At 43.3% G+C, this 72,089-nt stretch overlaps 1 protein-coding gene across 1 annotated transcript; it reads right to left on the bottom strand.

The window, feature by feature from the left end:
- Positions 1-16,749: 16,749 nt before the first annotated feature.
- Positions 16,750-41,623, bottom strand: LOC126457298 (brachyurin-like). Its single transcript, XM_050093479.1, has 7 exons — positions 41,538-41,623; positions 40,204-40,297; positions 32,210-32,369; positions 29,928-30,106; positions 26,298-26,396; positions 26,057-26,214; positions 16,750-16,950 (listed from the first exon to the last, which is right to left on the bottom strand). Exons 1-7 carry the CDS (start codon positions 41,604-41,606, stop codon positions 16,777-16,779), a joined length of 933 nt encoding a protein of 310 aa, XP_049949436.1. The 5' UTR covers positions 41,607-41,623; the 3' UTR covers positions 16,750-16,776.
- Between the last annotated feature and the right edge of the window lie 30,466 nt (positions 41,624-72,089).

The raw sequence follows: 72,089 nt of genomic DNA, 5'->3' as shown, positions 1-72,089 counted from the left end.
TATCATAGAGAAAGGCTCTTCTGAGAGCCAACAGACTAAAGATATTGGACTCATCGTCCATGTTTTGCAAATTAATGTAGAAGGCCTAGCAAAATGGTTCAAATGGTTCTGAACACTATGGGACTTAACATCCATGGTCATCAGTCCCCTAGAACTTAGATCTACTTAAACCTAACTAACCTAAGGACAGCACACAACATCCAGTCATCACGAGGCAGAGAAAATCCCTGACCCCGCCGGGAATCGAACCCGGGAGAAGAAGGCCTAGCAAGGTATAAATAAGCAAGCTGGCTAACGATAATAAAATCGACATCATAGCACTCCAAGAAACTCATCAAGTGCAGAAGCGCATAACAGCATGCACCATTCCAGGCTACAGGATGGTCGCAACACTGCCATCGCACATTCATGGATCCGCTCTGTATCTTGGTAACAACATTGCTGGGTACAAAGAAGTGATATGCCAAGAAATTAATGACATAGAAATAATTGCTATTGAACTTCATGGAATGACCATAGCAGCCGTTTATATGCCCCCACAAAGTAAATGGCCAACACCAGCTTTACGAGCACTGCCCAACCCCTGCACGTATGTGTGGGATTTTAATAGCCGTCACACTCTCTGGGGGTATGGCAACGTCGACGAAAACGAAGAAACTCTGTCTGAGTGGACTGAAGCACAAGACATGTACGTGATATATGATGGCAAGGACCCTAAGACATTCCAATCGGCCAGATGGCAAATAGATACCAATCCTGATCTCTGCATTGTGTCCACTGATCAGAATAGAGTCCCACTATACCATACAAAAAGAGTCCTGAAACACTTTCCAAAGAGCCAACATCGTCCCACCATACTTAACATAGGCCTCAAAATACCAGTAGTAAACTCTATAAATAAACCGCGATGGAACTTTTAGAAAGCTAATTGGACAAAATATGCTCAAGAAGTTGATCAAAATTTGCGCTGGATTACCCCAAAGCAAGAAAACTATCAACGATTCACTGGAGTCGTCATCGCTGCAGCCAAAAGGAATGTACCACGCGGAGTTAGACAACAGTATATTCCTTGGTGGGACAATAATATTAACAAACTTTATGATAATACCAAGGAACAGGAAACCCTGAAATCGGTGGCCAAATATTAGAGGGACTAAACACACACAGAAAACACAAGTGGCAGGAACACGTCCCAGCTGAATTTCACACATTCCAGCAGAAAAGCCTGGTCATTATTCAGGAAACTTGGTAACTCCTCTTCAGCACGCCACCAGGAACCTAAAATAAAACCATCGGAGATGGCATTGCACATAAAGGCGCGTGCTGAGAAAACCCCTCTTGATCCAACAACTGAAGCAGAAACTAAAGAAGAACTAAAAGAGCTTAACTCTGAATGACGATACATCGCTTTCGTCACCATTTAGCGAAGAGGAAATCAAGGATGCGATAAAGACCTTAAAAATACGCAAAGCGGCGGGATTGGACGGTATATTCCCAGAATTTATAAAACACCTCGGACCTAATGGAAAAGCGTGGCTAAGAAACTTTTACACCAACATTTTAAACACTGGAATAGTCCCACCACAATTTAAAATAGCCCACACGCTAGCAATCCTTAAACCTGGAAAGCTACCACAAGATCCAACTACCTACCGCCCCATCGCCCTCTTGAGTGTATGAAGATGTTGGATCGCCAAATACTTAATAGAATTCAGGACATCGTGGATGGAATAACCCCTCCATATTAGGCAGGTTTCAGAAACAAGCGCAACTGTTGCGAACAAGTTTTAGCCCTAACATCATATATAGAAAGCGAATTCCAGAACAGGATGAAGTGTAGCTTTTGTTGATCTGTCGTCGGCATATGACACTGTGTGGCTTCAGGGTCTTATGCTTAAGTTCAAGAGACACATACGTAGTTTAAAACTGGCAACCTTAATGAACAATATGCTGACGGACACGTCTTTCAAAGTGAGCATCGGCCACAACACCAGCAGATCGTATAAAATAAAAAATGGCCTACCTCAAGGATCAGTGTTCTCTCCAACCCTTTTTAATTTGTATATTAGCGACCTGCCAAATACAGTCAGCAGGAAATTTTGCTACGCCGATGATTTGGCATTAGTTGTACAAACTAAAACACTTGGGGAAGGAGCGAACATACTCACAGAAGATCTGGAGTCCTTGAATTCCTGTTATAAAAAATGGCGACTCTGCCCTAATCCAACAAAGACTGAGGTGTGTGCTTTCCACTGAAACAATAAAATGGCCCACCAGGAACTGAATGTGAACTTCTGTGAACAAAGAGTCAGACACAACTTCAACCCCAAACCCCTTGGCATAACACTAGACCGCTCCCTGACGTACAAAAAACATCTAGAAAACGTAAGCCAAAAGCTTAAGAGTCGCAACAACAGCCTGAGAAAATTGGCTGGCTCGAGTTGGAGAGCTCAAGCATCCACCTTACGTACTGTCGCAATAGCCCTGGTGTATCCTGTTGCCGAATATTGTTCTGCTGTCTGGCATTCGAGCACTCACACTAAGGAAATCGACGTCCAGTTGAACGAGTGTATGAGGATAATAACGTGTACTATTCAGTCCAGCCCAGTCCCTTGGCTGCATACTCTAAGCGACATCCCACCTCCACAACTGAGAAAGCAAGAAGCAGCAGCAAGAGAGTGGTCAAAAATTCATGACAGATTACCCACACAATCTACCTATCCATGATGTTTTGAACGAAATACCATCGACCCGCTTGAAGTCACGGAAGCCTATATGGGTTAATACACAAGAACATCAACCTGAAATCAAGGAGCAATGGCGGCACTTTTGGAATGATTCTGGAATTAATAAACAAGGTATCCAAGATCCTAGTCTCGAATTACCGGGCTTTGACCTGAAGAGATGTACCTGGACTAAATTAAACCGTAGCAGAACGGGCCATGCAAGATGCAATGCATATAAGTACAAGTGGGGTCTATGCGACTCACCAGCCTGTGACTGTGGAGCACCAGAACAGAACGTCCGCCATATTATTGAGGAATGCCTCTTAAGATGATACGCCGGATCTGCGCTCTGAGGTTATATATGTGAAATCCTCTGCTTTGGATTGGCTGTGCAATCTAGATATTGAGCTTTAAGTATATGAATGAGTTCCTAGTCAGGCTTGCCAAGCATTTAACGTGTAGTTATATTGTCTTGAGTGTTTGTATTTTATCCTTTTGTGCTATTGCTTGTTTTTTTACACATGTACCATTTACACATTGTTTTGTTTTCTACATTCCGTTTACATATTGTTGTATTATATAAAATATTGTCGCTGTATTGTCATATGCAAAATAAAATAAAATTAGCGATCTTTTACAGAAACTCTAAATTTAGCGCGGACTTCAATGCGAGGTGCTTATAATAGTTTTCACAATGACACTTTGTCTCGAAACCTGGAAGAAAATCCAAAGAGATTCTGTTCATATATGAAGTATGTTATCGGCAAGGTACAATGAATGCCCTCTCTGCGCGATAGCAATCGATATACTATCAAAGACAGTGCTGCCAAAGCAGAGTTACTAAAATACCTTCTTAAATGCCTTCACAAAAGAAGACGAAACAAATATTGGAGAATTCAAATCAAGAAGAGCTGTCAACATGAGTTACGTAGAAGTAGATGTCCTCGGAATAGTGAAGCAACTTAATTCACTTAATAAAAGCAAGTCTTCTGTTCTAGACTGTATACCAATTATGTTCCTTTCGCAGTATGCTGATGCATTAGCTCCATACTTATCAATCACATACAATCGTTCGCGCGACAAAAGTTCCGTACCCAAAGACTGGAAAGTTGCACAGGTCACACAAATATTCAAGAAAGGTAGTGAAGTAATCCAATAAATTACAGGACCATATCATTAACGTGGATATGCAGCAGGATCTTGGAACATATATAGTGTTCGAACATTGTGAATTACATCGAAGAAAACTGTCTATTGACACACAGTCACACGGATTTAGAAAAACATCGTTCCTGTCAAACACAATTAGCTCTTTACTCGCACGAAGTGTTGAGTGCTATAGAGAAGGGATTGCGGATTGTTTCCGTATTTCTGAATTTATGGAGGGCTTTTTACACTGTACCACACAAGCGGATTGTAGTGAAGTTTCGTGCCTATGGAATATCGTCTCAGTTATGTGACTGCATTCGTGATTTCCTGTCAGAGAGGTCACAGTTCGTAGTAATTGATGGAAAGTCATCGGGTAAAACGGAAGTGGTTTTGTCGTTCCCCAAGGTAGCGTAATAGGCCCTCTGCTGTTCCTTATCTATATAAACGATTTGGGAGACAGTCAGAGCAGACGTCTTAGGTTGTTTGTAGATGATGCTGTCGTTTATCGACTAGTAGTCATCAGAAGATCAAAACAAATTCTAAAACGATTTAGAAATGATATCTGTATCGTGCGAAAATTGGAAATTGACCCTAAATAACGAGAAGTGTGAGGTAGACCACATGAGTGTTAAAAGGAATCCGTTAAACTTCGGTTACACGATAAATCAGTCAAATGAAAAGGCCGTAAATTCAACTAAATACCTAGGAATTACAATTACGAACAATTTAAACTGGACGCAACACGTAGAAAATGTTGTGCGGGAGGCTGACCAAAGACTGCGTTGTATTAGCCGGACACTTAGGGAATGTAACAGATCTACTAAGGAGACAGCCTACATTACGCTTATCCGTCCTCTTTTAGAATACTGCAGCACGTTGTGAGATCCTTACCAGATAGGATTGACGGAGCACATCGAAAAAAATTCAGATAAAGGCAATATGTTTGTAAGTAGGCTGTTTAGGTTTTTACATTCGTAACGCCACCGCCACGTAGCGCTCTGTATGAAAATCACTGGCTGTGCTGCGTGCAGTCTGTAGCTGGTTTGCATTGTTGGAATATTCGCTATTCTAGTGTTGGGCAGTTGGATGTGAACAGCGCGTAGCGTTGCGCAGTTGGAGGTGAGCCGCCAGCAGTGGTGGATGTGGGGAAGTGAGATGGCGCATTTTTGAGAGCGGATGATCTGGACGTGTGTCCATCAGAAACAGTACATTTGTAAGAATGGATGTCATGAACTGCTGTATATATATTATCATTTTTGAACACTATTAAGGTAAATACATTGTTTGTTCTCTATCAAAATCTCTCATTTGCTAACAATGCCTATCAGTAGTTAGGGCCTTCAGTAGTTTGAATCTTTTATTTAGCTGGCAGTAGTGGCGCTCGCTGTATTGCAGTAGTTCGAGTAACGAAGATTTTTGTGAGGTAAGTGATTTGTGAAACGTATAGGTTAATGTTAGTCAGGGCCATTCTTTTGTAGGGATTACTGAAAGTCAAATTGCGTTGCTCCAAAAATATTGTGTGTCAGTGAAGGCTACAGGTCTTGTGTCATTCAGATCATCATCTACCTTTGTAGATAAGTTAGTGAACTGATCTGAAAGTTCGGCTACTTTATCCGATAGTGAAATTACTTCCTCTGTGTGTTTTTCTGAACCAAGTTTCAGAGTGTCCATTTGTGTTGAAATCGTATCTACTGTGTTCTTTAAGTTTTCCTGAGTTTTTGCAAGTTGCGTAACCGAATCGGTAGATGCAACTGAGTCACTTTTAGCTTGCAAGGTGTCGTGATTTACATGAACAATAGTTTGCAGTTCTTTTAAGGCTGCTTCGTGATTCTGTAATGCATTTTCATGACGCGAAAAAATAGATTGGAAACGCTCACAAATTTGTGTTTTTACGTCATTATAGACTTTTTGACATTTCGATTCGATTTTAAGTAACTCAGCAGTTAAACCTTCACGTGTTTGTTCAAGTGTGGTGTCTAACTTTCGAAGATTTTCTTCCATTGTGTCTAACTTTTGAAGCTTTTGCTGTGTTTGTCTCTGATTTTGTTCCATCGTGTCTAACTTTTGAAGCTTTTGCTGTGTTTGTCTCTGATTTTGTTCCATCGTGTCTAACTTTTGAAGATTTTGTTCCATTGTGTCTAACATTTGAAGATTTTGTCCCATTTGTTTCTGATTTTGTTCAAGCGTTGTGTCTAACTTTTGTAGCCTTTGTCCCATTTGTTGCATTAACTGTAATAACAGTGCACTGGTGTCTGAAACATGTTCCTCAGTGCTATTCGGCAGTGCATTTGAACCGGCAATATTCGCATTTTGAAAAGCAGAAAATGTGTCTTGACTTATTTGAGAAAACGGTGAGGACGCAAAACCTGAATCTACAGTATTTGCAAGACTGTGTCCTGTCATTTCGGAATCCTGAGGCGAGCTGTTGCCGACCGATCGATCGATAATGCTTCCCTGTTCACTTATTGTTTTACTGTCTACACCATTATTTGCAGCCCGCTCCATTTCCCTATGCACAATTACTAAATTACTACTATGAACATTAGTTAATTCATTACTCGGTGGTGCTAACGCACTGCTTTCGTCTTCACTGTCATTTCTCAGTTTACTTTGGTTCCTAGTATTACGTTTTTCACACGGCATTATTGTCACAATATTTCACACGATAACACAGAAAAGCACAATTTGAAGAGCAAAAATAAGAGAACACGTTAACACAGCACTGAAAATAATATCTCGTTAATTGCAAGCGCAGCTGCGAAATACTTGCTGCAAATCTACATGCGTGGCACAACTGTTTTACTGTACAACAATGAAAAACTACAACTACAAAGGAAATTCCCTCTATAATTACGCGCTAGCAATAAACAATAGCTACACTAATTACAGAAACTACAAGAAAAAATCAGAAGATTCCAGTGAGGTATCCTCGGCTAAGGGTCGCCATATGTAACGTCCCCTTAGAAAAATTAATGAATTGCTGTGCTGGTAAACCTCCTACATTATTTGCTTTTTAAACAGCTGAGGAAAACTGAACGCACTCAGACATTACTCTCTTTACTTATTGTGATCAACACTAAACTGACACACAATATTTTTTAGCGCAGCGCAGTCTGACTTTCAGCAACCCCTACAAAAGAATGGCCCTGACTAATATTAACCTACACGTTTCACAAATCACTTACCTCACAAAAATCTTCGTTACTTGAACTACTGCAATACAGCGAACGCCACTACTGCCAGCTAAATAAAAGATTCAAACTGCTGAGGGCCCTAACTACTGATAGGCATTGTTAGCAAATGAAAGATTTTGATAGAGAACAAACAATGTATTTACCTTAATAGTGTTCAAAAATGATAATATATATACAGCAGTTCATGACATCCATTCTTACAAATGTACTGTTTCTGATGGACACACGTCCAGATCATCCGCTCTCAAAAATGCGCCATCTCACTTCCCCACATCCACCACTGCTGGCGGCTCACCTCCAACTGCGCAACGCTACGCGCTGTTCTCATCCAACTGCCCAACACTACAATAGCGAATATTCCAACAATGCAAACCAGCTACAGACTGCACGCAGCACAGCCAGTGATTTTCATACAGAGCACTACGTGGCGGTGGCGTTACCAATGTAAAAACCTAAACAGCCTACTTACATGTTTTGTATTATCGCGAAATAAAGCGAGAGAGTGTCACTGAAATGATATAAGATTTGGGATGGACATCATTAAAACAAAAGCGTTTATCGTTGCAGAGGAATCTTCCCACGCAATTCCAATCACCAACTTTCTCCACCGAATTCGAAAATGTTTTTTTGACGTCGACGTACAAATGGAGAAACGATCACCACGACAAAATAATGGAAATCAGAACTCTTACGGAAAGATATAAGCGTTCGTTGTTTATGCGCGCTATACGAGATTGGAATAATAGAGAATTGTGTAGGCTGTTCGTTGAACCCACTGCCAGGCACTTAAATGTGATTTGCAGAGTATCGATGTAGATGTAAATGTAGATGACACTCACTGCGGAACCTTCTTCTACTTACATTGTAATGGCCCGGTTATGTTCACTGTACGCTCACTTTTTTTATTCCCTGGCAAAGTGTCAGCTCAAAACTTGGCATTGAAGCGATGCTTCGAAAATGTTTGCTGAGTGGTGGGATTAAAGACTTACAAGTGGAAGAAGTTCCGCTTACAAGTGGAGGAAGTTCCTATTATTAATTCCTTCTGGAAAACCTGTTATATGTTGAGTTTACGAGCTGCCACGCAGCAATCCAACCTGGCGGACTGAGTACTTGGACGGAGGATGCGTTAGCGATGGAGGCGAGGAAACAATAAACCGGACTGCACGGAGTCTAGAGACACTGATGCCGTGACAAAAGAAGATATAATTAAAACTTCATATACGCCAATCGTTGTCCTCTGACAATTCCGGTCTAACGTTGGTTTTTTATTTCTCCAGGTCAGAATAAAACGAATTTAATCTTGACTGATTCTCATTTAAAGACAGACAGTGGGATATTAAAGGAAAAAGTACATGTAAACGTGTTTTCATAATATATGCAAGAACTGTGTTGTTGAAGTAACTGTTTTTGTTTTATACACCGGTGGGAAAATCTTAAGAACGAAAGTAGCTTTTGCATGATGTGTCACTGCCCAGTCAGATATATCGATAAGACTTAGACCGTCCTTAGAAAGAACTGCAGCGGTGTAGTATAAAAGGTAGCTGAAAGTAATATGCAACGAGAGAAACAGGAATGACGCTTTTATTTGAAAACAATAATTACAAAGGAGTCACGCCATTTCATGTTAGTCCTCTAGACATTACAAAAGACGGGGCTTTGTTCATAGCAGGGTGTCTTATCATCACGGACGATAATGCATGCTCTGAAAAATGCTCCCACTCTGTCGTAAGCTTGGTAAGGGGTTCTTGTGGAAAGGTGCTTCATTCCCCAACCATTGTGGTCCACAACTGCTGGATGATCGAAGAGTATCTCCACATGTGCAGTTTCTCCACATGTGCAGTTCGATGCGGTCCCGACTTGCAATCCATAGAAATGAATTAAGGGCAGAATGCACCCCTTAAAAGACGCACCTGGAGAACGAGTTCAGTGTTACAATAGCATTGACTGTACCGCGTTCGAACACTGGAGATCAGTACAGCGCCGGCCGGAGTGGCCGAGCGGTTCTAGGCGCTACAGTCTGGAACCGCGCGACCGCTACGGTCGCAGGTTCGAATCCTGCCTCTGGCATGGATGTGTGTGATGTCCTTAGGTTAGTTAGGTTTAAGTAGTTCTAAGTTCTAGAGGACTGATGACCACAGCAGTTAAGTCCCATAGTGCTCAGAGCCATTTGAACCATTTGAAACCAATCAGTACAGCTTTGCAACATTATGTCCGAGAACACCATAGCACCTGAACCACAAAACCAAGCATGCTCGACACTGTACCTGGGTACATTATGCATCCTCATATCGCAATCCGTTGCAGCATGTATCCTCATATGCCAAAAGGTAGGAACACGTAACGCACTCATTAACGTTGTCGAATATCTTCGTTTTGTGTGTCCTGGCCCACCCTGAGGACATACATTTATTACGCTAACTTACCTTCACCTTTTCGTAATTGTCATAGGCCCCAGGTGTCGAAAGACAGCCCGTGGTGGCCATACTTTAATTACTCTAACCTGCTTTCATCTTTTGGAGGTTGTCCTCAGCCGTGATGCAAGAAACACAAAACTCGAGGGTGTAAGGCTCTATGTTACTTCACAACAGCGCCTAAGTACTCTAAGCTTCGAAGCTCTTGAGTTCGACACCTGGCAATTGTGTAGTATCTAGAATTTCGGCACACGTACTAAACACAACAATTATCGAACAGTACGCAAGTTATGACAGCGTATTTAATAGCCTACAGCCCAGAAACCTACATACACCCAAGCTTTGTAAGGAAATGGTTTTGTGTTCAACCGCTGACGTGCGTGATTTCCAGCGACTTTCGACACACGTACTATTACAAACTAATTACTGAACAGCCCCTAGCTTGAATGGCAACGTACGAGGGCAGTTCAATAAGTAATGCAACACATTTTTTTTCTGAAACAGGGGTTGTTTTATTCAGCATTGAAATACACCAGGTTATTCCCCAATCTTTTAGCTACACAACACTATTTTTCAACGTAATCTCCATTCAATGCTACGGCCTTCCGCCACCTTGAAATGAGGGCCTGTATGCCTGCACGGTACCATTCCACTGGTCGATGTCGGAGCCAACGTCGTACTGCATCAATAACTTCTTCATCATCCGCGTGGTGCCTCCCACGGATTGCGTCCTTCATTGGGCCAAACATATGGAAATCCGACGGTGCGAGATCGGGGCTGTAGGGTGCATGAGGAAGAACAGTCTACTGAAGTTTTGTGAGCTCCTCTCGGGTGCGAAGACTTGTGTGAGGTCTTGCGTTGTCATGAAGAAGGAGAAGTTCGTTCAGATTTTTGTGCCTACGAAGACGCTGAAGTCGTTTCTTCAATTTCTGAAGAGTAGCACAATACACTTCAAAGTTGATCGTTTGACCATGGGGAAGGACATCGAACAGAGTAACCCCTTCAGCGTCCCAGAAGACTGTAACCATGACTTTACCGGCTGAGGGTATGGCTTTAAACTTTTTCTTGGTAGGGGAGTGGGTGTGGCGCCACTCCATTGATTGCCGTTTTGTTTCAGGTTCGAAGTGATGAACCCATGTTTCATCGCCTGTAACAAACTTTGACAAGAAATTGTCACCCTCAGCCACATGACGAGCAAGCAATTCCGCATAGATGGTTCTCCTTTGCTCTTTATGGTGTTCGGTTAGACAACGAGGGACCCAGCGGGAACAAACCTTTGAATATCCCAACTGGTGAACAATTGTGACAGCACTACCAACAGAGATGTCAAGTTGAGCACTGAGTTGTTTGATGGTGATCCGTCGATCATCTCGAACGAGTGTGTTCGCACGCTCCGCCATTGCAGGAGTCACAGCTGTACACGGACGGCCCGCACGCGGGAGATCAGACAGTCTTGCTTGACCTTGCGGCGATGATGACACATGCTTTGCCCAACGACTCACCGTGCTTTTGTGCACTGCCAGATCACCGTAGACATTCTGCAAGCGCTTATGAATATCTGAGATGCCCTGGTTTTCCGCCAAAAGAAACTCGATCACTGCCCGTTGTTTGCAACGCACATCCGTTACAGACGCCATTTTAACAGCTCCGTACAGCGCTGCCACCTGTCGGAAGTCAATGAAACTATACGAGACGAAGCGGGAATGTTTGAAAATATTACACAAAAAATTTCCGGTTTTTTCAACCAAAATCGGCCGAGAAAAAAAAGTGTTGCATTACTTATTGAACTGCCCTCGTACTTTAGAGCATACCACTGCAGAGGGTTCGGCAAGATAGTGATGTAGTTGCAAGGCCCTAGGCATGTCGAAACAACTCCTAAGCTTCGGAGCTTCAAGGCCTTTGGTTCAATCTCTGGCATGCGTAATTTCATCGGAAAAGACAGAGAAGTACCCAGCTATAATCAAATTTCAAAAGCTTTGTAGTCGGATTGCTTTTGTTTCGACATCTGCCAAGAGTAATTTTCTTTAATTTCAACCAATTTTGCTGATATTTTGCAGTGCAAATACTTAATACACCGTGTAAATTTGGAAATTTTATCCAAAATTTTGGGGAGTAGGAGTAACTGCACTATTGTAAAATGTCTGCATCGGTGCTCCCAGGGTTCAGCCCTATGGCCTACGAGTCGTGTCGTGTGATTTCGCAACAAACCCCCGTCATTCTCCGCTACCCCCTCAACTTTCTGCTACCAACGCCATCGAGAGATATTAAAGGAGGAAAATGTGGCACTGGCTGACGCAAACCCCGGTTCAAAGTAATGGAATTGGAGCTCAACCAGTACTGGTTTAATCACTTCCTGGAGAAATATTCTGTTCTCATTTTGAACGACATTTCCACTCGGTACTGATGTAATTGCATTCTTCACAAAACATTGTCTTTACACTTAGAAATTCACTATTACCTGGCACTGGGGTGTACACTAACAAACAACAATCATACTACAAAACTTAGTCACTGTATAGTTTTCCAGCAGCAGCTATACTTTTCCAAGAGACAACGAAACGTATGGTTTCTTAAAAGAAACGCGCCTATTGAGAGCGTATACAATGTAGGTGGAATGCTTAAGTACTGAACACATCAGAACGTAGAAAAAAATAAGCTTCCATGCTGTACATACGCAAAGGGAACAGCATCTGCACAGACTTTCGCCGTAGTGTCACAATGGCATAAATACACTACTGGCCATTAAAATTGCTACACCAAGAAGAAATGCAGATGATAAACGGGTATTCATTGGACAAATATATTATACTAGAACTGATATGTGACTACATTTTCACGCAATTTGGGTGCATAGATCCTGAGAAATCAGTACCCAGAACAAACACCTCCGGCCGTAATAACGGCCTTCATACGCCTGAGCATTGAGTCAAACAGACCTTGGATGGCGTGTACAGGTACCGCTGCCCGTGCAGCTTCAACACGATACCACAGTTCATCAAGAGTAGTGACTGGCGTATTGTGACCAGCCAGTTGCTCGGCCACCATTGACCAGACGTTTTCAGTTGGTGAGAGATCTGGAGAATGTGCTGGCCAGGGCAGCAGTCGAACATTTTCTGTATCCAGAAAGGCCCGTACAGGACCTGCAACATGCGTTCGTGCATTATCCTGCTGTAGGGTTTCGCAGGGATCGAATGAAAGGTAGAGCCACGGGTCGTAACACATCTGAAATGTAACGTCCACTGTTCAAAGTGCCGTCAATGCGAACAAGAGGTGACCGAGGCGTGTAACCAATGGCACCCCATACCATCACGCCGGGTAATACGAAAGTATGGCGATGACGAAATTCGATTCCAATGTGCGTTCACCACGATGTCGCCATTACGGATGCGACCAGCATGATGCTGTAAACAGAACCTGGATTCATCCGAAACAAAATGACGTTTTGTCATTCGTGCACCCAGGTTCGTCATTGAGTACACCATCGCAGGCGCTCCTGTCTGTGATGCAGCGTCAAGGGTAACCGCAGCCTTGGCCTCCGAGCTGATAGTCCATGCTGGTGCAAACGTCGTAGAACTGTTCGTGCAGGTGGTTGTTGTCTTGTAAACGTACCCATCTGTTGACTCAGGGATGGAGACGTGGATGCACTATCCGTTGCAGCCATGCGGATAAGATGCCTGTCATCTCGACTGCTAGTGATAAGAGGCCGTAGGGATCCTGTACGGCGTTCCATATTACTCTCCTGAACAAACCGATTCCATATTTTGCGAAGAGTCAGTGGATCTCGACCAACACGAGCAGCAATGTCGCGATACGATAAACCGCAATCGCGATAGGTTACAATCCGACCGTTATCCAAGTCGGAAACGTGCTGGTATGCATTTCTCCTCCTTACACGAGGCATCACAACAACGTTTCACCAGGCAAGGCCGGTCAACTGCTGTTTGTGTATGAGAAATCGGTTGGAAACTTTCCTCATGTCAGCAGGTTTTAGGTGTCGCCACCGGCGCCAACCTTGTGTGAATGCTCTGAAAAGCTAATCATTTGCATATCACAGCATCTTCTTCCTGTCGGTTAAATTTCGCGTCGGTGCACGTCATGTTCGTGGTGTAGCAATTTTTATGGCCAGTAGTGTATATACTTTACGTATTATTAACATGCAGGCTGACGGGTGAGCTATCAAAATCAGAGTAAACAGATCGGAAACAAATTACAATTGCACAGGTGCTACACATACTCGCTCGCGCTTCCAAAGAAAAAAAGTCGCAAAAATTCACAGCCGTGCGAGCAATCGATGAGACTTACTAGTCGAAAATTAGATCTAAACAAAATTTCCAAAGGGATTTACTTTATTCAGACACACTCGTTCATGCATGCCTATTACATATAAGCAGGTTTGACAGTTTACCAGTGCCTCTCATTCTCAAGGCCAAGTGCTTGAATTATGCGAATACAATTACATTAGCTGTGGACTGAAAGATGTATCAAACAGTATGCTCACTGCAGACTTACATTACGGAGATTTTTGAGACACAGATATAACTACAGGTTTCTGTATTCCATGTTCCGGACTCTATAATAATTACGTCAGCCGCAGAGTAGGTCGTCAATTTGAAGGTAAATTTAGAACTTCTACTCCATAGCGTGTTTTTGGCGGTAGTTAAGAGAACCGATTTTGTTTGTTGCTTATTTGTAACCGCGAATACCATTAGAAATATAAAAAGTATCTTTTATAAGAGTCGATTTCAATACAACATTCGACACAACATTCCAAGCTGTCTTTTACTATAGTCTACGATTTTTTTTTTCTCTGAATTTGAAGTATCTATTGACTCTCTTGACAGTCAGACATATTGCAGACATCATCCCTCACAACTGCATAAGAGTGATGTTAAAATGTGCACCTCAGATCCAAGATGACTGATAGCATGATAAATATATCCTGAGGTAAATAAATCTTCGTTGAAATTATATATTTATACCAGGACAGTCTACAACTAATCAATACATAGCGGGAAGAGGAGGGATGTGACTCTCCTTGGAAATTTTAGTCAAATGAGAGGTAGCCCTGTGACATACACCAATGAACAGTGGTTCCAAGGTACTTTGAACATGAGAGTCCACTGATATAGAAGCCGGCCGGAGTGGCCGAGCGGTTCTAGGCGCTACAGTCTGGAACCGCGCGACCGCTACGGTCGCAGGTCCGAATCCTGCCTCGGGCATGGATGTAGTACTTAGGTTAGTTAAGTTGTAGGGGACTGATGATCTCAGCAGTTAAGTCGCATAGTGCCCAGAGCCATTTGAACCATTTGAACTGATGTAGAAGATATATATACAACTGTATAACTAGTATAACAACAATTGAATTCACGACATCCAGAGATTTATGGTTCCATAAGACATTTTAGTTGGTTTGGGGAGATGCATATGTGGCCGGAAGATGGCACAATGAAATGCTGAAACTGGTAACCTTCAAAATAAAATAAAGTGACATCTTAAGTTACACGGAAGTTGGTGAATTTCATTGACATTGACAAATGCTTTATGGGTGGTACTATTTTGAATTTCTTGCCGAACAAATATCGTCCTAAGTGTTATACAGCCCACACGATGGCGAGCAATTCTTGCTACACCGTACTATAATTCTGCTTGGTCTTATTAAGAGCTCTTGGTATAAAAGATATGGATAAATCCTTTCCCAGTATTCCCTGACTGAGGTACTCTTCCAAGGGCAAAGTTGCTAGTATACAGTCATTATCAACTCCTTTTGGAAGCTGGGTACTGCAATAGTGGCAGACAGATCAACTTTTCTTTTAGTTGTTGAAATGCCTCCTTCTGATACAATTTCCGGCTATAAGAAACTCGTTTCTGTAACAAGTCATGCAATAGTTTCGCCACTTTACTGAAGCTTCTTACAAGCCGGCGATAATATCTGACGAGACCTAGGAGGGCTTTCAGCTGTGTCGTCGTCTTCAGTTGAGGATATTTTTTCCATAACAATTTCCACTGGTAAGTCAGACTGCGGTCCTGAAGCTGTTAAGACATATCCTAACAAGGTGACTGATTTCTGCAGGAATTCACACTTAATCACTAACAACTTCGAATTGTCTGCCAGTGTCGCTGAACCTACCTTCCCATTCACAGCACATCTGTTGCTCTGAATCTGCCTCTACAGTGAATGAAGGTGCTGAGTCTAGCAAAACAATCAAAGTCCAAGGTCTGCAAAACTCGACACAGACGGTGGTGACTGGATACTGCCGTTATCTACTCTGATTTTATGTGCTGATGTATTCCTATTTATGTGGAGCGTAGGTTCACTATCACAAGAAGGCTTCCAGAATACTCTGTGATTCCCTAGGCGAGGCTGGTCATGTACACAGAAAACTTTCATTACCAGTAAGGCTGGGTCTGGAAAACTCATCCTTCTGCTACCCAAGTGTTGACATGGCGACGGTCAGATCGTCCTGTGTGTAGCTCTGTTTGTCGCATGGCGTCACAAAGTCGTCCCTCGCTGTTTTCTTTTTCAAACGCTGGGGTAACACTTCCCGCTTCCTCTGTGGATGGTTTCTGACCTGTTTCTGTGGAACAATTTTCAAGTTTTCTAATGAATATTTCTGATGAGATTGGCAACATCACATTCCGTTCCTAATCTATTACGTATTGAAACATTTCTATACATCTTTCTTCTGTTCATAGTGCTAAATTTGCACCTAATCAATTTCCCAGCATACATCGAATCTGCACTGACGTTTACAATATCCACAAAGTTTCGTTGTCATACGGTAATTACAGCCCACACTGGACCTCTGTGAATAGCTGCACTTACACTGTAACCACCCCGTACATTTTCCTTACCAAATCTTTCTTGCCCATAAGGTACATTGCCAACTGAAATGTAGGAGTGTGCACACGTAACTGACATTCAGTGAATTTTTGCTCAAAGATGTGCTGTGCACAGTATTCCTCTCCTCCAAATACTTTGTTGAACAAGAGTTGTACCTAAGTTGAAGTTCACTTCTCACAGGTTTAGATGGGTACAGATCGATACTGTCATTACAATAGTATAATTATGTCGTAGTGCTGCCTTACAAAGAGGCACAATTAAATAATTAGGTGTCATGAGCATTGAGAAATGATATCCATACTAACCACTATGGGTATAAAAAATGTTTATTTATTTCTGTTGATTTATTTACGTATAAATACTGTACATTAAATACTGCAAACAATATAAATACTATAACGCATAAATTAACATGTAACTATCTTTCACGTTTTCCAGCAGAAAACAGATGAGTATCACTGCCTTAGAGTGATGCCGGTGTTGTTGGCTATCCACTGGAGGTGGGAGGTGACCCTGGCGTAGACGCTGGGGAAGTGACTCTCGCACGAGCTGATGCCGAAGGACACAGCACCCACCAGCGTGGGCTGCCCGTCTGCCTCCACCACCACGAGGGGTCCGCCGCTGTCTCCCTGCACAACACAAAACAAACACAACCTGTTTGAAAACTGGAGCAGCCGCACTCACAGTCAACACGCTGCATAGCGCACTTGTTGACTATTTTGCGATATGCCGGCTCATAGCAAGGCTATCTACACACAGGTTTTCTGCATGATATAGTGTGTGTGACTGTCTAGGTAGGTTCTTCGTGCCCATAAATACGAGAAGTACATTCTAGCTCGAAAAGCGTCGATTTTAAAGTAAATGCACTACTGGCCATTAAAATTGCTACACCGAGAAGAAATGCAGACGATAAACGGGTATTCATTGGAGAAATATATTATACTAGAACTGACATGTGATTCCATTTTCACGCAGTTTGGTGCATGGATGCTAAGAAATCAGTACCCAGAACAACCACCTAATAACGTAAACTGCCTTGATACGCCTGGGCGTTGAGTGAAACAGAGCTTGGATGGCGTGTACAGCTACAGCTGCCCATGCAGCTTCAACGCGTTACCACAGTTCATCAAGAGTAATGACTGGCGTATTGTTGCTCGGCCAGCAGACGTTTTCAATTGGTGAGAGATCTGGAGAATGTGCTGGCCAGTGCAGCAGTCGAACATTTTACGTATGCAGAAAGGCCCGTACAGGACCTGCAACATGCGGTCGTGCATTATCCTGCTGAAGTGTAGGGTTTCGCAGGGATCGAACGAAAGATAGAGCCACGGGTCACACATCTGGAATGTAACATCCACTGTCCAAAGTGCCGTCAATGCGAACAAGAGGTGACCGAGACGTGTAACCAATGGCACCTAATACCATCACGCCGGGTGATAAACCAGTATGGCGATGATGAATACACGCTTCCAATGTGTGTTCACCGCGATGTCACCAAACACGGATGCGACCATCATGATGCTGTAAACAGAACCTGGATTCATCCGAAAGAAATGAGGTTTTGCCATTCGTGCATCCAGGTTCGTCGTTGAGTACACCATCGCAGGCGCTCCTGTCGGTGATGCAGCGTCAAGGGTAACCGCAGCCATGGTCTCCAAGGTGATAGTTCATGCTACTGCAAACGTCGTCGAACTGTTCGTGCAGATGATTGTTGTCTTGCAAACGTCCCCATCTGTTGACTCAGGGATCGAGGCGTGGCTGCACGACCCGTTACAGCCATGGGTATAAGATGCCTGTCATCTTGACTGCTAGTGATACGAGGCCGTTGAGATCCAGCACGGCGTTCCGTATTACCCTCCTGAACCGACCGATTCCATATTCTGCTAACAGTCATTGGATCTCGACCAACTCGAGCAGCAATGTCGCTACTCGATAAACCGAAATCGCGACAGGCTACAATCCGACCTTTATCAAAGTCGGAAACGTGATGGTACGCATTTCTCCTCCTTACACGAGGCATCACAACAACGTTCACCAGGCAACGCCGGTCAACTGCTGTTTGTGTGTGAGATATCGGTTGGAAACTTTCCTCATGTCAGCGCGTTGTAGGTGTCGCCACCGGCGCCAACATTGCGTGAATGCTCTGAAAAGCTAATCATTTGCATATCACAGCATGTTCTTCTTCTCGTTTAAATTTCGCATCTGTAGCACGTCATCTTCGTGATGTAGCGATTTTAATGGGCAGTAGTGTACATGCAACAGAAACTCCCTTTTTATTTGAAATTTGGATAACTGGTGCTATACCAGGCCAGAAAGGGAATGGAGAAACATACTAGAATGTTGGTGTATTAGACTGTAGATGTAGCATCCCGTGTGTTCTTGTGTGGGTCAGCAGACAATTGGGTCGTCTGGCTGTCTACTGGAGTAGCTTATCCTTGGATCGGAACTGGAAGGAATGTCTTAAGCAACTCTCCTCAATGAAGTGAGCCAGCCAGTAGGTTTATGAAGAACAATTGATTAGAGAGTGTCGCATGGCCAACATGGCCAACAAACAAAGCACTCTGCTTGATGCCCTGAGGATGTCCTGATTTGTTTAGAATAAGCGCTTTGTGTTGTGGTAAAGAACTGGGCACATTTGAAGCAATATCGTTCAAGAGCGTGGTGAAATAGTTGCTTGGTTGCTCCGCATTTGCGTAGTTTTCTTTGTGAAAGATCAGAATTACTTACGCGAGATAAATGGTTCAAATGGCTCTGAGCACTATGGGACTTAACATCTTAGGTCATCAGTCCCCTAGAACTTAGAACTACTAAAACCTAACTAACCTAAGGACATCACACACATCCATGCCCGAGGCAGGATTCGAACCTGCGACCGTAGCAGTCCCACGGTTCCGGACTGCAGCGCCTAGAACCGCACGGCCAGCGCGGCCGGCACTTACGCGAGATACTTCGCAATCATGTTTAAAGTGAGCAATATTAATTTTTTGATTGAGTTCACTGCTTTTTTGGAACTCGTGAGAGTCAATAAGCAATTTCTATTTAGTCATCCTGACTTCAAAATTGCCGAACTGGTTTGCCGCGTGGTCTCGGGTGCCTTGTCACGATTCGCGCGGCTCCCCACGTCGGAGGTTCGAGTCCTACCTCGGGCATGGGTGTGTGTATTGTCCTTAGCGTAAGTTATTTTAAGTTAGACTGCGTAGTGCTTAAGCTTAGGGACCAATGACCTCAGCAGTTTGGTCCCATAGGATCTTACCATTAATTTCAAAATTTTTCTGACTTGCAACTTATTATGTCATTACTTTCAACTCCTTACATACGAGTAATATCATTTTTATTGGCTTTCAGTGTATACAGCCATATAAACGGTGGAAAGTCAGTTATAACAGTACGAACGTCAGGACAACATAACACCCAGTCCCCGAGCGAAAAAAAATCTCCGACCTAGCTGGGAATTAAACCCGGGACCCTTCAGTTAGCAATCCACCGCATTCACCGAGGAGCTATCGAGGCAGACAAGTAATATCATGGGCGTTCATTCGAATATAAGTGGATTTTCCCCCTTTTTTGCCCATGTATGACTATTTAAAGACACGTGGTCCGTTGAAGGGTACTTTTGTGTTACACGTGAGATTTTGTGTTCGTTTTTATAAAAGTATATTTTTACGGTTTTTATATAATCTGAGATTCTTGTTCCTCTGATTTTGATGCAAATCTTTACATGTGTTTACTTAAGAATTAAGCTCTCTAATGAACTACGTTTTGCTTTCCCTGTGTTTCAGGCAGAGAAGGAAAAAAACTACGTTCAGTAATTATCGTACTTGCTTACCTTTAAGTTAAATATCCAGCTAGACAATTAAGGTGCAGTGAAACTTCAAGGCACGTGGTTGCAGCGGTAGAGATTTCGGTATTTTGCTGTCACACTAGCTCAAATATTTTCTGTTTATTACGTGTTTTAGGGTACAGAGTGCATACACATTTGTAGCGTTCGAGTCACACGTATAAGCTATAAGTGAAAGATAGCCAATAGCAAGAGATCTGTTATACGGATTATAGTTTCAGTTTTGTCTCAGCTTAGCTTATTTTAAGCCCCCCTATGATTGAAAACCTGGGTCTTTGTCTTTTATTAAACCACAGACAAAAACAGTGATAGGCTTTGAAACTGTACTGTGTGCAGATGCGGTGGCAGACAGGAAAAAGAAACATAAAGGGATGAGGAAAGCAGGAGATAGCCGAGCGGTCTAAGGCGCTGCAATCATGGACTGTGCGGCTGGTGCCGGAGGAGGTTCGAGTCCTCCCTCGGGCATGAGTGTGTGTGTTTGTCCTTAGGATAATTTAGGTTAAGTAGTGTGTAAACTTAGGGACTGATGACCTTAGCAGTTAAGTCCCATAAGATTTCACACACATTTGAACATTTGAACAAAGCGGGAGATACTGGACAGAAGAAAAACAGCTGCAGTGTGTCGAGAGGGAAGCTATGACAAAGCTAACATATAAAGTTTCCATATCCTCTTTAATGCAGAACGCTTTCGAGTAACACATCCGTTACCAAATAATATCTTCCAGACTAGTACGGAGGAAACAGTGCGAAGATCGGGTCACCTATCCGGTTCTACCCACCATCACTGTGTATGATGATCAAACAATCCAATGTTATACATATAATACGCAAGCACTTACGGCTAACTCGAGTTCTCTAAAATTTTCACTATATGCACCGTGTTGCATGACTACACAGAAGAAAGATTCGCCATGACTAATGGCAGGAATACTTTTATTCTCTTTTACGTGCAAATATTGCACTTTCGGAAGGTATGAACGACATTTCCGTACAAGGCCTTATTTAGATTACTTCACAAATGTCTCACTGTGGTATCTTTGTGAGGGGTGAGCATATTTTTATGTTATAAGCAAAAATTTCTCTCCGATTTGGGAACACCAAAGCTTTTCTTCACGGTCCAATCTCACTAATGTGACCACCTGTCAAAAGCATGAATAACCACCTTTACAACGTGGACGTGCAGGAAGTGTGTCAGTGGAGTTCTGCAAGGTATCGATAGGAAGGTGGGCCGTACCGCCGCGCACCTTATGGTGATTTGCGAAGTATCTATGTAGATGTAGATGTACTGACTCCAGTGCCGTAGCAAGCTACGGTAGATTTCTCTGTTGAGGATCCATGGTGCAGATAGCCCGATTGACTTGGTCCCACAGATTCTAAATTGGGTTTAAGTCTGGGGAGTTTGGTGGCCTGCGGAGTACGGTTAAAACATCCTGGTGCTATTGAAGCCACGCTGGTACACTGCGAGTTGTGTGATACACTACACTGTCTTGCTGGTAGAAGCCGTCCTGCGGAAGAAAACAAACAGCATGTATAGATGGACATAGGCTCAAAGAATAGATGCCAATTGTGCTGATCCTTTGTGTCTTCCAGAATGACGAGTTCAACCAGGGAATTCCACGAAAATATTTTCCAGATCATATACATTCCTACTCCGGCCTAGACCCATCCGACGATTGATGCAGGGCCACACACGCCAACGGCCATCTGTCCGATGAAACATAAAACTTGATTCATCTTACGAGTGCGTCTCTGGCCACTCACTGGACATCCAGTTGCAGTACTGCCGCACAAATTCCAGCCTGAATGGATAGATCAGGCCCAGCTGCAAAGGCCCATGCGCAGCAACATTAGCTAAACAGTAGTTGAAGGGGCACTGTAGGTCCATGTGGGTGATAAGTTGCTCAACAGTTGCAAGTCTATTTGCTCATACACATCTCCACAGCCGTCGTTCAGGCAAGTCAACTACGGTGCATGGTGCACAACAGTTGGCTCGGTGCTGGTTTTGGATAGCGTCATTTTGCCGTGCACTGTGTACTTTAACCACTAAGGTACATGAACAATTTACACCTTTAGCCGATTCGGAAATGCTTCCACCCTTCCCGAAAGTCAATGTTCATGCCCCTTTGCATGTTAGATAAATCGCTACGTTTCCGCATTACGATAACTACTGCTCTGTTTTTTGCGTCTCCCGACCCCTCCCTCGACACGCTTTATATACACTCCACTGCCAGTGCTGCCACCTGCTGTCTGGGAGTGCCTATTGCACATTGACGTTCGACATAGGCGTTATTCACATCAGTGTGACTGGACCGTATACGCCAGCTGCTGTGGCCGAGCAGCTCTAGGCGCTTCCGTCCGGAACCGCGCTGCTGCTACTGTCTCAGGTTCGAATCCTGCCTCGGGCATGGATGTGTGTGACTTCCTTAGTTAGGTTTAAGTAGTTATAAGTCCAGGGGACTGATGACCTCAGATGCTTAGTCCCATAGTGCTTAGAGCCATTTGAACCATATTTTGGACCGTATACAAACTTCGTATTATGCGACGGGGTAAGTACCCCTGGTCTAGGGGTAGCGTCTTTGATTCATAATCAAAACGTCTTCGGTCCCGGGTTCGATCCCCGCCACTGCCTAAATTTTGATAAATAATCAGCATTGGCGGCCGAAGAATTCCGGCATAAGAAGTCAGCCTCATTCTGCCCACGGACTTGTCAAAGAGGGCGGAGGAGCAGACAGAGGTTCAGGGCACTCTCTTGTCCTAGGGGTGGGAAATTGCCCCTAAAGGCGGAAGAATCAGCAATGATCAACGACATGAGGATGCGGAAGGCGATGGATACCACTGCATTAAAGACACGTAACGTATAACCACAGGACATGTGGCCTGTAATTGGAGAAGTGTCATGATTATCTCTCCATTGGCAAAAGATTCCGGAATAGTCCCCCATTCGGATCTCCGGGAGGGGACTGCCAAGGAGGAGGTTACTATTAGAAAAAGATTGAATAATCAGCGAAAGGATAACGTTTTGCGAGTCGGGGTGTGGAATGTCAGAAGCTTGAACGTGGTAGGGAAACTAGAAAATCTGGAAAGGGAAATGCAAAGGCTCAATCTAGATATAGTAGGGGTCAATGAAGTGAAGTGGAAGGAAGACAAGGATTTCTGGTCAGATGAGTATCGGGTAATATCAACAGCAGCAGAAAATGGTGTAACAGGTGTAGGATTCGTTATGAATAGGAAGGTAGGGCAGAGGGTGTGTTACTGTGAACAGTTCAATGACCGGGTTGTTCTAATCAGAATCGACAGCAGACCAACACCAACAACGATAGTTCAGGTATACATGCCGACGTCGCAAGCTGAAGATGAACAGATAGAGAAAGTGTATGAGGATATTGAAAGGGTAATGCAGTATGTAAAGGGGGACGAAAATCTAATAATGGGCGACTGGAATGCAGTTGTAGGGAAAGGAGTAGAAGAAAAGGTTACAGGAGAATATGGGCTTGGGACAAGGAATGAAAGAGAAAGACTAATTGAGTTCTGTAACAAGTTTCAGCTAGTAATAGCGAATACCCTGTTCAAGAATCACATGAGGAGGAGGTATACTTGGAAAAGGCCGGGAGATACGGGAAGATTTCAATTAGATTACATCATGGTCAGACAGAGATTCCGAAATCAGATACTGGATTGTAAGGCGTACCCAGGAGCAGATATAGACTCAGATCACAATATAGTAGTGATGAAGAGTAGACTGAAGTTCAAGACATTAGTCAGGAAGAATCAATACGCAAAGAAGTGGGATACGGAAGTACTAAGGAATGACGAGATATGTTTGAAGTTCTCTAACGCTATGGATACAGCAATAAGGAATAGCGCAGTAGGCAGTACATAAATGATATAATAATGAAGAGTTTATTTATTCTTCATGTCACCCCAACAAAACATCATCATTAAATATAGAAAGACAAACAAAAAACTATATAAAAATAAAATGGAATGGACATCTCTAAAAAGGGCCATCACAGAAGCTGGGAAGGAAAACATAGGTACAAAGAAGGTAGCTGCGAAGACACCATGGGTAACAGAAAAAATACTTTAGTTGATTGATGAAAGGAGGAACTACAAACATGTTCCGGGAAAATCAGGAATACAGAAATACAAGTCGCTGAGGAATGAAATAAATAGAAAGTGCAGGGAAGCTAAGACGAAATGGCTGCAGGAAAAATGTGAAGACATCGAAAAAGATATGATTGTCGGAAGGACAGACTCAGCATACAGGAAAGGCAAAACAACCTTTGGTGACATTAAAAGCAACGGTAGTAACATTAAGAGTGCAACGGGAATTCCACTGTTAAATGCAGAGGAGAGAGCAGATAGGTGGAAAGAATACATTGAAAGCCTCTATGAGGGTGAAGATTTGTCTGATGTGATAGAAGAAGAAACAGGAGTCGACTTAGAAGATATAGGGGATCCAGTATTAGAATCGGAATTTAAAAGAGCTTTGGAGGACTTACGGTCAAATAAGGCAGGAGGGATAGATAACATTCCATCAGAATTTCTAAAATCATTGGGGGAAATGGCAACAAAACGACTATTCACGTTGGTGTGTAGAATATATGAGTCTGGCGACATACCATCTGACTTTCGGAAAAGCATCATCCACACAATTCCGAAGACGGCAAGAGCTGACAAGTGCGAGAATTATCGCACAATCAGCTTAACAGCTCATGCATCGAAGCTGCTTACAAGAATAATATACAGAAAAATGGAAAAGAAAATTGAGAATGCGCTAGGTGACGATCAGTTTGGCTTTAGGAAAAGTAAAGGGACGAGAGAGGCAATTCTGACGTTACGGCTAACAATGGAAGCAAGGCTAAAGAAAAATCAAGACACTTTCATAGGATTTGTCGACCTGGAAAAAGCGTTCGACGATATAAAATGGTGCAAGCTGTTCGAGATTCTGAAAAAAGTAGGGGTAAGCTATAGGGAGAGACGGGTCATATAGAATATGTACAACAACCAAGAGGGAATAATAAGAGTGGACGATCAAGAACGAAGTGCTCGTATTAAGAAGGGTGTAAGACAAGGCTGTAGCCTTTCGCCCCTACTCTTCAATCTGTACATCGAGGAAGCAATGATGGAAATAAAGGAAAGATTCAGGAGTGGAATTAAAATACAAGGTGAAAGGATATCAATGATATGATTCGCTGATGACATTGCTATCCTGAGTGAAAGTGAAGAAGAATTAAATGATCTGCTGAACGTAATGAACAGTCTAATAAGTACACAGTATGGTTTGAGAGTAAATCGGAGAAAGACGAAGGTAATGAGAAGTAGTAGCAATGAGAACAGCGAGAAACTTAACATCAGGATTGATGGTCACGAAGTCAATGAAGTTAAGGAATTCTGCTACCTAGGCAGTGAAATAACCAATGATGGACGGAGCAAGGAGGACATCAAAAGCAGACTCGCTATGGCAAAAAAGGCATTTCTGGCCAAGAGAAGTCTACTAATATCAAATACCGGCCTTAATTTGAGGAAGATTTCTGAGGATGTACATCTGGATAGCAGGTAAGGAATGAGGAGGTTCTACGCAGAATCGGAGAGGAGAGGAATATGTGGAAAACACTGATAAGGAGATGGGACAGGATGATAGGACATCTGCTAAGACATGAGGGAATGACTTCCATGGTACTAGAGGGAGCTATAGAGGGCAAAAACTGTAGAGGAAGACAGAGATTGGAATACGTCAAGCAAATAATTGAGGACGTAGGTTGCAAGTGCTACTCTGAGATGAAGAGGTTAGCACAGGAAAGGAATTCGTTGCGGGCCGCATCAAACTAGTCAGTAGACTGATGACCAAAAAAATAAGTTATGTGACGCATTAGAGTTTACTGGAAATAGCTACTCACGTTGCAAGGGCTGGCGTACTCCGATTCACTGGGACTTATGGTACAGATCTGGTTGGTCTGCACGCCGTACAGCAGTGTCAGGTAATACACCTGGCACACTGGAAGTGACGTCACTTTCGTTTGTGCCGTCTTCAGCACGGGGCTCATATAGTCGATGGCTGCAAAGACGGGAGGAAAGGTAATACGAAAATCAACATTGTGTTGTAGCTATTGGCAAGATTAGCTTACTCTGTATACTTACAGTCATTGTATTTGCCCCATCCGCTGACTGTAGCAGTCTCTTCTTCGAAAGTTAGGGTACTCTGACTGATACTTGGCAAACGGACTGTCTTGATTTTTTCTGCAATGAGAGAAGGTTATGAGTACACTTGACACAAGATCTTCCAATGCGTGTTAAGCAGTGGATAGTATATAATACAGAAACATAATAGAAATGTAGTATTTTTGCATGAGCGATCAAAACATGTTAGAGGAGGACTTGGAGTTCAAGTTGCGAAACTGCGGCATCGTTCGTCAGAAGACAAAGTAGGAGAAATGTGAACGGTCTGTGATGTGGAGGAGAGAGCAGACGCAGATCAGTAAAGGTATCTGTGTGGGAATGGCAGACACATTCACATTCACCATCAACGGAGATCGACTTCAATATCGCCGGCCGCTGCGACCGAGCGGTTCTAGGCGCCTCAGTTTGGAACCGTGCTGCTGCTACGGTCGCAGGTTCGAATCCTGCCTCGTGCTTGTATGTGTGTGATGACCTCAAATGTTAAGTCCCATAGTGCTTAGAGCCATTTGAACCATTTTCTCAAAAGCCTCTATCGGCTGCGATCACGCTTCTCTCTCCGTATGGTGATAATATACCCACTGGAGGAAAAATTAATCACCCTCAGGACAGATCTCGCTGATGCAGCGTAGCATCACTTCTAGCCTTGACAACAATCTTAGTTCGGAGAGGAAGAGTGGCTGTGAAACGTATGCCATATCTAGCTGAAGACACTCATAGACGCATGGATTCTGTAGGCTACCAAAATTCGAAGATGTCGGTTGTGACGTTTCATCCGCTTTTCCAGTTAAGCTCAGACATTTCCTATGGGATCAAAACAGATCGTTTACCAGCCTGGTGCATGAGTATTCGCCAAAGTAGGAATACACTCTAAGACATAAACACGACGCTCCACGAAGGAGTTATCTAAATTGGTCACAAATTGATATTTGTGCTTGGATCGACGGAAAATGCAAAACTCTAAACTTTGTCGGCGTTCGGATAAATGTCTGACGCTGCAGCGCAACTTCACCGCGCATCTGGCAAGAATAGTAAACAGTGGCCAGTTCGATACCAGGGCATAAATTCTTTGAAAACTTCATTCCGTGTACTCAGTTGGACAGTAACTATGCCTGGCAGACAGGTGCGTGAACAATATACATAGATGCCGGTATCTGAGAGAGGACGTGTAGTTGGGCTCAAAGAAGCCGGTTGGAGTAAGCGGCAAATCTCTCGACATTTTAATAGGAACAGTGCAACTATTCGACGATGTTGGCAGGAATGGGTGAACCACGCCGGATCATAGCGTCAAGAAGCAAGCTGTGGACCTAGAGAGAAGACAGGACGTGAAGACCGAGAAATCGTCATTACCATCGATCCGACGTGCAATTCGTGCTACAGTGACCACAAGGACCATTAATAGGCGGCTGACAGAAACGGAGCTGAGTTCACGGGGCCCCTAGCTCCGACTACCATTGGCCTATGTACACCAAGAAGCCCGTTCGCATCGTGTCGGGAATGCCTGGTATCTCATAGACTGGAGTAGAAATGTCTTCAGTGATCACTCCAGCTTCGAAATTAGGTTTCGATGATGAGCGGAGACGTACACAGGCAGCGGTGGAATACCAATCTGATCCTCGCCCGCCGTAAGGCCTGACAACCTCGAGTGATGGTCTGGGGTGCCATTTCATTTAATAGCTAGACCCTTGTGGTTCTCATACGCGGACACAACAGCTCAGCGGTTCATCCACCATATTCTACACCCCGTTTTGTTGCCCTACATTGCAAGCCCCCCTCATGGGCTTACATTTCAGCGAAATAATGTCCACCCCCATAGGCGAGAATTTCTATTGTTTGTCTTCGTGCTCGCTAAGCCCTGCCTTGGCGAACAAGGCCGCCCAATTCAGAACATTTGGAGCATTATGGGCAGGTTCCTCTAATCAGATGGAGACTTTGACGATCCAACTCACCATTTGGACAGAAGACAGACTTTGGAACGACATCCCTATAATTCCTTCGTGGTGCATTTTTTTGTGTGTTTCGTTTTTTGAGTGTATATCCACGAAATCTTGCGAAAGTATCTGTCGCCATCTTAGAAGACGATGGTGTCCACAGCACACTCTTCATGGAGATGGAAGATGTGTCAGAAAGGACAACACTTGATCAACGGGAGTGTGGAAATAAACATATTGGTTCATATTCACGGTAGCAGGTCCAAGTAGTGGCATAAAATAAATAAATAAATAAATAAAATCCCCAATACACCACAGAATCGCATCAGGCCCTCGTAACAGAGCCAGTTAAATGTCTCAGAGTTCTGTCAGTTCACCCGTTCCGGAAATCGAGAATCTCGTTGAGATTTGTCTGTTAACGACATTAATACTCAGAATATAATGGTCCCGGGGATGCCAGGACTTTCGAGAACGTTTTAATTTCATGCTTGAAGTTGGATAACAAATGAAAGAGAAATACTTTTTTCTTGTAATATAATTATAAGTTAACAATTTTCTGATTCTTCTCATTTACTTATATCGTAAAAATTTGCTTCTTACATAATTTAGTGATTCTACGTCCACGGGAAGTACCCTATATGTTTTAATGAGTGAGTTTGCAAGTATCAATATATCTGACATAACTGGCCGTATGTTTTGATTTAATTGACTTAGAAGCTTAAGGGCTATACGCCACCAAAGGACCATAGACTTCAGTAAAAGGCATAAATTTCAGCATGACTCGTCTATCCATTTCTGATAAAAAAGGGATTTTAACACACGGAGGAACGAACAGACAGTCGGACAGGGAATAAGAGATCTTTTTTTGTGTGATATAATTACAAATTTCAGAGTTTTCTCCTTTACTTGTGCTGTGAAACCTTTCTCTTTGCAAAATTTAATTATTCTAGGCCAGCAGGAAGTATTCAATAGCTTTTGATGAAGGAGTTTGTATCGAAATATGTGACATAAATCACAGTATCTTTTGGCTGCACGGCGTACAAGCTTACATTTATTACACCGCCAAGGGAATATAAACCTTAGTAAGTGACATAAATTTCTACATGATACGCCGACCCATTCGTGAGAAAAAATGCAAATGGTTCAAATGGCTCTGAGCACTATGGGACTTAACATCTTAGGTCATCAGTCCCCTAGAACTTAGAACTACTTAAACCTAACTAACCTAAGGACATCACACACATCCATGCCCGAGGCAGGATTCGAACCTGCGACCGCAGCCGTCCAGCGGTTCCGCACTGCAGCGCCTAGAACCGCAAGACCACCGCGGCCGGCATTCGTGAGAAAAAGTGTCTTTAACACACGGACAGACATAACAGACAGACGGACAATGAATTGCCCATATAAGGGTAACGTTTCTACCGACTGAGGCACACAATCCTATAAAGTTAATTTTCTAGCGGATACCGGCACCGGAAATGAAAACTTAAAATGTCAACTGCAAACATCTCAGAAGCTTCTTGCGGAGTTTAAGTATGTTTCTAGCGCAGGCCGTATTGGAGAGAGGTGATGAGATTGTGTGGAAAAAAAATTGTGTTCTTTCCTGCGAGTCGCTTAGAGTTTCGTTGATTTCGGATACGCGCCGCTGGTGGTACCATCTTACCTGAGAGAGGAACTGGTTCCGAGAGCTTGAGGAGGGCGATGTCGTTCATTTTCTTCCTGGCGACGTACTGGGGGTGGACAATTGCGGCGCTGGAGTCCATCGTCCTCGTAACGTGGTTCACGCCATCCGACGCTTCGAAGACGCGGTATCCACCCAGGATGACTGTAAACTCAGTAACGCTGAAAAGATATTTCCCGTGTACTCATTAGTGTGTGCGTCATGTCATGAGAGAGTACCGAGGCTCTTTTGCCCCGTTTACTTTGTCAGTGAGGACGTTAAATTAGGAACGCACACTTTACTCTTCCAGCAAGGGGTCCCGTCATTGCCTGTCTTGATGCCTTGTAAAATTTGCGTCCTGTATAATATTCTGATGGAGATAACTGTTTTTTGTAATTTTGAACAATAATTATTGTGTTATAAACACTCGGAAAAGGAAGATAAAGAGTTAGACCAAAAGCATACATGTAGTGTATAAACTGGCGAAATGCATCAGGCCAGTTATGCTCACAATGTTCCACGTTGGAACAAATCTTGTTTTACGGTATAGGAAAAGAAGGGTAATATGCAATGTGTACAAAACGAAAGTGGAAACAATAATGCTGAAGAACCAAGAACTAAGTGCTAAGATTAAAAAGGATGTAAGACAACGAGTCTTTCGCCCCTACTGTTCAAACTGTGTATCGAAGAGGCAATGACGGAATAAAGGAAAAGTTCAAGAGCAGAGTTAAAATTCAAGGTGAAAGGACATCACTGATTGCTACTATTCTCAGTGAAAGCGAAGAAGAATTACAAGAACTCTTGAATGAAATGAACAGTATAACGAGGACAGAATGTGGATTGTGAGTAAATGGAAAAGAGAAAGTAATGAGAAGTATCAGAAATGAGAACAGCGAGAAATTTATCAAAATTTGTGGTGCGCGAAGTAGATGAAATTAAGGAATTATGAAACCAAGGCAGCAAAATAACCCATGATGGACGGAGCAAAGAGAACATATAAAGCCGACTAGCACTGACAAAGAGGGTATCCCTGGCCAATAGAAGTCTATTAATATCCAACGCATAAATTTCAGGAAAAAATTTCTGAGAATGTACGTCTGGAGTGCAGAATTGTACAGCACTGAAACACGTTCTGTGAGAAAAATGAAGGAAAAGAGAATCGTAGCAATTGAAATATGGTGCTACAAAATAATGGTGAAAAGTAGGTGGAGTGATAAGATGGAAGGAATGAGGAAGTTGTCCGGAGAATCAGCGAGGAAAGGAATATATGGAACACACTAACAAGAAAAAGGAATATGATGGTAGGACATCTGTTAAGACAGCAGGGAATAATTTTCGTAGTACTGGAAGGAGCTGTAGAGGGTAAAAACAGTGGAGGCAAACAGAGATTCGAATTTGTAAATAATTGAGGACGTATGTTGCAATTGCTAGTATGAGATGAAGAGGTTGGCACAGGAGAGGAATTCGAGATGAGCTCCATCAAAGTTTGAAATATTGATTATTCAAAATTACTCAAAAAAGGAAAGAAACAGTTTGATGGACATAGTTCTTCAAAGAACAGAAAAATTAAAATCTTGGGTCGCGAACTTCTCCTTCAGTAGCTTCTGCATGGTATCTGATGGACGCGATCCGTGGTTTCTTGCAATTCCAGCAGTATACGAGGAAAAAAATCTTCCTGGCGGATTATAACTGTGTGACGGGCCAAGACTCGAACTTGGAACCTTTGCTTTTCGCGGGCAATTCCTTTACAAACTGAGTTATCCACGCATTACTCGCGACCTCTGCTCACAGATTTACTGGTGGAAGTAAAGCTGTGAGGACGTATCCTGAGTTGTGCTCTGGCATCTCAGTTGTTAGCACCCTTCCTCGCGAAAAGTATAGGTCCCGAGTTGGAGTCTCGGTCCGGCACACAGTTTTAATCTGTCAGGAAGTTTCATATCATAGCACACACAGATGCAGAGGGAAAAATTGATTTTGTTGTCAAAGGCAAAAGGTTTCAGAAATTAGTGATAAAGAATGAGGTCGTTTGTGTGTATAACACATTTGGCTCTTAGTAAAAAGCCGTAATGGGAACGCTGTAGATCGGAAGTTGGCAACCTCAATTTTGTAATAGGAGAAATAACGTGATGGAATGAAGAAATACGTATTTTGACGTTTGTTAGGAGCAGGAATAATGTCAAAAAGAGTACAATATAATGAGGACGGCAGACTAAGTGGATGAGAAGAATTGTAGCTGCGAGTTGAGGAGCAGTTAGAGCAGTGAGGGAGTTGTTAAAGGTACTCACTTGACGGTGCAGTGCGCAGCTGTAAGGACGAAGCTGGGCGCGATGAGCGAACCGCCGCAGAAATAGTCCAGGCCGTCGATGGTGAGGTAGATAGCCGCCTGGTACGGTACCGATCCCTCAGCGGCTTCGGAGCCGCCCACTACTCGGGGACTCCCCGTGTCTGGTGACAGATGTTCCATGTATGTCGGTAAGGAATTCGAATTTACCTGCGTACTCTGAACCAGTTTGTTATAAGAAATTACTAAGAATCTTAACTAATGAACCAAAACATTATCACTGCTTATCACCGCGAGATAAAATATTACCAGGTGTCGTTGCAGGCACATGAAGCAATAAGGAAAGTACACTGCCTAGCAAAGAAAGTGGAGCAGTAATAAGACATGATCGGATGTCGAATGTACAATAACGGCGGGCATGCCATTCTCTGTGACGGAACGGCCGCTACAGTGCATTAGTGTTGTTCATGTTTACTGCTGTTACCAAGCCTGCTAGGATGTATAAGGACGTGAACAGTGCAAGATATTGACTGCCACGGAAATCAACGTATTCGTGTGAGATAGCATTATCAGCATCTGACTGACTTTAAAAGGGCTCTCATTTGTGGTTTCAGTTTGGCCGACTGGTAGAGCCGTGCAACATCTAGATTTGTGGCGTATTCGGTGACACAGTGGCCTGATATTCATGGCAACGTGAGGGCAGGCATACTCGCCATCAAGGTTCGGGTCAATCTCGTCCTGCAACCAGAAGGGAATGTCGCCGTATTATACACCAGAAACATCGTAATCCCTTCACATGTGGACCTGGCAACGAAGAATAAGTAATGAACTCCATGCAGTAGCATCTGACATCTCGTAACATTAGCCAGAGACTAGCTGCAACTGGACTATATAGTTACCATCCCATGCGTTGGATCCTGTTAACTCCACAGTACAGACGGCAGCTTTTGGAGTGATCCCGAGACCAGAAAGCATGGACTGCTAATTTACGGCGTCCCATCGTGTTCTGCGATGAATCCTGGTTTTCCTCTACACCAGATGACCATTGGTCGAACGTGGTGACGACGTGGAGACAGCTCCCCTTATTCCAATATTTTGGAGATGCGTGGCAATGTTGTTCTTGGCTTCTTGGCATAGGGCGCGATCGGGTATGATTTCAGGTCTTGGTTGTTAATGACTGAGTGACCTCTGATGACACAGTGGTACATCACGGACTTCTTCTGTCTTCATATGTTACCTCTTTTGCGACCGTATCATGGTGCTATTTTTCAACAGGACAACGCTCGTCTACACACGACACGTCTCTCTACGAACCATCTGTGTGATACTGAAGCATTCCTGTGGCCAGTAAGATCTCCAAATCCGTCCCTGGTGGACTGTGTGTGTGACCAGTTCAGACGTCAATTCCGTTCCACTTCCAGTGTCAAGGATATCAAGGACCTGTTAAAACAGCTGTGTGCCATGTTGCTTCAGGGGAAGATGCAACGGCTCTTTAATACCCTTTCCAACAGAATCAGTGTGTGGATCCTTTCCAGAAGCGCCACCACGTTATATTGATAAGTGAGCTAATACTGCCTCGTTCATTCTAATTTGACTCATTTCATAATAAATGAAATAACATCGCATGCTCTGTCAAGTCGTGATGTTTCGTTTCGTCTCCTTCTACCCTTTTGTGAGCTTCGCTTTTCTGTCAGTTAATGTTTTAAGAGGAGCAGAGGTGAATGTGGAACCATTCTAGCAATGATACGGGGAAATCGACTAACATGAGCGACTTTGTCATAAGGAGTACTGTTATTTGGACTGACTCTCTGGGAAGAGGCGAAGCTGGCCGGCTGTTCGCCTGCTACTGTCACAACCATCAATGGAAAGTGGTTGATGGATTATGAAGCCAGAAGGGGTTGGACGACCACAACTAATTGCACAACAAGAAGAGCAGAGATTCATCCACTCTGTAACGTAGGAAAGCGGAAGTCTGTGGCAAATCTCATGTGAGGGTACAATGGTGGGGCAGGTAAAATGTTTGAGAGCATATCGTTCAGCACACATGGGTACTTCGTGGGACTCTGCAGCAAACGACACTTAAGTGTTCCCAAGTCTACCGAACGACATCGTCAATTACGATTGCAGTGCAAGAGGGATGCTGAAGACTGGGCTGTAGATCAAAGGAAACGATGAGTTACGTTTATTGTTACACCAGGATACTAAGTACGTGAGGTAACACACAGTAGAGTTATGAACAGGATGATGAGAATCTACATATTTTCATTGTGGAGCATTGAGCCTCTAATCTCGCAATCCAAAATTAGCTGTTCCGGGGTTTCTCTGTGTCACATACGTGTAGTATGCCACTTGTTTCTTTGCACTCTTCACAGCTGATTTCCGCCTCATCGTTCTCTACCCAGCATCAACTCCATCAGTTGTGACCTCGTGGTCGATGGGTTGGTAACCATCATATTCCGTCCATCTTACAATGAGGATCCTCCTAAGCATTAGAGGCAAGTTAACGCTACGCATGTAATTCCGTAAACAACAGTGGAATGCATTTCTGTTTTTGGTAAACATGTTTTATGATAGTATCCTTCATATTTCGTTACAAAAGATAACTTTATCATCAGCAGCAAATAAAAAGGCATGTCTGACACCAAGTACAATTTTGAACTGTGGACTAGCCTCACTGCTAGAAACTGCCATCATTTTGCAATTTACAGCTCTTGTAACATATTTGATGGTGACTGCGCACGGTTAACTAATGACTGAAATAGCATGTGTTTGGCTTGACTGCTACCCAGAATTCTTATTAGCTCTACATTCTTTAGACTGTCTGCTTGTAGGTTGATAAAGCTTCCTCTTTACCGACGGACATTGCAAACAAGACATTTTTTTCCGCATCGTTGTGATATAAAGATATCATAATGATGTCCGTAAGGTAAGACGTTTGAGTGTATTTCATCCACCCCATTCTGTAAAGATTCTTACAACGACAATACGCACCGTGAATCACTGCATAAAGCAAACTGCGACGCAAATGTGGAGATGACAGATTAGCTCAATATATTTAGTGCTTTTTTCTCTACTATGATGTCTCCATAGCAGCTGTGAAGTCTGGGCATAATTTGTTTCATTTATCGCCCTTGTTGCTTCGGTTCCTCAGTGTACCGGACATCGTCAGCAGACGTGGCTAGTCTCCATTGTTATTCCCGTGTCGCGTTCGCACTTAACTAAACATAAAGGTTTGTCAGACACTATGAAAAGACCATCTGTCGTGTGCAGCAACGCTAAAATTCCACATTGGCGAAGAAGATTTAAAATTTCGGTATTTTCTAGAGCTACTTAATTGAAATTTCAGGACAGCTTCGGTCACATTCCGCCATAATCGGCACTTGCGTTCCGCGTCTCAAGACCTCACCTCCATTGTGACGTTAAACTCTAATCTGCCGTCCTTTTAAGCTTGAAGAAAGTCGGAACATTCATCTACGTTGCAACCCACATCTACATCTTTGTTTATACTCTGCAAATCAACTTACGGTATGTGGCGGGGTCCAGCTGTTAACCACGACACACACCCCCACCCTCATTTCCTGTTCCAGTCACGAATGGTATGCAATATGAGCCGTGTGATGTCGGATCTATCTAATTATGCCTTCACGGCTTTTCCGATATATGTGTGTCGAGGAGAGGAACAACTGGTTCATTCTGCTAGGAACGTACACTCTCGGAGTTTTAAAAGTGAACCACAACACGATGCGCAACGCCCCTCTTGTACCATCTATTTCTCAAGTTGGACGAGCATCTTCGTGAAGCTTTCACATTTCCAAAAAGAACCCTTGACGAAACGAGCTACTCTTCCCTAGAACTGCTCTATTTCTTCTATCAATTCTACATGGCTTGTATGTTACCTCCCTCTTAGGTGGTTTACAAATCCTGAGAATTCTTCCACTGAATTTCAGTCTGCGATGTCCCTTTCCTGCTGATAGTTCTACGTCGTAGTTTCATTTTAAATCTCGCCAGTTTGTCAAAAATCAAATGGTTCAAATGGCTCTGAGCACTATGGGACTTAACATCTTAGGTCATCAGTCCCCTAGAACTTAGAACTACTTAAACCTAACTAACCTAAGGACACCACACACATCCATGCCCGAGGCAGGATTCGAACCTGCGACCGTAGCAGTCCCGCGGTTCCGGACTGTAGCGCCTAGAACAGCAAGGCCACCGCGGCCGGCTGCCAGTTTGTCAATCGTACTTTCATACAAAGACGGGGATTTTGTGTCTCTTTATGCACAGTGAATTAAGTTTGTTAATGCAGAGAAACAAGTGTCGATAGCTTCATCATGCGTCGATCCTCTGCCGGTTTCCCTACATTTCACTACATATTTCTAGCGTTGTGATTTTCTGTATACGACAACATCATCAGCGAACAGCCCCATGGTCTTTCCGACATTATATGCTGCGTCGTACATATAAGGGCTAATGAAAGGATGACGAGATAGATGGAAAAATGTTCAAATGTGTCTAAATTCCTATGGGACCAAACTGCTTAGGTAAATGGAAATGAGTGTTTGGCGTCATTGGCCGGGAGGCCCGTAGCAGGACAGGTCTGGCCGCCTTGGTGCAGGTCTTATTACATTAGACGCCACATTGGACGATCTGCGCTCCGGATGGGGCTGAAATGTTGATGAAGACAGCACAACACCCAGTCCCTGAGCGAGAAAATCCAAGACCCAGCCGGGAATCGAACCTGGGCCCGTAGGACGACAATCCGTCACGCTGACCACTTTTTTATTTTTTTAATAGTTCGTTGTGTTTGGTCTGGGCGGACGTCACAAGACATCCGTTCAAGTTGATCGTTGATTCATTGACTCAGTTTTTTTATCACAGGGAGCACGCAGCCCGCTGACTGAACACGCTGAGCTACCGTGCCGCCAATTGGTGCTGCGGCCGGGACTCGAAACTCCGGCGGGAGAGGCCGCAGATAGATGGAAAACAAGTAAATAAACTGTTTATTATTTCAAAACTAATCACCATATTGTCAATACATTTATACCACTGTGAGACAAGACGGTCAATGCCTTCATGAAAAAAAAGAAAAAAAAAAGAATGTTCCCGATTGCCCAAGGAACGATGGTTGTGCCATGGAGAGCATCTCCTCGTCCAAAGCAAATGCCTTTCTTCATGGCTGCAATAACACGGAAATCACATGGGGAGAGATCAGTACAGCTTGGTAGATGTCTAAGGGTTCCTATCGAAACTTCTGCTGCACAGTCGAAACAACATGCCAACAAAACGCCTGCCCACTTGTAGCACAGATTCTTTCGACTATGCTGCTGAAGTTTTGCTGGGAACCCTAACACATCTGCCATACAGCTCCGATCTCTGCCCATGCGACTTCCGTATTTTTCGAGTCCTGAACAAAAATATTCATGGACGTCGAATCGCTTCGGACGAAGAGGCGCACATCTTGGTACAGTCATGTAGGCAGTGGCAAAAATTTTCTCATGAAGCCGTAGGCCATCTTGTGCCCCAGGGCGATTAATGTGGCTAGTAGTTATGGAGATTTTTTCCGCTAGTCCCGTTTCATTTGACCACCCTTACATAATTATACTGAACTGACGGACCCGTGCTGACTGCTCCAGCAATAGAGCAGCCCTGCTCACTAGCTGCTGGAGTACCAGCGCTGCTCACGCGCTAGTGCAGAACCGGTTATTCTTTCTGTTTCAATGCCTCTGTTGATATGTATATATAAAACAAATATCACACTACACTAACAGGGGAACACTGTCGAACGGGCGTTTAACATTCCGCTTTACAACTAAATTTGTGTCTAATGGGAAACAAATCGAAACTTTCCATCGACATTGCGCATGGCATGAAAGACGTGATGAGGAGCATTTTTTTCGGGAGTCTCTAGGTACACATTGCTAAAACGAAGTTGCACATATATTCAGAAACATCGGGGAGAATACGCCTCAAGACTCTTAGGAGGTAGACCAAGACATACACTCCTGGAAATGGAAAAAAGAACACATTGACACCGGTGTGTCAGACCCACCATACTTGCTCCGGACACTGCGAGAGGGCTGTACAAGCAATGATCACACGCACGGCACAGCGGACACACCAGGAACCGCGGTGTTGGCCGTCGAATGGCGCTAGCTGCGCAGCATTTGTGCACCGCCGCCGTCAGTGTCAGCCAGTTTGCCGTGGCATACGGAGCTCCATCGCAGTCTTTAACACTGTTAGCATGCCGCGACAGCGTGGACGTGAACCTTATGTGCAGTTGACGGACTTTGAGCGAGGGCGTATAGTGGGCATGCGGGAGGCCGGGTGGACGTACCGCCGAATTGTTCAACACGTGGGGCGTGAGGTCTCCACAGTACATCGATGTTGTCGCCAGTGGTCGGCGGAAGGTGCTCGTGCCCGTCGACCTGGTACCGGACCGCAGCGATGCACGGATGCACGCCAAGACCGTAGGATCCTACGCAGTGCCGTAGGGGACCGCACCGCCACTTCCCAGCAAATTAGGGACACTGTTGCTCCTGGGATATCGGCGAGGACCATTCGCAACCGTCTCCATGAAGCTGGGCTACGGTCCCGCACACCGTTAGGCCGTCTTCCGCTCACGCCCCAACATCGTGCAGCCCGCCTCCAGTGGTGTCGCGATAGGCGTGAATGGAGGGACGAATGGAGACGTGTCGTCTTCAGCGATGAGAGTCGCTTCTGCCTTGGTGCCAATGATGGTCGTATGCGTGTTTGGCGCCGTGCAGGTGAGCGCCACAATCAGGACTGCATACGACCGAGGCACACAGGGCCAACACCCGGCATCATGGTGTGGGGAGCGATCTCCTACACTGGCCGTACACCACTGGTGATCGTCGAGGGGACACTGAATAGTGCACGGTACATCCAAACCGTCATCGAACCCATCGTTCTACCATTCCTAGACCGGCAAGGGAACTTGCTGTTCCAACAGGACAATGCACGTCCGCATGTATCCCGTGCCACCCAACGTGCTCTAGAAGGTGTAAGTCAACTACCCTGGCCAGCAAGATCTCCGGATCTGTCCCCCATTGAGCATGTTTGGGACTGGATGAAGCGTCGTCTCACGCGGTCTGCACGTCCAGCACGAACGCTGGTCCAACTGAGGCGCCAGGTGGAAATGGCATGGGAAGCCGTTCCACAGGACTACATCCAGCATCTCTACGATCGACTCCATGGGAGAATAGCAGCCTGCATTGCTGCGAAAGGTGGATATACACTGTACTAGTGCCGACATTGTGCATGCTCTGTTGCCTGTGTCTATGTGCCTGTGGTTCTGTCAGTGTGATCATGTGATGTATCTGACCCCAGGAATGTGTCAATAAAGTTTCCCCTTCCTGGGACAATGAATTCACGGTGTTCTTATTTCAATTTCCAGGAGTGTATATATTTTCGTTCAAATGATTCTGAGCACTATGGGACTTAACAGATGAGGTCATCAGTCCCCTAGAACGTAGAACTACTTAAAACTGACTAGCCTAAGGACATCACACACATCCATGCCCGAAGCAGGATTCGAACCTGCGACAGTAGCAGTCGCGTAGTTCCGGACTGAAGCGCCTAGAACCGCTCTCCCAGCGCGGCCGGCTACATACATATTTTGACGATTAGTGTATCTATAGAAGTCCCTTGATATTCTGTGTTTATCGTTACGTTTTCTGGTTGCAGCCTACTATTTGTGCTTTGTAGGAACATACTGAATCGACTTGTCGGTTTGAGGATGTTAGTGTACCTGTTTTATACTAGAACTGTTTAATAACTCATAGGTAACTATGAAAGTATAGCACTTTGTGCGGTTATGACTCAGACATTATGAATATCTTCATGAGCCATTATTTGATACTGACGTCTACAATACATATGAGTATATACGTTGTCCTAATTCACAGCGTGTAGTACACGCTGATCAAACGATAATAGAAAGTGACAGCTCATTCAGATACAGCGGAGACATTGTCTACTCACCTCTGCTGATACCCGGCAGGTTAATGATGGGTGCAATGTCTGGGTACAGGACAGAGACAGGCCGCGCTCTGTCTATGTCCAATCCGCGACCCATCTGCAATAAAAGTGAACGACACTTCAGCAGTCGCTGCACACTGCAGAATTAGCTTACCTGGAGTGCACTGCCGTGCCATGCCACTTAATAGCATAATATTTCGTATTAATTCTTTAGTATATTAGTAATATTACAAGAAAAAGAAAGAAGCTTTTTCGAAATAATCTGGTCTCACTGTACATATTACATTTCAAGAGAAGTGCCTGACATGTAAATAAATGCCAGTTTATACCAAAGAACTGGATCGTCAGTGAAATTTTTTAGAGGCAGGAAATATCAGCAGACACTGTTTTTATGAAATAAATAATGGGGATTTTCTCTGCCTCGCAATGACTGGGTGTTGTGTGATGTCCTTAGGTTAGTTAGGTTTAAGTAGTTCTAAGTTCTAGGGGACTGATGACCATAGATGTTAAGTCCCATAGTGCTCAGAGCCATTTGAACCATTTTGAAACAAATAATGTCGCACAGATTTTTCGCTAAGGGATTCTTTGACACGCTAATTGTGTTCTGTGTTCTAAGTTGGCTAAGGCCAGGAGAAAGTACGAGTTCTATAATTGTGTGGCTGGAGAAGTGGGAGTCAAGAAGAAAGTTTTGCACTGAAGTAAAACAAATAACCATGGGAAAACACAGAAAATGAAAATATATGAAAATAAAAAAATCAGTATAGAAAATGAAATGAAATACATCTGAATGTGATACTAGAAGAAAATGTTACGAATTAAGTGAACAAATAAAAGTGCGAATAGACAAGAAATGGCTCTGAGCACTATGGGACTCAACTGCTGAGGTCATTAGTCCCCTAGAACTTAGAACTAGTTAAACCTAACTAACCTAAGGACATCACAAACATCCATGCCCGAGGCAGGATTCGAACCTGCGACCGTAGCGGTCTTGCGGTTCCAGACTGCAGCGCCTTTAACCGCACGGCCACTTCGGCCGGCGCGAATAGACAAGACTGTAGAAAAAATAGCGAGGTGAAGCGTTTCTGTGTAATAAAGGAATAGTTAATACAACGTGCGCTAATGCGTCCCTGAATCAGGGATGTATACAGTCTGCAAAGTTTAGAATTATATGGAGACACAAAGGTTAGATTTTATGTTACCGTGAAAGAAATGTGCAGGAGCTACACACACCAAAGGAGTTGAGCACAAAATAGAGTAAGGTGGAGGGCGGTATGTGTAACTCAGTTTAAGTCCGGCAGGGACAATGGCTGCGCTGATGGCGGGGAGCTAGTGTTTACCTGTGCAGAAGCGACAAGCATCAGGGCGAGCTGCAGTGCAGTCCGCGACAAAATGTAGAGGCTGTCCATTGTGACGGCTGCAGTGAAGGCAGTGTCGCTGGTAACTAGTGAGAGCAGCCTTCCTGTTTTATATGGCCACACACGGCTGATGTAACCGCGGCTGTCCCCGTGTTCGCCGCGCGTGATTTCCCGTGATTTACGACGGGGGCAGCGGATCGACCTATCGCAGAGCACGTCACCCAGATACCCGCGGCTGCGCCGCGTCTCCTCAGCCTTCTCACTCATTGTCCGGCCGTTGCTTGGAGAGTGGTGACCTCTTCAGCTGTGAGCAAGTGCACTTGAGACCACGAAACCGTCGTCTCGACCTCTTCTGAGGATTCCCGTCTCTATAGGAGACGTTTACATTTTGTTATGGGCGTTGTCAATCTTTTCGATACCTTCAGCATCCTCAAAGAGTTCCCATAAGTAATAAACATATTTTTTCCGTAAACATGATAGAGATAAAAAAGCTGGTGATACTGCCTCATAGCCGGCCGAAGTGGCCGCGCGGTTCTGGCGCAGCAGTCTGGAACCGCGAGACCGCTACAGTCGCAGGTTCGAATCCTGCCTCGGGCATGGATGTGTGTGATGTCTTTTGGTTAGTTAGGTTTAACTAGTTCTAAGTTCTAGGGGACTAATGACCTCAGCAGTTGAGTCCCATAGTGCTCAGAGCCACTTGAACCATTTTGAACTGCCTCATATTGTTAATTTTGTAAAGTACACAATATGATGAAACCTATCCAGACACCTGGGAGGGGCGTTCAATAAGTAATGCAACTCATTTTTTCTCAGCCAGTTTTGGTTCAAGAAATGCGGATTTTATTGTGGGACATCGTGGAGTATTCCCACTTCACTACCGATGTGTGTCGGCGCTATGCACTGTGTGATAAAAAGTGTCCCGACACCCCCAAAAACATACGTTTTTCATATTAGATGCATTGTGCTGCCACCTGCTGCTAGGTACTCTATATCAGCGACCTCAGTAGCCATTAGGCATGCCCCTCTATATGCGCATCCAGTGACGCCTGTGGGATGAGGATGACACGGCGGCCGGTAGGTACCGTTAGGCCTTCATCCTGTTCGGGAAGAGTTAAGTACAAACATACCTAGGTCCACTATTTCCGATGTGACAGTGAAGTGGAAACTTGAAGGGACACGTACAGCGGAAAAGCGTACAGGCCGACCTCATCCCTTGACTGACAGAGACAGCCGACAGTTGAAGAGGGTCGTAATGTGTAATAGGCAGACATATATCGATACCAACACACAGGAATTCCAAACTGCATCAGGATTCACTGCAAGTACTATGACAGTTTGGCCGGAGGTGAGAAAACTTGGATTTCATGGTCGAGCGGCTGGTCATAAGCTACACATCACGCCGGTAAATGCCAAACGACGCCTCACTTGGTGTAAGGAGCGTAAACATTGGACGATTGAACAGTGGAAAAATGTTGTGTGGAGTGACGAATCACGGTATACAATGTAGCGATCCGATGGCAGGGTGTGAATATGGAGAATGCCCGGTGAACGCCATCTGCCAGCGTGCGTTGTGGAAACAGCAAAATTCAGAGTCGGTGGTGTTATGGTATGGTCCCCCCTTTCATGGAGGGGGCTTGCTGTTCTTGTTGTTTTGCGTGGCACGACGACAGCACTGGCCTACATTGATGTTTTAAGCACCTTCTTGCCTCCAAAGAGCTATTCGGGGAAAAATCTCATGTTCAGGACTCGAAAAATACGGAAGTCGCATGGGCAGAGATCGGAGCTGTATGGCAGATGTGTTAGGATTCCCAGCAAAACTTCGGCAGCGTAGTCGAAAGAATGTGTGCTACAAGTGGGCAGGCGTTTTGTTGGCATGTTGTTTCGACTGTGCAGCAGAAGTTTCGATAGGAACCCTTAGACATCTACCATGCTGTACTGATCTCTCCCCATGTGATTTCCGAAGGCATTGACCGTCTTGTCTCACAGCGGTATAAATGTATTGACAATATGGCGATTGCTTTTGAAATAATCAACAGTTTATTTACTTGTTTTCCATCTATCTGCGGCCTATCCCGCCGGAGTTTCGAGTCCCGGCCGCAGCACCAATTGGCGGCACGGTAGCTCAGCGTGTTCAGTCAGCGGGCTGCGTGCTCCCTGTGATAAAAAAACTGAGTCAATGAATCAACGATCAACTTGAACGGATGTCTTGTGACGTCCGCCCAGACCAAACACAACGAACTATTAAAAAAATTAAATAGTGGTCAGCGTGACGGATTGTCGTCCTACGGGCCCAGGTTCGATTCCCGGCTGGGTCTTGGATTTTCTCGCTCAGAGACTGGGTGTTGTGCTGTCTTCATCAACATTTCAGCCCCATCCGGCGCGCAGATCGTCTAATGTGGCGTCTAATGTAATAAGACCTGTACCAAGGCGGCCAGACCTGTCCTGCTACGGGCCTCTCGGCCAATGACGCCAAACACTCATTTCCATTTACCTAAGCAGTTCAATGCGACGAGCCCCTATTCATAATGCACGGCCAGTGGCGGAGTGGCTACACGACAATAACATCCCTGTAACGGACTGGCCTGCGCGGAGTCCTGATCTGAATCCTATAGACACCTTTGGGATGTTTTGGAACGCCGACTTCGTGCCAGGCCTCACTGACCGACATCGATACCTCTCCTCAGTGCAGCACTCCGCGTAGAATGGTGTGGCATTCCCAGCACCTGATTGAAGGTACGCCCGCGAGAGTGTAAACTGTCATGAATGCTAAGGGTTGGGCCAACACCACACTGAATTCCAGCATTACCGCTGGAGGTCGCGCCAACATGTCCGATCCCTCGCGTGCCTACCGGCCACATACACTTGTGACTCCTGCAATTCTGGAACGTGCGGACACTCTTACTCTCGGTGATCAACTGATCAGAATCAGACACCTCACCTCACAACTGGACGTCTCTGGTGGTAATGCTGGCACACTCGTCCTCCATTTGGGTCACTGATCCACGCTACAGCCCAGATCTCGCCAACTTCCATCTGTTTGGGCCAATGAAGGAAGCACTCTGCAGGAAGCAGTACATGGATGAGGCAGGAAGGCATCGACTCCGATGTCGACCAGTAGAGTGCTACCAAGCGGACATTCAGGTCTCATAGTAAGGTGGCGTAAGGTCGTCGCATTGAACGGAAATTATGTTGCAAAATAGGGTTTTGTAGCCAGAAGAGTGGGCAATAATGTTTTATATTGAAATTCTGAATTAAACCAACCCGCTTTCAGAAAAAAATGTGTTCCATCATTTATTGAACACTCCTAGTATTATACTAAAATGCCCACCCTTCGTCGTCGGATTTTGTGGCCGAGCGGTTCTAGGCGCTTCAGGCCGGAACCGTGCTGCTGCTGCGGTCGCAGGTTCGAATCCTGCCTCGGGCATGGATGTGTGTGATGTCCTTAGGTTAGTTAGGTTTAATTAGTTCTAAGGGACTGATGACCTCAGATGTTAATTCGCATAGAGCTTAGAGCATTTTGAGCCCACCCTTAGTCTTTATGAGAGATTGAACTCCGCTTAGGTTGGTGAATGTCTGTGCAGGGATGGCAGTCCATTCTTCCTCAAGAGCCGAAATAAGTGAACGGAGGATGTTGCACACTCTGGTCTAGCTAATCCCAAAGATATGCTACACTGTATACAATGTTTCATTACTGAAAATCACACATTTCCGATGGTGTGTTCGTATATGAAGTTACATTGAATTCCAGCATGCCCTTTGGGTACTTCATCTTTCTTTCAGATAGTGTATGACAAAATAATTCACCCGTTTGCGTCCAAATCTCCTCCATTAGGAGGAACATTTCGACAAACCATCACGTTCCCATCACCAACGCTCTTGGTAGCGGCAACTTCATTATTTGCCGAAATACCCCGTGCCCGACGGACCTGCGAATCAATATGTCATCAATTATGCCGAGAGAAACTGAAGAGCCTTATCATTGTACGGAAACAGATTTTAACAATAAAATAACAGAATACCTTTGCAAAATACGGTGGAATTTCAGTGTGGTCAGAATATTGGGATGTCAGCAGACATGAGAGGTTCTGATTATAACCGCCCACTACAGATGTGTGTCATAAATGGAAGCCGCTGTGTTGGACAGAAGTGTTTGCAGGACTGCGCAGGTATCCAGTCCTACACATTCGATGAAGTGGCCGGTCACAATTACGAATTTTCCAGTTAAATGAACTGGGGTGCTCTATTTTCGTGAACACGAGACAAAGCGTATAAATTAGAGCTTTGCGTTCCCAAACCACTCAATTTTGATGATGAATTATATGCAGAGTCGGAGAACATAATGGCGTAGTATCATCCATTGTCCTGGTTAACCTTGGTGCTGAATGTTTAGAGACAGCATTTAACATTAATCGTAATTATGAATTCAATAAAGCTGTATCTTGTTTACTCCATTCCGACCAAAACATACATTCAAATATAATTCATACGGCTACTTTGCATTCTCTGAGTCTTCTGAACGTGTCCAATTTGCTTACATTGTACAACACTAGGTAAGGTTTACTAAGGGGCTTCAGTACTTAATGTTAGCGCGTTGTGTTGTTGTTGTGGTCTTCAGTCCTGAGACTGGTTTGATGCAGCTCTCCATGCTACTCTATCCTGTGCAAGCTTCTTCATCTCCCAGTACCTACTGCAACCTACATCCTTCTGAATCTGTTTAGTGTATTCGTCTCTTGGTCTCCCTCTACGATTTTTACCCTCCACACTGCCCTCCAATACTAAACTGATGATCCCTTGATGCCTCAGAACATGTCCTACTAACCGATCCCTTCTTCTAGTTAATTATGACTATATCCGCAGTGAGCGAATGTGTATTTTGTGTGTCTTTACTTGAATACGTGAATTAATGTGACATTTTCATTTCAGCATATCGTATAGTAAATATATAATCGTCACATGACCTTTCCCTTACGAAGCTGCTTTGTTCTTCTAGCAGTGACACTTTCGTAATAATTTTTAATCTTGTATGGAACACACCTAAATTTCTTTTTGTAGGCAGTGTTTAACATACCTCTGTTTTTCTTACCTCTAGTTTTGCTGTGCTAGTGGAAACACATTTGTAGTTAGCTAGTCTTTCGAAATTTTAGTGTTCAGGCTACGTGTGTTGGTTAGATGTAAAATTCGAAACTTAAGCAATAATCTACCATGTTTATGAACTCTACATTAATACCGTTAGTTTCTGGGCATTTCTTGCATATTTGATTTTTAATTACGTCTTCCATTTATTGTAAAATAAGTACATCTGTGTACACATAATCAGTTGTATTTTGGTTCAAATGGCCCTGAGCACTATGGGACTTAACATCTGAGGTTATCAGTCCCCCAGAACTTAGAACTACTTAAACCTAACCAACCTAAGGACATCACACACATCCATGCCCGAGGCAGGATTCGAACCTGCGACCGTAGCGATCGCGTGGTTCCAGACTGTAGCGCCTAGAACCGCTCGGCCACCAAGGCCGGTCAGTTGTATTTTCATACTGGCTTTGTGTCTTTGGATTATATCACAGATTCTTCGAATGTTCTGTCCATTCTTCCTGACTTATTACATATATTTTTGCTAAATCTCTGTCTAATTTTTTAAGTATCTTAATATTCTGAAAGAGGGTTCTTGTACATCATGCTCCAATCACTGCTACAGATTTAGACGAGCCATCTCGATAAGCCTTCCTTATTGGTAACTCTTCTGTATTTCTCATCAGCCTATAACTTCCTCTTGTTTGGTCTCTAAGACATTACAGAAAATACTCATATTCTCTTTGTTTTACTATAATTATTTCTTCAATTTCTTCATTCCAAAATTAAAGCAATTTCTTCATTTGCCATTTAGATTGATTACCTTTGGCTTAACTTGCGGTTTTATGTATACAATACCTGTTGTTTTCCCACTATGAATCCATATAACTTTGGGTTGGTGTGTTTGTTATATGACCAGCATAAAGTGCAAAGCCTCTTTTTCCTAAGTGGGAACACATATAAAAAGCAATCTCATTTACATTTGCAAAGTAAATGAAAGAAAATGATTTTTTGTACACTGAGTTAAATTTGAAAACGTTGTGCAAGGGTTTTCGATATTCAATATATTTTATCTTTCCGTTTTCTACGAAAACCAATACATTTTCGGCTGTTCCACTCGTGAGGCAAATAAGAGACAGATTGCGCATCAGGCTTTTAAAGTATTCCAAGCCAGCTAATTACAGGAAATAAATAATAAGAGGTCGTTCCGGACGATTATACATGTCTCCCATTCGCATCCTCGGCCACAATCCTAGTGGATGTAGGGGTATCTTAATCCAGCAGCATTTTTATACAAATAATGGTTAATGTACATACCAAATTTGATTGAAATTGCTCCAGCCCTGCGAAACCCTTCTGCGTCACCACTTTTTCATCCCCACCTCTTTGGGCGGTAGGTGGTTTTTACCCAGACAGAAACCTTTACGGGCGTGCATGCAACATCTCGCCAGAGATTCATTGTAATGAGGTGAATAGTATGGGAACCCATAAAAGACGAACAAACATTCATTTTCATATATTAGAGTAGACAATTCAATTTTTGATGCTGGAGACTTGAAGCTGGAGGAGCTCATAAAATATTTCCATAAATACGGTTGATTTTTGTTATAAAATTGTTAGTGTTTATAAATATTGATGGCCTCTGGCATATTTTGACGATATCATTAACAGCAATATTATCCTTGGCATTTGGGTTGCGAATTTTGCCTGCAGTACGAAGAGATTACGAATTTTAGTTCTCTCTGCACTGTATTATGTCACATCGTACGATAGACACATTGTGATTACGACACTACTTAACTGACTGGACGATCAGAGCTGTTTGTTTTTTTATCAGTATAAATGAAGTGCAAGGGTGATTGTTTAATAGCACGAAGTGCAACTTCCTGATATTCCCTTTCAATTTCCTTTAAAGAATTTGCCCTGAGTAATCGAATACATCCATAGCGTTAATTTCTAAACACGACACGAACCAATTTTGCTATTATTGGTAAATGAGTGTAAAATATGACTGTTGGTTCTACACTACTGGCCATTAAAATTGCTACACCCCAAAGATGACGTGCTACAGACGCGAAATTTAACCGAGAGGAAGAAGATGCTGTGATATGCAAATGATTAGATTTTCAGAGCATTCACACAAGGTTGGCGCCGGTGGCGACACCTACAACGTGCTGACATGAAGAAAGTTTCCAACCAATGTCTCATACACAAACAGCAGTTGACCGGCGTTGCCTGGTGAAAGGTTGTGGTGATAACTCGTGTGCGGAGGAGAAATGCGTACCACCACATTTCCGACTTTGATAAAGGTCGGATCGTAGCCAATCGCGATTGCAGTTTATCGAGTAGCGACATTGCTGCTCGCGTTGGTAGAGATCCAATGACTGTTAGCAGAATATGGAATCGGTCGGTTCAGGAGGGTAAGACGGAACGCCGTGCTGCATCCCAACGGCCTCGTATCACTAGCATTCGAGATGACAGGCATCTTATCCGCATGGCTGTAACGGATCGTGCAGCCACGTCTCGATCCCTGAGTCAACAGATGGGGACGTTTGCAAGACAATAACCATCTGCACGAACAGTTCGACGACGTCTGCAGCAGCATGGACTATCAGCTCGGAGACCATGGCTGGTTCTGTTTACAGCATCATGATGGTCGTATCCGTGTTTGGCGACATCGCGGTGAACGTACATTGGAAGCGTGTATTCGTCATCGCCATACTGGCGTATCACGCGGCGTGACGGTATGGTCTGCCATTGGTTAAAAGTCTCGGTCACCTCTTGTTCGCATTGACGACACTTTGAACAGTGGACGATACATTTCAGATGTGTTACGGACCCGTGGCTCTACCCTTCATTCGACCCCTGCGAAACCCTACATTTCAGCAGGATAATGCACGACGGCATGTAGCAGGTCCTGTATGGGCCTTTCTGGATACAGAAAATATTCGACAGCTGCCCAAGCCAGCACATTCTCCAGATCTCTCACCAATTGAAAACATCTGGTCAATGGTGGCGGAGCAACTGGCTCGCCACAATACGCCAGTCACTACTCTTGATGAAATGTGGTATCATGTTGAAGCTGCATGGGCAGCTGTAACCGTACACGCCATCCAAGCTCTGTTTGACTCTATGTCCAGGCGTATCAAGGCCGTTATTACGGCCAGAGGTGGTTGTTCTGGGTACTGATTTCTCAGGATCTATGCACCCAAACTGCGTGAAAATATAATCACATGTCAGTTCTAGTATAATATATTTGTCCAATGAATACCCGTTTATCATCTGCATTTCTTCTTGGTGTAGCAATCTTAATGGCCAGTAGTGTATTATGTATGTCTCGTTCGCCAGAAAATGACTAAGTTGGGTCTTGTGATGGTTGTAACATATTCTAAATACGATTTGACTGTACAGCTTATGAACAGAAGCCTCATATTGAGACAGGGAAGCATTGATCAGAACGTTCCACGATGAACGCTGATAGTGTGCTGGCAGGATGTATCCAAATCCCAGCTGATTTCTTAAAAAGGGCGTCAGAACGTAGGAAATCGTTTAACACAATTTATGACACCCGCTAAACCCACAAAACTGGTTACAACCAGAACTGTCACGAGAGGCTACATATAAACACAATGAATCTTTAGATTATCTTTGTCTGTCTTATCAAGCATGCGTCGCAAGCTGTACGTTGATATATGAAATAGAATGAGATACTAATATAGGACACGAAACGGTTTTTGGTACGAAACAGGCTTAATTCAGCATCAGCTTCCTTCTACGACGTTGCTATGAAAAATGCCTTGGCCTGTTTGCCTACTGAATTATTTATCAAAACTTGGACAGAATAAAATAACTCTAGAGAGACGAGTAGAACGTTATTCAGTCTTAGCAATGGACGTTCGCTGCACATTTTGTGGTTTTAGAAAACGTTGAGATAAAGTGAGCAAGGTCCTAAGACATAGGGTCGAACACAAATTGTTTTTAAGGACACCAGTGAAGATCTCCAGAATTTGATCGACTGTCGTCCCTAATGATTGCAAACGATTTGCTAACCACTTGCTGTAATCAACCATTTACTTTCATCTATCAATAAAAACAAGAGTGGTATGAACATACATTCACTAAAGTACAGTGACACACAGTGCTCTGTTAGGAAATAGTTCGGTTTCTACATCTCCTCAGTTACTAACTGAAACATTAAGTATGTATTATAAATTTGAATAATTGGGTCCACTGTTCAAACATATTAAAAAGGGAAGAATCGGGACGTTTACATTTTTAATTTAACTAACTTAATAAATAATTAATATTACAATGTCGATCTCTGTGCATGTATTTGAAAGGAAGTAAGATAAATATTTCGATTACAGTTTCGTTGATTAGGTGATGCAAATTTCGCTCTTAATACAAAATTTATATACCGATTTGGTTCCTTTCAGATTACGCTGAGACAATAGCTCCATATTTAGCAATCATATACAACCGCTCGCTCACCGATAGATCTGTACCTACAGATTGGAAAATTGCGCAGGTCGCACCAGTGTTTAAGAACTACAGACCTATGTCATTGACGTCGGTTTGCAGTAGGGTTTTGGAGCATATACTGTATTCAAACATTATGAATCACCTCGAAGGGAACGATCTATTGATACGTAATCAGCATGGTTTCAGAACACATCGTTCTTGTGCTACGCAGCTATCTCTTTATTCGCACGAAGTAATGGCCGCTATCGACAGGGGATCTCAAGTTGATTCCGTATTTCTAGATTTCCGGAAAGCTTTTGACACCGCTCCTCACAAGCGACTTCTAATCACACTGCGGGCCTATGGGGTATCGTCTCAGTTGTGCGACTGGATTCGTGATTTCCTGTCAGGAAGGTCGCAGTTCGTAGTAATAGACGGCAAATCATCGAGTAAAACTGAAGTTATATCAGGTGTTTCCCAGGGAAGCGTCCTGGGACGTCTGCTGTTCCTGATCTATATAAATGACCTGGGTGACAATCTGAGCAGTTCTCTTAGGTTGTTCGCAGATGATGCTGTAATTTACCTTCTAGTAAGGTCATCCGAAGACCAGTATCAGTTGAAAAGCGATTTAGAAAAGATTGCTGTATGGTGTGGCAGGTGGCAGTTGACGCTAAATAACGAAAAGTGTGAGGTGATCCACATGAGTTCCAAAAGAAATCCGTTGGAATTCGATTACTCGATAAATAGTACAATTCTCAAGGCTGTCAATTCAACTAAGTACCTGGGTGTTAAAATTACGAACAACTTCAGTTGAAAAGACCACACAGATAATATTGTGGGGAAGGCGAGCCAAAGGTTGCGTTTCATTGGCAGGACACTTAGAAGATGCAACAAGTCCACTAAAGAGACAGCTTACACTACACTCGTTCGTCCTCTGTTAGAATATTGCTGTGCGGTGTGGGATCCTTATCAGGTGGGATTGACGGAGGACATCGAAAGGGTGCAAAAAAGGGCACCTCGTTTTGTATTATCACGTAATAGGGGAGAGAGTGTGGCAGATATGATACACGAGTTAAGATGGAAGTCATTAAAGCAAAGACGTTTTTCGTCGCGGCGAGATCTATTTACGAAATTTCAGTCACCAACTTTCTCTTCGGAATGCGAAAATATTTTGTTGAGCCCAACCTACATAGGTAGGATGATCATCAAAATAAAATAAGAGAAATCAGAGCTCGAACAGAAAGATTTAGGTGTTCGTTTTTCCCACGCGCTGTTCGGGAGTGGAATGGTAGAGAGATAGTATGATTGTGTTAAGTGCCAGCACTTAAATGTGAATTGCAGAGTAATCATGTAGATGTAGATGTAAATCCTTTAGTTTTACGTTTTCTTCAGGTAATAACTGCTATGTTCAGCAGGTCTCTTGTTTAGCGCTCGCAATGCTACAGACGTGCTCTCTGCATTCCGTGCCAAGGCAGTTTGCCACATGCGGGTGAATGTGCTGGGAGACGGCGTTCTGTCCGATATGAAATCATCCGAATTATCGAAAACTATAACGTGAAAAACAGATTTTTGCACATCATACAGTCAGATATCTTCATTCGATATACAACTGAATTTCTTTTCGTTATTAACCATACTTACTACGCTGTAGACCCGCCCGGTTAGCCGTGCGGTATAACGCACTACTTTCCGGAGTGGGAAGCAGCGCCCGGCGGAATTGTGCCGAGGTCCGGTGAGCCGGTCAGTCTGTGGGTGGTTTTTAGGTGGTTTTCCATCTGCCTCGGCGAATGCGTGCTGGTTCCCCTTACTCCGCCTCTTACTGCGCAAACAAGTTCTCCACGTACGCAACACCACCATTACTCTACCATGCAAACATAGGGCATACATTCGTCTGGTATGAGACGTTCCCTCTGGGGAGGAGTGGGGGAGGGGGGGGGGAAGGGTTCACTGGGGGCCGAACCGCACAATAACCCTGAAAAGAGTGATTCGGTGTGGGGTGAAGTGGACTACGGTAGTCGTTGTGGGGTTGTGGACCACTGCGGCTGCGGCAGGGACGGAGCCTCTCCGTCGTTTCCAAGCTCCAGGTTAACATACGATACAATACAATACAATACTGCGCTGTATCAAATGAAGGAAAACATTACAGAGTTTGCAGAGGTAAAAATTCACTGCGTAAAATTTGCGTGCGGTTGGTTTAGCTCATGCGTTGCAATAAATGAAAGTTAGATAAGATATCAAAATTTCATTTAAAATTGAGTGCAGAACGACATCTCATTTCGTTCTCGAGTAATTGGATTTCATTCACGTCCTTACGCACCGCGAATCATGTGGTCATAACAATCGTCATACCTCATAAACGCTTCATGATATCGAGGTTTTTTCCAAATGATAGCAAGCAATAGGGCACGTATATTGTGTGATAAGTATTCCATACTTCGTTATTTACAGAGGTAAGGAACTCGTCCGCAGCAGTGTGAGATCGACGAATCAGGGAGCATAGAGACATCCATAACACTGTACGAAACAGCAAGCGTCGCGCGTATACACGTCCACAGCACGTGGGGAACGGCGCGTCAGGACGTCTATATACGTATACAGCAGCAAAAGGGTTAGTTTCATTTTCTGAGATTTTTCCCCTATTCGTTTTCGTTTACTTTACATCTAGTTTCTGTACCACGTAGTTATTGGTTACTTACAGGTCGCATTGTCGATACCACTTGTACGAAGAAATGCTGCCCACGTTCTTGAAAATTTCTGACAACTGTATTGGAAAAAATCAAGAATAAAACCCCAAGCACTATACAGTGCTTGGGGTTTTATTCTTGATTTTATGACCACAATAGCAAAGAAAACAGGCCTATTGATCAACATCGGAAAGACTGAATTCATTGCCAATATTGAGACGCCCTTAGCACGATGGGAGTCAGCACCACCAGACATATCAAGAGACCCAAAACCGTAAAGTACCTCGGGGAATTGATCTCAGTGGTGTGGTGGCTCCGAACAAAGGCAGATAGGGAATATTACGCTTGCAGAAAAATGTACGCCTCGAAACATCTATCGCTGAATTTTAATCTAAGAGAATCAGACCTCTTAGCAGCAGTATGCAGTATGCCTAACCCTATCCGGAATACCCTGATAAGAGCTCTCGAATGCCCAGCAAGGAAATATGTGTGAAAGACACTACAACCAAGTATACTACCAGATAGAAGACGCTGGTACAAACGTATTTGTGAACTATTAATGCCAAGAAAACCTAACCAATATCATCAGAAGAAGGCGACTAGCAACCTATGGCCAATTGCACAGTATGGATAACGAGAGGCTGTCTCATAAGATCTTCAAGTAGTCACTGAATCCCTGTGGGCCATGCAAATGAGATAAATATCTTGTAGAGGGCAAGACGTAATAATTATCAGCCGCGCAGGATTAGCCGAACGGTCTAGGGGGCTGCAGTCATGGACTGTGCGGCTGATCCCGGCGGAGGTTCGAGTCCTTCCTTAGGGCATGGGTGTGTGTGTTTGTCCTTAGGATAATTTAGGTTAAGTAGTGTGTAAGCTTAGGGACTGATGACCTTAGCAATTAAGTCCCATCGGATTTCACACACATTTGAACAATAATTATCAGTGTTATTACTATTTAGCTATTGAAGCCAGATCACTTCTAATATCCCTTAAAGAAATGAAAGAGAATTAGATCGGGAAATGATTCGAAGAACGCGAGGTGAGTTAAGCAGGAACATCAAAGATGACTAGACTAACATAATATCTCTAGACGCTAACAAGACAAGAACTAGTAAACGTCCCCCAAAACGACAAAAGTGGTCGACAACAGTAAGATAGATAAATAGAAAAATAAATAAAAATTCACCGTGGTCCGCAGGTGATCCAAAGGAACATTTTATTTTTTAAATAAAAAGAACGATGCTATTTGATCTCATACTTTAATTTTACTAAGCTACTTATTTTACAACGATTTTGTTGTGCCCTTCATTGTCCCAAATATCAAATAAGGAATATCACAGCTCTGAATCAGTGCTTTTTTTGTTGTCCTTTACATACGTACACCAGCAATTAGTGTACGTATGTTTCATGTCTCCTCCTAAACCACTAGACCGATTTCAACCATACTTAGTACACATGTCAATGTCGGCAAGGAATAAAGAAGGTGCGGGTGGAGATGAAAGAGCAGTGTAGCCCATGACGTGCGAATACCTATAGTTTAGTCATCCAGTATTTCAAAGTGAGAGCACTTAAAGACTTGCAACATAATTTCAGACCTTTACGAAACTATTTCTCGCTGACGACCCCAACAGAATGTTGAAAGGAACAAATTTCATCGTTTACTACGTCTTCCATATTTATCCAGTAAAACTGATGCATGATGAATAACTTTTAGTTTGTTACTTCTCTAATAATTCTGAACAGAATCCATAGCTGCCGCTGAATGTACCTACAAAAACATATCATTGTAGGACATATACAGACATCAAAACCAGTTTTCAATCACCCTAGTTTCCATAACTCCTGAAGAAAGACATTGACGGTGGATACTGTATCACAGACAGCCGGCCAGAGTGGTCGAGCGGCTCTAGGCGCTACAGTCTGGAACCGTGCGACCGCTACGGTCGCAGGTTCGAGTCCTGTCTCGGGCATGGATGTGTGTGATGTCCTTAGGTTAGTTAGGTTTAAGTACTTCTAAGTTCTAGGGGACTAATGACCTCAGAAGTTAAGTCCCATAATGCTCAGAGCCATTTGAACCATTTTTGTATCACAGACACAGTCCCTTTGACTGGTCAGAGGTGTCACTAAACCCGGCCAAGGATGTAAACTACCATGCGTGAGCAGCGCCTATTAGACGGAGGGGGTCCGACAGCCGATCAGTTCCAGTCATTGCACCAGGAAGAAGGTACACGGGTCATGTTGTCTGTAGTTCAACCATACCTAGACGGTCAATAGTGCGGCTCGATCGTGTCCACATTGTTCCTTAGTGCAAGGAAGGGCTCTAAACATGGGAAGTGTCCAGGCGTCTCGGAGTGAACCAAAGCGATGTTGTTCGGAAGTGGAGGAGATACAGAGAGACAGTAACTAACGATGACATGCCTCGTTCAGGCCGCCCAAGGGTTACTTCTGCAGTGGATGACCGCTACCTATGGATTATGGCTCGGAGGAATCCTGACAGCAACTCCAATATGTCCAGCCACAGGACGTTGTGTTACTACTCAAACTGAACATAATAGGCTGTATCATGCGCAACTTCACTCCCGGCGTCCATGGCGAGGTCCATCTTTGCTCAGGATTGGCATCATGTCCTCTTCACCGATCTCGCATATGCCTTCAACCAGACAATCGCCGGAGACGTGTTTGGAGGCAATCCGGTCAGGATGAACGCCTTAGACACGCTGTCCAGCGATAGCAGTTGTTTTGGGGTGGCATTATGTGGCGACGACGTACGCCGCTTGTGGTCATGGAACGTGCCGTGACGGCTGTACGATACGTGAATACCATCTTTCGACCGATAGTGCAACCATATCGACAGCATATTGGTGAGACATTCGGACTTCATGGACGACAATTCACGCCTCCATTGTTCACATCTTGTGAATTAATTCCTTCAGGATAACGGCATCGCTCGAATACAGTGGCCAGCATGTTCTGCAGACATCAATCCTATCGAACATGCTTGCGATAGATTGAAAAGGGCTGTTTATGGATGAAGTGACCCACCAACCACCGTGAGGGATCTACGCCGAATCGCCGTTGAGGAGTGGGACAATCTGGACAAAGATTGCCTTGATGAACTTGTAGATAGCATGCCACGACGAATACAGGCAAGCATCAATGCAAGAGGACGTAATACTGGGTATTGGAGGCACTGGTGTGTACAGCAGTCTGGAGCACCACTTCTGAAGGTCTCGCTATATAGTGGTTGGTTGTTTTGGGGGAAGAGACCAAACTGCGAGGACATCGGTCTCATCGGATTAGGAAGGACGGGGAAGGAAGTCGGCCGTGCCCTTTCAAAGGAACCATCCCGGCATTTGCCTGGAGCGATTTAGGGAAATCACGGAAAACCTAAATGGGGATGGCCGGACGCGGGATTGAACCGTCGTCCTCCCGAATGCGAGTCCAGTGTGCTAACCACTGCGCCACCTCGCTCGGTCGCTGTATAGTGGTACAACATGGAAAGTGTGGTTTTCATGAGCAGTAGAGAGGTCCTACACGATGGTTATGTCTATTCCATTTTTCTGTACGGGTTCCGGAACTCCCGGAACTGAGGCGATGCAAAACTTTTTTGGATGTGTGTTGTCCAGAAAATATAACGACGTAAACACTGAGTTGCGTGAAAAACTGCCGTATCGTGGATGACGCTTTAATTTATTGCTTCTTTACTACTAACTCGATTCACAGCACATTTCACAGACAGTGGTCACATGTAACACTGGATACACCTGCAAAATTATTCATTTGTGCAGCCCGTACTTCAGAAGCTACAACGTCATAAGCATTAAGCTGCGTGAAAATGACACTGATGGGTGAAATGCACTAGACATACAGGTGAAATACGTACTCAAACACGTGTGAAGTAAGTTACATTAATGTGAAATATATTTGACACGTGCGTATGCGGGCAAATCCATGGGTAAAAAGCTCTCTGGAGAGATTTCAATGAAATTTTATACACGTGTTAGTTTCAGTCTGGAAAGAAATACTGCAGTGTAAGAACTACCAGCCTCCTGTTAGGGTACACGTAATAACGTGGAGAGAGAGAGAGAGAGAGAGAGGGGGGGGGGGGGGGGAGGCGGAGTCTTTAAATACTCTCATGCCCAAATACTGGATTACTAAACTATGGGAAGAGGAGGTGGTATTTTTTTTTGTGTCATCAGTCCTCTGAGTGGTTTGATGCAGCCCGCCACGAGTTCCTCTACTGTGCCAACCTCTTCATCTCAGTGTGGCACTTACAACCGACGTTCTCCAATTATTTGCTGGATATATTCCAATCTCTGCCTTCCTCCACAGTTTTTGCCTTCTACAGCTCCCTCTAGTACCATGGAAGTCATTCCCTCATGTCTTAACAGATATTCTATCATCCTGTCCCTTCTCCTTATCTGTGTTTTCCACATATTCCTTTCCCTTCCTCATTCTTTACCTTATCAGTCTACCTAATTTTCAACATTCGTCTGTAGCAACACATCTCAAATGCTTCTATTCTCTTCTGTTCCTGTTTTCCCACAGTCCATGTTTCACTACCACACAATGCTGTACTCCAGACGTACATTCTCAGAAATTTCTTCCTCAGATTAAGGCTTACGTTTAATACTAGTAATCGCCTCTTGGCCAGGAATGTCCTTTTTGCCAGTGCTACTCTGCTTTTTATCTCCTCTTTGCTATGAACATTATTGTTTATTTTACTGCCTAGGTAACAGAATTCCTTAACTTCATCTACTTCTTGATCACCAATCCTGATGTCAAGCTTCTCAATATTTTCATTTCTGCTACTTCTTATTACTCTCATCTTTCTTGTATTTATTCTCAATCAATATTTTGTATCACTAGACTGTTCATTCCATTGAGCAGAACCAGTAATCCTCTCCACTTTCACTGGGAATGGCAATGTCATCAGCGAATCTTTCACCTTGAATTTTAATCCCCCTGTTGAACCTCATTTCTTCTTTGATGTATAGATTGAAGACTAGTGGTGAAATACTGCATCTGTGTCTTTAATGTTTTTTAATTCGAACACTTTGTTCGTGGATTACCACTTACGTTTGAAGCGAAACTAGCGCTGTATCGCGTGTGAGATACATAGGCGAGCGAGTGTGCCCGGACTTCCCCAGTCCACAGTTAGCAGCTTCTCGTCTCCTTAACACGTATGCACATAGCGCATAAGTATTGCTCCACAATTAGGTATAAAATTAAAAGTCAAAATTTCCGTTTAAGACGTTGTCAACATATCTTTTTTATAATAATTGTAACTAAACCAATAGTTTTCGTAAAAATGCACTTTTAAGAAAAAAATAAGTGGCGCTAAATAATATAGCTAGAAAGCCAGAATTTGGTCAGAATGTGCCTAGGGATGTCAGAAATAATTGGTGCAAGAATCAACGTAAAAGAATAAAAATTACCGGAATCCACGTTTTTAAGAAAAATTAAGGGTGCTAAATATTGAACTTGTTCACAAATGTTGCTTTAATGAGGGTTTTGGAAATTGAACTAGGATCTTGGTGTACGATCTTGAGGTGAAGAAGGGTACGACAATTCCTATTCTCGAATTGTCAGTTAAATAGCGCTGTTGAAAATATCTTCAACAATGAGATTCTAAACGATAGTCTCTAAGATACTGTTAACTTCGCCACTCATGTGATATAGAACATCCGTCTAAAGGAATAGCGCTATTTTGTTTTCACTAAACATTTACAGAGCACAATCTGGAGTTTTTGTCGCAATATGTAACTCGGTTGCTAGCCGTGGTGGCCGAGCGGTTCTAGGCGCTTCAGTCCGGAACCGCGCGACCGCTACGGTCGCAGGTTCAAATCCTGCCTCGGGCATGGATGTATATGATGTCCTTAGGTTAGCTAGGTTAAAGTAGTTCTAAGTTATAGGGGACTGATGACCTCAGAAATTAAGTCCCATAGTGCTCAGAGCCATTTGAACCATTTTATAACTCGGTTTTCATGCTGTCGAGCCTCTTTCTTCCGTAGTAGGTTACGGAATACTATTGTTAATATTTTGTGTAATTTGAAAATCATGTATCTCACTAATTTGTTTTGTATATCACTCGCAGTGTAATGGGTCTCTTATTGCGTTGTAATTTCCGTTTGTTGTAACCTACAATTTTTTGTGATGGCTATATGGCTGAAAACGCCGAAACCTAATTTCAAGAAACTTACCTTAAGAGGCAGTTACACCTAATAGACATGAAACATCGCCTTCTAAATAAAATAAAATTTTGACGTCGAAATTATGGTCACCTTTCTTGGTAGTGGTTGCACACATCATCAGAATGCCTACTGCTACTACAGTGATTTTTGTTTTTATTTTTGTTTTTGGAGGCATTGCCCAAAAGGAAAGTCTTAGAACGGCGAACGCATGGGTAAATTCGACATCATCATAGACTGCCAGTCCGTGGTACATTATCGAAATTACTGCTTTTCTCGGTTGAGCTGAACGTTGAAGTGCTGTTACGCGTTTGACAATATCTACTGCAATAGTTCGCCGGAATTTTCTGTCATTTGCATTTACGGAGCATATCTGAAACGCCAGACTGAAGCCGCGACTGCTCACAAAGAAGAAAGGACAGAAAGTGGCGGGTTCGTGGAAGCATATTGCCCTGACCCATGAATTTACCTCCAGTTCAGACTGTTTGAATGGAAGTGTGTAGTGTGGAGGTGATAACGTACCTCAGAGGTCTCACTCACTGGTGGGCGGAATGGTGGACTGTGGACTGGTGTTCGGATGAGTATAAAGAGCTACCCTAGCTGTTGTATTGAAACTTTGAAGGTTGTGGGCGTCTTCCTTTTCTAATATCGTCTAATACGAGTTTTTTTTTCTCCTCTAGTGGCGTTATAATACAGCAATCCATACAAAATTTAACAAAAATTTATTACACAAGGGGTGTGAGTTTTCCATTAATATAGGTCTATTTACAACGACGAGGCAACAAAGTAGACATACAGATAAGAAAGATACTCGAAGGTGTATTTCACAGAATACAAAGTTTGTCTTTATAATGTTTTTACTTTCATATTTAGGTCTTTATTACTATTATGGACTCTTTTGTTTCAATATCAGCTTATTCAGTCATTTTGTTAGCGCAATATAATGCCACTGTTATTACACTTTCACCACATGACAAGTTCTGTCAGTCAAGCTTTGTAACGCCGTCTTCCTATCAGTTTATTTCTGATGCTGACAGCTCACAAATATGACACCATATTTTGTATGAAGACTTTTACTTTTTTACATCCATTCTACGAGCAGCACAAGTAATTTGTTGAGCAGAAATTAGTTTTAAACTCCACTTATTACTTTTTCGGTAAAATCCACCAGGGTAGCTGCGATTGCATCCACCCGGCGGATTAACGACGGGGGCTGGTATGCCGGCTAGCCTGGATGTGGTTTTTAGGCGGTTTTCCACATCCTGCTAGGTGAATACCGGGCTGGTCCCCACCTTCCGCCTCAGTTGCACGACTCGCAGCCATTTGAAAACGTTCGCACTATTCTACGGCTTGCACTAGAAGGAGACAGCTGGGGTACACTAATTACGTCCAGGGGGGTTCGGGATGGTGGCAGGAAGGGCATCCAGCCACCCTCTGCAACTAACACTGCCAAATCAATAGTAACACGTCCGATCCCTCGTGCAACGGGACAAAAGCCCCAAGCAAGAAATAAAATTACTTTTTCGGTAAAGTATATTTTCTTATCACCGCTGCCCACATTTCCCGCCCACAAATCGTTACTAAAGCAACTCTCACGTCTTGCTTGGTAAATCACTTAATAATCTGTATCCACCCACACATGGTTTTGTTATATTTCTTTTGTGCCACTCGGTATGTATCCCACCTCATCCATAAACGAAATGCGATCTGTGACCTACGAATCTCCAATGTTGTACTTTAGAACCCATTGACGACACTGTAACCTGGCATGGTGGACTCGCGGTGTGTGAGTTTCCAGGCGCTGTACATGGTATGTATAAAATAACTGCTCGTGCGAAATTGAGTACACAGAAATTGGTTTATGCCTTCAGCAGAGCCAGTTCTTCACACACTTGTTTCAGGCTCGTCTTCAACTATTCGCTCCTCCTTGGGAGACGTGCAAAATGTGCGACATCCTCTGCGGCATTTCATCCATGTAGTGGCTGCTCTGTTTACACCAAGCCGCTGAAACAACCTGTCGAATAGTTTTCTTTATTTGTCATTACGCATATGCAGTCGTGCCTGCCGTTTATCGTCTTTCACCGAACGATAGCTGAATATTAGTTCTACAATTTCACTCACGGGATTATAGGATCTCATTTCACTGTTTACGTCGTCCACAGGATCGGAAATCAATATGCTTGTCCTGATACCAGCATAATCCCAAACTATACGTGCACAATGGCTGTCGTGTGAGAAAGCTGACAACAGCATCACAGCGAGACGAGTAAATACAGAGACAAATGCAAATAATAAGAAATAGTCATTGAACATCAACAGAAAGTCAACCTACACCGTTTAGTAGATCCGTTCTCACACACATGTGAAATGACTCACATCCCCATAAGTATTTATTTCCGAACGTATATTTGTAGGACATTTCTTCCTAGTTTCGTAACTTTCTGAAGTACCTTTTACAACTTGCTTTAGAAAAAGAAAGCTCAAAGCCACACATTATTTATTTATAATTTATTTTATTGAGATTTCATTTTCTTCTGACTATTTTCAGCGAACTAATCTAACAGAGATTCTTCCAGGAAGTTATTGTCAACATGGCGAGCAAGAAACCCCCGAATGCGCACCTAGAGGACGATCGTTTTGGCTGCAATGCTTGGACCATTTGCTTTTTGTACGCATTTGGCATAGCCGCTTACGTAATGATTTATGGACGATTCTACAGCAGCGCCTTCGAGTTTTCTGTTATTTACACCTGATGATTTCATTCCGTTAAGAACGACGTGTTTTCTATCTATTAGGAAGTCCTGTATCGAGTGACAAAATACGCCGGATATTGTACACGCGTATCAATCCCGTGAAGGAAAGAAAAGAATAGTAACACCCAAGTATTACTCATGTGTACAAGCAATCCTTGGTGTCTTGCTCAATCCGGAGGAATTCAGTCTAAGTATACAGCACAAGAAGATAAGCCCTCTGATAAAAACTTTGAAGAGATTCGCTCAGTATAGCTATGTAAGATTATATTTTCGCATCCCGTCAATATCTAAATCATCAAAGCCGAAAGGCTAACGCGACTGCACAAAGCAATGTACAGTAAAATAGCGATCCAAAGATACAGTGAAACGCGAAAGAAACTGGTATACCCGTGTATATTCAAACACAAAGGCAGAATACGGCGCTGCGGTCGGAAATTCCTCTATAAGACAATAAGTGTCTGGCGCAATTGTTAGAATGGTTACTGCTACTATACTGGCAGGTTATCAAGATTTAAGTGAGTTTCAACGTGGTGTTATAGTCGGCGCGCGAGCGATGGGACACAGCATATCAGAGGTAGCCATGAAGTGGAGATTTTCCCGTACGACCATTTCATGACTGTACCGCAAATATCAGGAATCCAGTAAACATCAAATGTCCGCTGCGGCGAAAGCAGATCCTGCAAGAACGGAACCAACGACGACTGAAGAAAATCGTTCTACGTGACAGACGTGCAAACCTTCCGCAAATTGCTACAGATTTAAGTGCTGGGCCATCAGCAATGTCAGCGTGCGAAGCATTCAACGAAATATCATCGATATGGGCTTTTGGACCTGACGGCCCGCTCGTGTACCATTGATGACCGCACGACTCGCCCGGGACCATCAGCACAGACATTGGACTGTTAATGATTGGAAACATGTTGCCTGGTCCGACGAGTCTCGTTTCAAATTATATCGACCGGATGGACGTGTACGGGTATGGAGACAACCTCATGAATCCATGGAGCCTTCATGTCAGCAGGGGACTGTTCAAGGTGGTGGAGGTTCTGTAATGAAATGCGCCGAGTGCGACGTGTGCGGTTGGAGTAATATGGGATCCCTGATACATGTAGATACGACTCTGATACGTACGTAAGCATCCTCTATGATCACCTTTATCCATTAATGTCCACTGTTCATTCCGACGGACTTGGACAATTTCAGCAGGACAATGCGACACCCCACACGTCCAGAATTGCTACAGAGTGGCACCAGGAACACTCTTCTGAGTTTAAACACTTCCACTGGCCACCGAACTCCCTAGACATGAACAATATTGAGCATATCTGGGATGCGTTGCAACGAGCTGTTCAGAAGAGATCTCCACCTCCTCGTACTCTTACGGATATATGGACAGTCCTGCAGGATTCATGATATCAGTTCCGTCCAACACCATTTCAAATATTATTCGAGTCCATGCCACGTCGTGTTGTGGTACTTCTGCGTTCTCGCGGGGTCCTATTCGATATTAGGCAGCTGTACCAGATTCTTTGGCTTTTCAGTGTATGTCAAGATGTAGTGCCTGTTAGTGTTGACATAGTAGGTGCCTAAAGTATCATTATCAAATTTCTCTTTAAAACTTTCAAGGTAGGGACAGATCGTCACAGCAAAACATATAAACAAGGTCGCTGAAAAATCCACGAAAATTTTTGTTATGGGATTCAATTTTATGATGTATAATTATCAGTCGCTTTTGAAATGTGGTGCAACAGAAAAGTTATTATTATCGGAGGGGTAGATCTAGTAAGTAATGAACGGATACTGAATCGAATAGGGAAGGAGGTAAGTTGACCCCTAGATAGATTACATTCCCTCATTGTAAAGGGCAAGAATTGTGGAGGGTGACCAAGGATTAACTTGTAATAAGCAGATTCACTTGAATGTATGTTACACTAGTTGTGCGAACAGCAAGAGTGTTGCGCGAGATAGACCAACATGAGGGTGAAGGTAAACTTCTCTCCTTGCTCAATATAGCAACAATGACAATCCGTCAGAATGTAATTTTCTCAGTTTCATAAATTAAATAAGGGCTTTTTTAAAATTATGTCATTACTTCCCGTAGATCCCCTATGCCTTCTAGCTGCACTTTTTCTTATCCCGTAAGCCTTCTAGCTGCCATTCTTATTGCTTTTGCTGTGTTTTTCCTTTTCTTTCTTTTTGCTGTATGCTCCGATTAGTATTGACAGTTAATAATTTGTGTAAGATGTATGTTTTCGTTGTACATCTACATTTACATACATACTACGCCATCCACCATACGGTGCGTGGCGGAGGGTACCTCGTACCACAACTAGCATCTGGTCTCCCTTTTCCACTCCCAAACAGAACGAGGGAAGAATGACTGCCTGCATGCCTCTGTACGAGCCCTAATCTCTCTTATCTTATCTTTGTGGTCTTTCCGCGAAATGTAAGTTGGCGGCAGTCAAATTGTACTGCAGTCAGCCTCAAATGCTGGTTCTCTAAATTTCCTCACTAGCGATTCACGAAAAGAACGCCTCCTTTCCTCCAGAGACTCCCACCCGAGTTCCTGAAGCATTTCCGTAACACTCGCGTGATGACCAAACGTACCAGTAACAAATCTAGCAGCCCGCCTCTGAATTGCTTCTATGTCCTCCCTCAATCCGACCTGATAGGGATCCCAAACGCTCGAGCAGTACTCGAGAATAGGTCGTATTAGTGTTTTATAAGCGGTCTCCTTTACAGATGAACCACATCTTCCCAAAATTCTACCAATGAACCGAAGATGACTATCCGCCTTCCCCACAACTGCCATTACGTGCTTGTCGCACTTCATATCGCTCTGCAATGTCACGCCCAAATATTTAATCGACGTGACTGTGTCAAGCGCTACATTACTAATGGAGTATACAATACCTTTATTTAGAGTTAGCTGCCATTCTTTACACCAGTCACAAATCCTGTCCAAGTCATCTTGTATCCTCCTACAGTCACTCAACGACGACAACTTCCCGTACACCACAGCATCATCAGCAAACAGCCGCACATTGCTATCCACCCTATCCAAAAGATCATTTACGTAGATAGAAAACAACAGCGGACCTACCACACTTCCCTGGGGCACTCCAGATGTTACCCTCACCTCCGATGAACACTCGCCATCGAGGACAACGTACTGGGTTCTATTACTTAAGAAGTCTTCGAGCCACTCACATATTTGGGAACCAATCCCATATGCTCGTACCTTGGTTAGGACTCTGCAGTGGGGCACCGAGTCACCCGCTTTCCTTACATGGCATCCGTCTGATACCCTTCATCCATGGTTCGCAAGATATCATGTGAAAAAAGGGCGAGTTGCGTTTCGCATGAGCGATGCTTTCTAAAGCCGTGCTGATGCATGGACAGCAACTTCTCTGTCTCAAGGAAATTCATTATATTCGAACTGAGAATATGTTCGAGAATCCTGCAACAAACCTACGTTAAGGATATTGGCCTTCTTATATACAGGCGTCACCTGCGCTTTTTTTCCAGTCGCTCGGGACTTTACATTGGGCAAGAGATTCGCGATAAATCAAGCTAAGTAAGGAGCCAATGCAGTAGAGTACTCTCTGTAAAACCGAATTGGAATTCTATCAGGACTTGGCGATTTATTTGTTTTTAACTCAGTCAGCTGCTTCACAACCCCAGGGATGTCTATCACTATGTCCTCCATACGGGAATCTGCACGAGACTCAAACGGAGGTATGTTTGTACGATCCTCCTGCGTGAAAGATTTCTCAAATGCTAAATTTAAAATTTCAGCTTTCGTTTTGCTGTCTTCCGTTGCCAGGCCAGACTGATTAGTGAGTGACTGGATGGAAGCCTTCGACCCGCTTACCGATTTTACATGAGACCAGAATTTCCTTGGGTTTTCAGCAAGATCTTTTGCTAAGGTATGACGGTGGTAGTGGTTGTATGCTTCGCGCATCGCTTGTAAAACGCAAGGTGTCTGATCAGATCTGAAAGAGGAACTTCAGGTCAAGATAAAGGACTGCTAAAACAAATAACAAGCGGTCGTAAATCGTAGGAGATAGTTGTTTCTGTCTGTAGTGTAAGGCAGCGTTTCATAAAGTTATTGTCTCTCTCAAAGACGGTACAGGATCACGTTTGCTAACAATTTTGCTGTTTACGGAGAAAAGAGATGGATTCAGCAACAAGAGATCGCGGCCGATGGCCGCTTATCTAGACACGTGTCGGCAGACGCCGTGGGACCTCGATATCCTTAAGCTGTCCGTGCAGATTTAGCTCTATATCTGGATGCAACTGTCACTCTACAAGTACCATCTGTACGCTGCTGATTATCTGACTTGCGTCGGTCGTGAGCCATTCACGATAAGAGCTCATTTGCGAATGAAAGTACATCCAGTTATGTTCTTGCTTCCCCGTGTCAAGCCTTTGGCCAACATTGTTTTCGTTTTCAATTGTAATTAGCAGTATTACGTTCACAAGGCTTGTCTCTTCCAAGAATATTCTGTGTAGCGCTATTTACAGTAAGTAAAAAAGTAATACTACCCAAAATTTGGAAAACAGTCAAGAAGGGTATAAGAAAAAAAGATATGTTAAGAAAATAATTGAGGGAGCACAAAAATCAGCTTGGGAGAAATTTGGAATCCAAATTGAGAATCGCATTCATGAAAGGCAGAATTGTGCATACGAAATCTTAAGACACATCAACAAGAGTGAGAAGTACGCAGTGATGTGCTAGAGAAGGATCGATGGGTTCAACAGTAGAAAGACCTAGGGTGCAGCGGCGAAAACAAGATCAGTCAAGAGAAGAAGAAGAAGAAGAAGAAGACGGCGGACAACAAGACGTTGTTGCCCTGTTGCAATGGAAGAGCTTCAGAAAACTTTATGAGAAATGGAAAACAGGAAAGCAAATAGAACGGATAGAATGAATACAGAGCTATTAAAATAATGGGAATTATGTTACAGAGAAGGATGTAACACGTACTCTACCAGTGGTAGCAGACAAGCGAAATACTTCAGTCACGGAAAACAGCGGGACTACTTTCTTGTTCAAGAAAGATGACCGGAAAGATTGTAAAATCTATAAAAGTTAAGTCTCCTCAACTAAGTCTATAAGTTATACGCAAGAATTATAAACAGTTGACTTAAAAATAAACTATTTTGGACGTTCTCATTACTGAAGAACACACTGAATTTAGAAAAGGAAGATCTGTCACAGACAATAAGTCATATATAAAAGACGAGAACGTGACGTACAAACACGCATAGCATTACAAATATGCTTAAAGAATTTGCCAATGTGAACAAATACAAAATTTGAACTGTAATAGGGAGCAATGAACACCCGAGAAAATTTGTAAAGAAGCCTATAGAGAGAATCAAAACCTATAATAAATGCAGGCGAAACTAGAACAGACGAAATTTTAATAAATAAAGGAACACATGTAGGGTGCCCAATATCGCCCAATACTTATCTTATTTCTTCTTTTATTTTTTTATTTCTCGTACTCCAGCTTCTTGGTAACGGTATTGTTTCGTTTGATATGAAATTACATGCGTGTGAGTTTCCCTGATAAGCTTTTTTCTTCTTTGTTTCTATTATCAACACTAAATTAAGTTGAGGCATCCAAATAATATTTTTTCCTTACCTTCATTTCTTTTTACTAATCGCTCCAACATTTAGATGCCTACTTTTACGCTATACGCTTGTATTTTACCTATGATATCTTTTTCGACCCTCAGTCGTGTCTTTCTTTACTGTGACAGAAAAGGAGCCATGGGTTTCTGATACTTTAAATTACACTGAACAACGTAACAAGTTATCTTTATACCTTCTGCATTAATACTGTTACGACAACGCATAAAATTACTACAATAAAAACTATGTAACTACTTCAATTATAAAAAGTCCATAATATTACACCACCATCTTGATTTTTCTACAGCAATTACAACTAATACAGAAAATACTATCACTGATACCAATCTTTCATTACTTATATATATATATATATATATATATATATATATATATATATATATATATGTGTGTGTGTGTGTGTGTGTGTGTGTGTGTGTTTGTGTGTGTGTGTGTGTGTGTGTGTGAGGTACTAACCTTAAGAGGGTAAGTAAATAGCAAATTCTCTTGATTATCTTCACTTCTTCTTTTTAATATTCTCTGACATCGACACACATACTCACAAATAATTTACTTAATTTACTGCCGAAGGGATCGAACACGTTAGTATTTGGTATAAAGCAGAAATTTTCCGTTTTTTTCTTTTACCTATACCAAGAAAACCTTGCTTCTTTTCAAACTTCTTCATTTTAGGTCAACGGGAAGTCCCAGTAGGTTTTGATTAATGAGTTTGCGGAAATCGAACTATATGACATAAATGGCCGTATCTTTTGACAAAAATACAAATTACAAGCTTAAAATTTTTTCACTGTCAATGGACCTGAGACCTTTCCACCTGTCACTTTTTTCAACTTGTTACCTCTTTCCGTTTCTGAGAAGAAGGGGTCTTAACAGACCGACAAACAGACAGACAGATAGACAACGAATGGCAAAGAAATTTTATATATATATATTTTTTTCATCAGTCTACTGACTGGTTTGATGCGGCCCGCCACAAATTCCTTTCCCGTGCTAACCTCTTCATCTCAGAGTAGCACTTGCAACCTACGTCCTTAGTTATTTGCTTGACGTATTCCAATCTCTGTCTTCCTCTACAGTTTTTGCCCTCTACAGCTCCCTCTAGTACCATGGAAGTCATTCCCTCATGTCTTAGCAGATGTCCTATCATCCTGTCCCTTCTCCTTATCAGTGTTTTCCACATATTCCTTTTCTCTCCGATTCTGCGTAGAACCTCCTCATTCCTTACCTTACCAGTCCACCTAATTTTCAATATTCGTCTATAGCACCACATCTCAAATGCTTCGATTCTCTTCTGTTCCGGTTTTCCCACAGTCCATGTTTCACTACCATACAATGCTGTACTCCAGACGTACATCCTCAGAAATTTCTTCCTCAAATTAAGGCCTGTGTTTGATATTAGTAGACTTCTCTTGGCCAGAAATGACTTTGTTGCCATAGCGAGACTGCTTTTGATGTCCTCCTTGTTCCGTCCGTCATTGGTTATTTTACTGCCTAGGTAGCAGAATTCGTGACCATCAATCCTGATGTTAAGTTTCTCGCTGTTCTCATTTCTACTACTTCTCATTACCTTAGTCTTTCTCCGATTTACTCTCAAACCATACTGTGTACTCATTAGACTGTTCATTACGTTCAGCAGATCATTTAATTCTTCTTCACTTTCACTCAGGATAGCAATGTCATCAGCGAATCGTATCATTGATATCCTTTCACCTTGTATTTTAATTCCACTCCTGAACCTTTCTTTTATTTCCATCATTGCTTCCTCGATGTACAGATTGAAGAGTAGGGGCGAAAGGCTGCAGCCTTGTCTTGCACCCTTCTTAATACGAGCACTTCGTTCTTGATCGTCCACTCTTATTCTTCCCTCTTGGTTGTTGTACATATTGTATATGACCCGTCTCTCCCTATAGCTTACCCCTACTTTTTTCAGAATCTCGAACAGCTTGCACCATTTTATATTGTCGAACGCTTTTTCCAGGTCGACAAATCCTATGAAAGTGTCCTGATTTTTCTTTAGCCTTGCTTCCATTATTAACCGTAACGTCAGAATTGCCTCTCTCGTCCCTTTACTTTTCCTAAAGCCAAACTGATCGTCACCTAGCGCATAATTACATAATGTAAATGTTTCTTACATTATGTAATTATAAATTAAGAATTTTTGTATTTCTCGTGTTCTTGTCGAATTACATAATTCTAGGCCAAAGGGGTCCGCCCCCGGCAGCTGAGTGGTCAGCGCGACAGAATGACAGTACTGAGGGCCCGGGTTCGATTACCGGCTGGGTCGGAGATTTTATCCGCTCAGGAACTGGGTGTTGTGTTGTCCTAATCAGTTATCATTTCATCCCTATCGACGTGCAAGTCGCCGAAGTGGCGTCAAATCGAAAGACCTGCACCCGGAGAACGGTCTACCCGACGGGAGACCATAGTCACCCGACATTTACATTTAGGCCAACGGGAAGTACCCTATAGGTTTTGATGAGTGAGTTTGTATGATGTACGTGACATAAATGGCCTCTCTTTTGACTGCATTGACTTAGAAGCTTAATTTTTCCACCCTGCCAAGAGACCGTTGGTCTTAGTGCGTGACTTACACTTCAGATTGATCCCTCTACCTGTTCCTGAGAGCAAAGGGTGTTAACCATCGAACACACAGACAGGTGACAAAATGATCCTATTAAGGTTCAATTTTTCCCGCTTGAGGTACGGAACCATAAAAAATCTGCGCCGTGAATATTTCCTCTAGGAATGGCGCGGAAAAACACCAGATTATCAAGAGTCTCTCTTCTGCTCGACTAAGGTGCGCGACGGTGTATTCCTAACATTCTTACGCTGTAGCGTTTCACTTTTGCTTAGGAATGGGACGTAGCTTCATCACTTCACACTAAACATGAATGGAAATTGTTGTCTTCCATCTCCACATCCGAAACGATTTAAGAAACCCTATATATTGTTACTTATCACCATCATGAAGGACTTGTAGCGATTGTATCCTGTATGGTTTAAAACACAAACTTCGCCATAAAACACACCAGACAGAGTTATAAGGAATGACTAATTGTATGAAGGATAGCTAACTCTAGGACGAGAAGACGAGTAGATTTCTCTGATATACATGTAAGACTTTTCTGCATTCGCCCTGTCTCTTGTACGAGCTCATGGCGGTGGTACGAAGACTTACCCTTGCATAAACAAGTAGTTTCTTGAGATTGATTGTGTCATTGTCGAATGCTTTCAGCTGTAGGAAGTGCAGCGTTGAACTCTCAGCGAAAATCACGCTGCACAGTCGTAGCTGAGTTGCATCTGTTGAAATTAAGAACGAAAAATGCCTCTCGTAGCTGCATCATTTGGACTCGGCATACATTGGATAACGAACGAGACATTGAGCCAGGTGCAACACTGACACCTGTACCGCTAAAAATATGAACTAGAGACTCACGACTGGTAAAAAGATAACTTACTTTCGATAGGAACTTTAAAATATCTTTATTCATATAGCACGTACATTCAAGTGAAATCGGATGAATCTTTGTGAAATTTCCTGTATTTCTATGTTGTTTGCACATGTTACAAACATTAAAGACACTGTCCTAAAGTTAACGCACTTTGTGCCTTTTCCCATATACATATGAATGGACCACACACTTTTGGCAACAAGACGATGACTAGAATACCTTATCTTCAAACTCTGAAGACACTGCTTTTTCCACAAT

The sequence above is a fragment of the Schistocerca serialis genome, chromosome 1 (assembly GCF_023864345.2).
Source record: "Schistocerca serialis cubense isolate TAMUIC-IGC-003099 chromosome 1, iqSchSeri2.2, whole genome shotgun sequence".
Lineage (NCBI taxonomy): Eukaryota > Metazoa > Arthropoda > Insecta > Orthoptera > Acrididae > Schistocerca > Schistocerca serialis.
The sequence above is the reverse complement of the archived record's forward strand: the minus strand, read 5'-3'. Positions and strand labels throughout refer to the sequence as shown.

Excerpts from the sequence above, each read along its gene's own strand:
- LOC126457298 (XM_050093479.1), bottom strand. The coding sequence starts at position 41,606 with ATGGACAGCCTCTACATTTTGTCGCGGACTGCACTGCAGCTCGCCCTG. Across the intron at positions 26,397-29,927 it reads GGAACCAGTTCCTCTCTCAG|AAAAAATCAAGACAGTCCGT; the intron begins GTAAGATGGTAC and ends CTCTCATTGCAG. Across the intron at positions 16,951-26,056 it reads AGTACGCCAGCCCTTGCAAC|GGAGACAGCGGCGGACCCCT; the intron begins GTGAGTAGCTAT and ends TGTGTTGTGCAG.